At 38.8% G+C, this 72,089-nt stretch overlaps 1 protein-coding gene across 1 annotated transcript; it reads left to right on the forward strand.

Annotated features, from left to right (window-relative positions):
* Positions 1-4,037: 4,037 nt before the first annotated feature.
* Positions 4,038-30,074, forward strand: EIF3E (eukaryotic translation initiation factor 3 subunit E). The gene is made up of 13 exons (XM_007427423.3): positions 4,038-4,195; positions 7,133-7,247; positions 8,756-8,873; positions 9,655-9,697; positions 11,092-11,196; positions 14,210-14,335; positions 16,866-16,990; positions 19,097-19,223; positions 21,574-21,675; positions 22,227-22,336; positions 26,179-26,281; positions 28,639-28,773; positions 29,910-30,074. The coding sequence occupies exons 1-13, from the start codon at positions 4,106-4,108 to the stop codon at positions 29,946-29,948; spliced, it is 1,338 nt and encodes a 445-aa protein (XP_007427485.1). The 5' UTR covers positions 4,038-4,105; the 3' UTR covers positions 29,949-30,074.
* Positions 30,075-72,089: the final 42,015 nt, after the last annotated feature.

The raw sequence follows: 72,089 nt of genomic DNA on the forward strand, positions 1-72,089 counted from the left end.
TTCCAATCTGCTTGTGGAATAAGCCACAATGAATTCAACTGGGCCTACTTCTGAATAGACACGCATAGGATTGCACCATAATGAACATCACAGGCAAGCTTTATACATAAATCTTATGAATCAAGTCATGTGTGAGATAATGGGAAGAAGGTATTTTAAAAATTATGTTCCTGGTAAGCCAGTATGTTCTTGGTAAAACTTCTGAATGCTAGTTTAAGAAATTGTTGAGGTTTTTCAGAGAAGACACTGAGTTGGTCTGCTGCAAAAAGTGCAACAACTAACTAATTATTTTCACACAAGCATACTAACATCTGGTAACCTTGCCTATAAAAGCCATTCCCACAATTTTGTGACATAAAATCTGTGACTATACCTTTCTCTATCTAAACTGACCATTATATATACAAGTTAAGCAATCCTTCTGGATGGTCTGTGGCTGAATCAAATTTTAAGACACCAGCGGCTATGTTCATACAACACACTGAAGTACAATTAACTAAACCATGGTTTATTCAATTCAATTTTCTTGGTTCATAAGACACACTGCACTGTGAGCTTACCACATGGGGTATATTTGAAATGCTGTTTAGTTTATAGTTTAGGGTGTCTGGAAACACCGCAAGAGACTTACAAATAAAAGGCTGCTTTTGTGTTTGTACTGAACCACAAACTAATGAACCACATTTTAGCTGATCATATTCTGTAAACCTAGCCCTGTGGTTAGTTTATGGTCCAGTATATCAAGTAAACTCAGAAAATTGGGTTAACTGAATCAAACGTGGTTCATGTAATCATGGGTAAGCACATTGTACAAACATAGTTATGTTATTCTTGTTTTCCCTCCACCTGCTTCTCCTCTGATGAAACACACATTAATTACAGGGTGAGGGAGTTCTGTTTCAAAAACAGTCAATTTTTAGATTTGGGGTGGCACAAGAGGGAGAGATCTTTTAGCCTGTGCAAAGTTTTGCAGGGGTCCTTGGCTCCAACAAACATTCCTGGAATACCCCTCTGAAGCTGCTTCACAAAGCAACATTTGGTGCTGATGTTAGGTGCTGCCTGATAAGACAATCACTGGATTTGTATAGGCAAGATTTTATGTGGAAAAGGCAAACACATCTTCCATTTGCACCCAACTGTAAGTTTTCTCGTTCAGTGCCGTCATAACTTCAAAGGGTCGTTGAACAAGTGGTCGCTAAGCGAGGAATATCTGTATGTGGATTTTGTAATACTGAGGTGTCTTAATAAATTAGCCTAATTCAGTTTTTAGACCTGCTAGTCATGTTCGCACAACATACGCACCCATGGAAACAAGGTTTATTCAATTAACTGCACTGTGGGTTTCATGTGAAACACACAGGGCTCATCCATACATCCTGGTTGCTGCAGTGCAAAGAGAAAGCAGGTTGTCATCCTGCAGCTGTCATCGTTGCTAGCCTGCCACTGAGGCAGCCCACGGCCAGCTTTAGGCATGATGCAATCCTTTTAAGCCAGCACCAGACCTTCCATGCAGACAATCTAGGGCAGATGGAGAAGGAGGCTTGAGGAGATGCAGTTAGGATCCATGATCTCCTCTGCTGCAACTGGTTGGGTAGGAATGCTGAGGGCTGCATCTTTCCTTTAGTCCCTGGGCTCAGTGCCCTTCTGTAGCCACTTCCTTTTTCTTGTTTAAATGTATGGGTGACTGATTGACCTAGAGCAGGCCTGCACAATATAAGCCCGTAGGCCACCCACCAAGCTGCCTTGTATCGCCCACCGGCGTTTTCTGAAAAGTTAATAAATTCATTGCTGCCCAGCCCCTCAAATGCCTCCAGACCTGGCTGCTGCCACCACCAGCTCCAGCACTGCCGCTGCTCCCTTAACTGCTAAACAGCTGATTGGCGAACCAGTATTCCTTTGCAGGCTGTGCTTATTTTTAATGTATCAATGTGTCTCTTTCCCCTCTACAAGTTGCGCAGGCCTGGTCTAGGGGCGGCTTGTTGCCTTCCAAGATGAGAAGCCTTCAAATTGACTGACTTGTTCTGGCTGAATACACATCATTCAAAGAATTGGACTGTAGAACTTCTGTAGCCTGTAGAGCAGTGTTTCTCAACCTTGGGAACTTTAAGATGTGTGGACTTCAACTCCCAGAATTCCCCAGCCAGCATGTAGATGGCTGCTGTAGATGGTCATCTATGGTGCCTTCTTCCTTACTTATCAAAAAGAGGCTGGGGGTCTGCCAATCCCTAGTTAGGGGGAGAACTGGAAAGGGACAGACAGAAAAACAGAAGTAGGTGGTCACTTCCTATGCTGTGCTGCCTTTCTGCTGTGTGGAAGAGAAGTGCCTTTTCTGGGGCAGCCCCTGCCCTAAGGAACTCCCTTCCCTCTGAAATTTGGCAGGCCCCCAACCTTTAACCTTCCAAAAAGCACTCAAGACCTGGCTTTTCCCCCCAAGCGCTGGGATAGGGTGAGCTTTGTGAGATAATGAATCTGTTGTGGGCTGCCTAGGAAAGTTTAGCTATGGTGCCAGGCCTTTTGGTTTTAATATATTTGGTTTTAATATTTTTATTGTACATAGATGTGGTTTTATCTCTTGGTTGTAAGCTGCCCAGAGTTGGTACAAGATGGGCGGCTACATAAATGTTTTAAATAAGTACATAAAAATAAATAAATTTCTGCCCAATACATCTTCCAATCAGAAATTCAATAACAGGAGAAAGAAGTGGCATGGATGAGGCCAGGCTGAGCAGAGACTGCTAAGAAGTTTCAAAAGTAACTTCCTGCACCTGTGCCAATTAGGCTTGGGATTTTGAGGCTTTGCTGCAATAAATCTGTAATTTTTACAGAAGGTCCAAGACTTTAGATCTCTGTTGCGGTCTCATTCTCTTTGCTTTCATTTTGTTCCACTTGTTCATTTTGGGAAGTTGGTGGATTTCTCCCCCTACCCCTGCCATGGTATCAGATCTTTGGAGCAGATGTTTAGCAGATTCTCTACCTTCAAGGAAGTTGTGCTATTTGGAAATTCAGTGAGAAAAGGATTTCAAACTCCATGACAGACACAGGCTTTCCTCTTTGGGTTCAGGAAAGCAATGGGTGGTGACTAGGAGAGTCTGCAGGAGGAAGGGGGGAAGAGGGGGAAAGGGGTCAAACAAGTCAAGATGGTGTCTCTGGCCACAAAAAAATGAGGCGGAGTTTTGATCATGTGGTTGTGGCCACCATCCTGGCTTTTTTTTATCCCCCCCCCCCTTGATGGTAATATAGGGAGGGAAGGAAAAAGGCATCAGGGAATCTACCAATTACTGCCTTGAAACAACAGAGCATTGAAAGTTATGTGGTCAGTAGCACTGGCTGGCTCTCAAGGATGGAAGGCAGGTTGGTGCTGCTGTGCGAATGTTACGAGCTTGATCTCATGAGCTTAGCCCACAATACATATTAAATCACCAAGGTTATGACTAACCAAGCTCAGCTTATGGTCCTGTCTGTAACTATGATACTAAGCTGTGCACTACAACCACCAATATTTTGATCTAGATATCTGCACTGTTCACTTCCTGAGATTACTTTGTGATTTGTGGGCCATAGTTGAATAAACTAGGGTTCAGCTAAACGTGTCCTGAGAACACACCCCATTCCAGTGTTTCTCAACCTCAGCTACTTTAAGATGTGCGGACTTCAACTCCCAGAATTCCCTCAGCCAGCATGCTGAGGTAAGGGAATTCTGGGAGTTGAAGTCCGCACATCTTAAAGTAGCTGAGGTTGAGAAACTCTAGCCTACATTGCAAGATACGAGTTGTCAAGGTAATCGTATGGAGAGGGATTTCCATAAATCGAGCCGCTGCCCCAGAACCAGCCGAGCCGATGCTTGGGAAAGCGGCGCGTGACCGCCGGCGAAACCGCCCAGGGCTGAAGCTCTCAGTGGAGGAGGATGACGTACGGAAGAGGCGGGAAGAAGGACCTCTATAACGCGCATGCGCAGCTCATGCCTACGGCTAAAGAACCGCCCGGCTCAACCCAACTGCCTAAAGGAGACCAGACAGGCTCGCCCGGTCGCGCGTGCGCACTGAAGGATCGACGTTCTGGCGGCGGCGTGCGTAAGGTCCGCCTTTTCCTCAGCCTCCTGTCCAAGATGGCGGAATACGATCTGACTAACCGCATCGCGCACTTCTTGGACCGGCACCTGGTCTTTCCGCTCCTCGAGTTCCTCTCCGTCAAAGGGGTGAGTGCGGCGACCCTCTAATCCACGACCGGCCGGGACTCGCGGCGGAATCTCCCCGGGAGCCTCGTGGAAGCCGGGCAGGCCCGAGTGAGCCTGGGCCGCCCCCTGTGAGGCGGCGGTTTAGTGAGGCCAGTCGCCGTGTGCGTGGCGACTGAGGTTCGCGAAGGAGAAAGCTCCGGCTCACAAGCGAACCCCAGAGCTGTGACTTTTCCCAAAGCGTATTTGTAGATTTAGTTACCGGATTTGTTCTAAATAGCCGGCTGAGTGGATCTAGGACATCAGGCAGCGCCGGCACTAGGATGGGAGACCACCACGAAATCCCAAGCCCGTTAGGGTGAAATGATACTCTTCCCCTTCCCCTCCCAATCGACATGTTTGTATTGGTGCCAAGGAAACGGATGCAATAAAGCTACCTTTTATTGATGAAGAGGTTTCTTTTGAACTTGGGAGCCATTTCTGTATAATGCAAAGAACGGCTTTTAAAGCTTAGAAAAGGGCCGACTTGAGACCATCTCCTGTGACATGTGGAAGACAAACTCCATTCCAAATTCCCATTTTCCTTAAATAGTAAAGAATCTCATAGTGCGGAAGAGTCCTCTGAATCAGATGCATAAACATGATCCATAGCCAGTTTACAATGGCTGTGCTGGAATACTGTAATTTTAGGTGGTATAAGGTGCTTTTGGTTTTGTTGGAACACATTGCTATGTGCTCTCCCTATGGAATTCTGTGCAAAATTCGTAAACTTAATAGCTGGACACCATCTGAAGTTCTTGGAAGGCGAATGATTTCCAGTTCTAGTGTGTTTTTTGTAAATTGACTTCTATGTAACGCACTCTTAAAATTTTGACAGACTGACATCTTCTGCAACAGTATTTCAGCTGGCAGAGTCTGGAAGAGATGCTATAGAATAGTGGAACAATTAAGAAATTGTTCTAAGAATCATTAGATAATGTTAGATTTAAGCAATAGAACTCTGTATTTTCTTCCGAAATATACTTTGGAGTGTACAAAGACAGAAGCATAGTAACTGTCTGCAACTCTTTAAAGTATATGCTTCATGATCACAGGAAAAGACATGGTTGCTTTAAAGAGTTGGGGACGGGTGCTGTGTTTATGCCCGGGCACGCTCATTTTTGGGAGCTGAATCTGAAGCACTGCACAGCTCTGATAAATACATTGCCATCCTATTATTTCAGTTTTCTAATCCAGTATGTTCGAATGGATTTGCAATTATTGCAATACAATAATATCTATAAAAATCTTAGAACACTAAAACCTGAACAGTTGCCATGAGGCTATAACCAATCAAAATAAAGTGACTGAAGGTCCATCCTTCTCAGTTAAGACTTTTATCTAAAGTTTCATGTGATATGTCATGTAAATACAAAATCTAATGCACATTTCATTCTGAGTTATTTATGTTAAACTGAAAGTATGTTATTTTATTGTTAATAGTATATGCTGTCAGCTGCTTTTTTGAATTGATACATTTATGTATGAATTCAGTGCAAAGACAAATATAAAAATTATGTTTAGAATCAGAACTACATCTTGCATATGGAAATATATCTGAATCAATGCAAAAAGGCTTTCCTATAATGCTTATAGTTTTTACGCGTTACTTAACCACAAGAATATATACTGAAATAGCCATGAAATCTCCAGTATGAGGGCATGGCAGCTCTCTTTCTCTAGTTTGAAAGCTCATATAAGGAAGATGTATACTATAAATTGTCTGTAATGCTATCTTTATCCATCAAAATCTGATTAGCCCTTGTTTTTGGATGCTATTTACAATGTATGCCCCATGTGTTTGAGACTGTATAAATTTTATTCTGTGAAAATGTGTTTTCTTATAAATGTTAACTATATATTTATTTATTGTTTTAATCTATTGTAAGCCGCCCAGAGTCTCCCATTGGGGGGAGATGGGCGGGAATAAGTTTGATAAATAAAATAAAATAAAAATAAATTACATTTGATATAATGATAATGTATTAAACTTGTATGCTGCCCCAGTTCTCAACAAGTCTGGGCGGTTCACAACAATCAAACAAAGAAATTACAATAAAATCAATAAAACTGAAAAATAAAGATAAAGATGGCAAGCATGATGAAGTGAAGGGTCTCTCTCTGGTTTTGATCCAGAAGAATTATTTTCAAAATGCAATCATAATGGATGACTTGAAACTAATAAGTTAAACTGAAACCATGAAACTAATCGCTGAAGTGTCCTGATTTCAAGAATAAGATTGTAGAAATCTGCAAATTGTGCCACCTAGTTAACTCAGAGGTCTGTAAATTGTATGTGGTAGTAGGATGAGTTCTGTACTAAAGGATTTTGATAACTGGCAGGGACCAGTTTTATTAATCTCCGATGTTGCTTCTTTATGTAACGTGGTACTATGGGCCACATCCAGAAATGTCCACAGAGACGTGCAAGGGGTGTCAGAGTAACACTAGCAGCATGGTGGCATCACAACACAAGCCCTGTTTCTTTTCTATACGTGTCACAGATACATGCCCAAAAGGGGCAGAGCTTGTGACACTGCTTTTCAACATTCTGACAAAAGCAGCAGGAGCTGTGGATACTGTTCAGAGTGATGAAATTGAGATGAGCAGCCATATAAATTGAAATAATGACAGACAGACAAACAGATAAAACTGGCTATATCCAAAGTTAAATGACTGCATTTCTGTTCACTCTGTATGATTTCTAATTTCTCTCCTGCTTATTTATGTCCCAAGTCTCTAACCTTCTGGAGCAGATTTAGGGTACCTGAATGAGTATAGGTATCAATAAACTGTTTACTTGGCAGACTGTGAAACTCCTTGGACCAAAGCATACCAAACTAAAGAATGATGTGCTTAAATAAATGTGAAATTAAAGGAAAAGAAATAGGAATTCTTTCACAGACATTATTATTTTTCCAGATATATGATGAAAAGGAACTACTACAAGGAAAACTGGATCTCCTTGATGATACCAACATGGTGGACTTTGCTATGGATGTCTACAGAAATCTTTATTCTGATGATATTCCTCATGGTATGTGATTTGGTTTTAGACAGAACTGTTCCATAATCTCTACTCAGTCTCACAGATTCAAAGAAATGAAAATTCATGAATAAAATTTTGTAGTGAACTTCAAATCAAAAGGCTTAGATTCAAAAGAAATGTAATGTTCTAAAAATGTTCTATTCTATAAATTCTCTTATTTATGTTTTCATCTGCATTTCCATAGTCCCAGTATAGCTCCAGTTGGGTACTTATAATCTGAAATAGGGAAGGAAACCCTCCCATTTAATCCAGATATAGAGACAAAATAAGAGCAGAAGGCTGATTATTCTCCCTTATTTACAGAAAATTGTCTTGTCTCATCCAACACAGTGTCTGAGATGTAAGTGAAGTATACCCATATTTCTGTCTTCTAATCCTGGGAATTTTGTTTTCTTTATGGGAACATAGGGAAAGCCCAAGATTGGGAGAGAGCTGAGCCCTTACTTGCTTCTTATTTGAATGGTTGAAGGAAAATAAGCAGACAAGTAACATATGAGAAATCAGGAAATGCCTTATGCCAACCTTTCCCATCCTGTCAAACATGATGCATCATTAGCTAATATTAACTGAGCATTCATTGCCCAAAATCAGTGTTAACCAGGTGACTCTTCTTTCCTTCCCTGTTGCCCTTAATGACAAGATTCTCCTGAAACTGGGGATAGTTCATTTGTACTGGAATCCTTATCAGGCAAGTCAAACCTTGTATAGCAAATTGGGTGGGAAGACTGCACATTCGCAGAGGTAGAACGTCACTGTGGTTGATAATTCAGTGTTTTCTGGAAACATGTTTCTGTTTTATTTCCCCGATTCTGTCTTCTTTTGGATTAATCACATGTTTTTTGGATTTAACAGTTTGCTCATGTTCTTTTTTCCACTGCACTCATTAAACATATCTAAAGTATTGAGTAATTTTTCTGTATCATTTATAGTTTTAACATTTCCTTTTAATTTCAAACTTCTAAACTATTATAGTCTTCATTTGTTGAACAAGCTGAAGCAGTCTTGTGGAAGAGCAACATTACCACAACTTTGTCCAGTATCTATGGCTTCTGCTAATGCTAGAAGAAATGGATGGAACACAGAAATAAAAAATAAGCTTGGGCTCACAGTCTCAGATTGCTGTAGTTCATAGTTACGACAGAAAACCATGGTTTCACATTGTGGTATCCTTCAAAAGGAAATACAGTAATAGTTCTTTTTTTGAAATGAGTTGTCACATTTTATCAAGCCCAAAATAATAATAATAATAAAAAAAAGCTACATCATGCTTGTATAAATGTACAATGTATCTAATTTGGTATTATATGGTAACCTTACAACTATGATACTTTCTGCTAAAAAATTTTATACATTTATACATTTTATACATTATACATCTTTTAATAAAGTATGGCTAATTAAAGTAGCTGTGAATACTATATGGATATAGTATTATATCCATATGCTTAGAATTATGGCTTGCATAGATCACCTACCATATTTTATTTTTCATCCAGCCTTACGTGAAAAGAGAAACACAGTAGTTGCACAACTACAACTGCTTCAGGAAGAAATGGATCCAATTGTTAAGATGTTTGAGGACAAAGAAACTACACTTCAGATGCAGTCTACTAGGTAATGCTTCTGCATGTGGTCTTCCTTGTTATAAACACCATGAAATACTTGAAGATCTGCTACTTTTCTTCAGTTAAAGCTTTTTCTGCGGGGAAGTGATGCTATTCTCAGCAAACTGCTAGGCTTGTCTACACAAAAGTGAGTCCCATTTAACTGAGCAAGATTCCTCAGTAAATGTGCCTAATGCTTTAGATTAAATCCCTAAGAAAGTACTTCTGTACTAGAAGTAAAATAGGAGATAATGTTCAGTGGATTTTATTTAAATTATGGGATTGATTTAAAGATACACAAGCAATGAAACTAAACTTATGTTTCTGTTCTCCCTTAAGAGTGAAGTAGCTAAGATGAATGCAAAGCAGAGACAATTGAAAATGTTAACAAAACTATTCCTTCAGGAAAGTGAGAAGGGGAAAAGGAGTGAATGGAAAGTTGCTCCCATTTTGTTTTTTATCCACTGCAAGCATATTATTTTCTTTTTCAGAACAAAGCCAGGTGGTGGTGGGGAGGTAGGATTACATTTTCCTATCCCCTGTGCGCTAGCTTCAAATCCAATTTGATTAAAAACTGTCACAATATGACTAATTGTGGTTTGCCGTGTGGGTCAATTGATCATAGTTTAACGTTAAGCATAGCATAGTGTGCTGCATGGACACACTATCTCTGCTTTGAAATTATAGACTTATTATCCATAAAAATTGTATGGAATGAATTATCTTTTAGCAGTGACATTTTAATTTTTTTTTTAAAGTTAACTATCATAATTAACTGTTATTTATTACAGGGACGGTCGGGTGCTGTTTGACTACTTAGCTGAGAAGCATGGTGTATGTATTTACTATTAAATCTATAAGACTGAGTTAAATTTTTATTTTTACCTTGTACTTTAAATGCAGCTTGTGAATCTCATTTAATGAAAAAATGAACAAATATTAGATATTCCTACAATTGTGATTACTTTTTATAAATTAATTATTTGAAATTAAATTATTCTTGATATGGCATATAATAATGTCTATTTAGGAAATTCTCTCAAATTATGGTTAGAAAGTATTAGAATAATTGCTTTCTGGGTAGGCTGTGGATCCAAGTGGCATCCTTTTGGCAATGCAGAGTCTTTCTACTAATTACCCTCACTCAAACTCAGCCCAGTCTTGCACATTAATCTAACTTTTAAAGTATTTAGTGTTTTTTTTTTAAAAAAAATAGGAATCTGCCTATTGATAATGTATGAATCTCAACATTATTACAAATTATTGCAATTCTGAAATGATAATAGTCTTAAAAAAAATCAGAATACAAAATACATTTTAAAGAAACAAGTACCTGTCTTCCATTCCAAAGGTAATCTTCCAAATCTCTATCATTAATCCAGTTTATTATTTAAGGTATTCAGGATTATTCTTGCAAATCCTTTAAACTTAGTGGTAAACCACTTTCCAGGCAGCTTTTTAAAGACTGCTGCAATTTGCAGAAAAATACAGACAGCCTGTTGGAATTCACTTCAAACATTAGTAAATAAGGAGAAGTAGGTAAAGCAAAATAACAGAGGCCCTCTTCCAACAACAGAACATGGACAATTCCCAGATTGAATTATTACCCTAATTTACTGTGCTCTGTTTTCATCCATTTTGAACCAAACAAGGAAAGCTGTCTGTCCAAGGGAGAGACTTGGGTGCCTATTGGCTTGAGAATTCTCCATGAGAATTCAGGCAGCATGTTTGGTTCATTTTTAAGGAAGGTAAATTAGATCCCAGTGTCACTGCCTAGCTGCTTCATATAGTCCTTTTCTGCTAGCAGTGACCGAATAACTTATTGATTATGAGTGTAATTATGTCTCATTCTGGACTTTTGTATAATTAAAGCTCTTTTGTGCACTTGGTAGATTGTCATCTTAGTATTCCAGTGTGTGTCCTAAATGTGCAGCTTAATGAAATGGTTAGCCATATGAAGTGTAAGAGAAGTATAACACTTTTGAACATTTTTTTGTGTAAAAACATCAAGTTTAATAAAGTATAGAATATATTTGAGAGATTCTAAGCTGGCTCATTCATAGTAATACAAACTTACTAATAGGTTTCTACGTTCAGTCTGAAGTAGCAGGACAATGTAACGTGAACATACTATCACTTTTTGCTATCCAATTATGTGTTTTTAAATAAATGTTAAATCTTAAATATTATTAACTTTTTCTTGATACTGCTTATTCTCTGTTTTTCAGTTTAGACAAGAATATCTAGATAGTCTTTATAGATTTGCAAAATTCCAATATAAATGTGGTAATTATACAGCAGCATCAGAATATCTATACTTGTTCAGAGTATTGGTAAGTATCTTTATATTATACTTTTAAATTATAACTTGCCACAAGATCCTCTAGATAGTGGGTGTACAATAATAAATTGTACATGGACTGTAATTTAGGGACATAATTCATATGGGTATGTCTTTAGTTTTGAAGGAATATTGTCATTTTATATATTATAGCAGTGTGTATTTCACTTACTAACTAACTTTAGGTGGCTTATACTTCTAAATACATCAAACTACAATTCATAACATAAATCAGTAAAATCCATATGTTCATCTGCTATATCAGCTAAGTGAGGACCATGGTAGCCTCTTAAGGTCTGTGTGTTTAATTCTTAAGAGCAGTCTGGAAATTTTGTACTTTTAACTTGCCTGAATAGAAGTACTACATTTGCTTTAAATAGAGGAATTTTTTAAAATAAATTGGTGCTTCTATAGTTAACCAAACTAAAGTTTTAAGCTTTAGGAAGCTTGATGGCTATTTTTAAATTTTCATGTTGCAGTTATAAGTTGTCCTGGAAAAAATGTATCTGTGTAATTGTTAAGAGTCAACACTGACTTAATGGCACATAATCAATATAAGTTGATTTCCAAATACATAAATCTAAGGGTTGTGCATGTTTGTAATTGATTCCGAAAAGGTGCTTCAAAGAACACAGGGCCAACTCTTTATAAAGCAGACATATTTTTTCTTGGGATTGTGTGATTGCAAAGAAGAGTGGCATCATGTGGAGTTAAATCAGAAGCACCGTATAGCCCCAATAAGCAACATACTATGCAAACAAGGCAAATACAGATCAGTTGCATGTGCTTATATATGTTCTTAAAGGATATCTCTGTAGATTGGTTGATACATTTCCTTTGACGGTTGTACGTGTGACAAAAATTTGATTTAAACAGATGTGATGATACCTGTGGTGATGTTCTCCTTTACTAGAGGAACTTGTCTATTCCTATTAATGTCCATGTCCTCCCTCCCCATCTCAGACGTGTCAACTTCCTGACTTGTCCATAGCTCATGATTTTTAAATTATCAGAGGGAGGGAAAAACTAAAAGCATAGATTTCCATCTTTTTAGTGTGGTTTATGAATGTGGGTTATTTATTTCTAATATTTTTGGTTTTCTTTTGTTTACTTGCTGAGTTTTTAGTACAGTAAACTCAGTTTATTGGAACTTGGTTTAGCAGACTTTGGATTCAACAGACAAAGTTTCTGATCACATACTGCCCACAATTCATTGACAAAGTTATATTGGGAATAGCATGGAAGATTTATGTCAGTTTCTGTTATTTGTGTCATTATGGAAATGACCTAAATTGGTGCAAATGGTGTTAATAATGTGAATAACATATCTGGATATTTAATGGGTGTTTAGGAGTAGTGGACATCCTATTCACCACCACCACCACCCAAAAAAGATCCAAAGGCCCTACTGTGGCATGGCAGTTTGGCTATGAAAAGAATGTTTAAATTTAAGGAAATAAAGATTATTGGACAATATAGTACCCATAGAACGTATACCTTAATTTTCAGAAAGAAGAAAAGTAATGATTTGTTTGCATAAAGTGAGGTTAATAAAGAGTACAGCTGAATTTAGCAGCTGCTGTTGAGAATTTTTTTTAGAGTTGCTTGGAAATCATTTAAGCTCCAAAAAATTTCAGTTTTGCTGCAATGAACTTCTATTGTTGCCTATTTGACTTATATCGATATTCTGTTAACTTAGCCCTGAAGAGCTTACATAACGTAAAGAGAATGATCATATCACTTGTCCATAATGAAGTCTAATAGCAGATCTAGTATTCTTTTATCCTCTTAGCACAGTAAATGTACTGTGATTGGCTGAATGAATGTTTTATTTTGTTAAGAAATGGAAACCTACATTTTGGAAAATCCAGAGATTCAAATTAATCTTACATAACTTGCTGCAAAAACAGGTTATGTGCAGTGCCAAATAATGCTATATGGAGGTATGTCAAAGAGAAAGATTTGCCATTAGAGACCTTGTGATCTCATAGCAGGAAAAATAGCATTACCTATGTGCATTTAAACATGGATGGATAGATGGTTCCACTATTGTAAAGTTTCTGAAGTGGATCTGTATCAAATTTTAATTTCTTTGGTCTCTCTAGATAAAATATTTAGTCTGTTGAGATGAAAGATTTAACTGTTTTTGCTCAAATATCAAAAGTTTGTGAAAAAATGCTGTTTAGGATAGGTTTAAGCATTGGCTAGTGCTTTTTCTTTTTTACTGCATGATTTCACATCAGTATTATTTGATTTAGTAATGTTATAGTAAACTCAGAAGTTTTATATGTATTTTCCTGATTCCAAAATGGTCTAATGTGGAAGTTGCATGCTTTTTTTCAGTATTTTTTTTTAAAAGAAGTTGGAGAAAATGTAAGAATTTATCAGAAATGATCAGTGACCAAAAGTACACTTTCTGAATGATGTTGTGGCATTAAGCTCTGTTTTGTTGCCCTTACTCAGAATGACGGGAAGGGAGAAACATAAGTAGAATATTACAAGTGCCATTGTATTACATTTTGAGTTGAAAATTCATAATGATCCAATCAGTTAAACAGTTATTGGCTTGTTTTCCTGTCTAGATTTTCTTCATTCTGATTAGGAAATATTTTCAGTAGAGTTGAGGTTTTACTAGTTAAGCTTTAAACCCTTTTAAATTAGTGTGTGAAACCCCAAACTATACTGAAGTATTGTTAATGAAAGGATCGTTATTGCTTGCATTGAAAATCCTGTGCAGAAGCTGTGGCTGCCAATTCTCCAGGCTTTCCTGTTGTTTTAATCTCCAGCTGAATCTGCTTGGAAATGCCTACTGCTGATTGTTTCCTTGAAAATCAAAACTGATTTGCTAAATGAAACACAGCCCATTTTCCCAAAATTGTGGAGCGTGTATGTCAATGGCATATTCTCTCTCTGCTGGTGCCAGCAAGTCTCTAATCAAAATGTTTGACCTAGAGAAATATTAAATTATTGCGGTTATTGTAATCGGATTCACTTATTTAAAACAGGTTCCATCAACAGATAGAAATGCTTTGAGCTCACTCTGGGGAAAGCTGGCATCTGGAATTCTGATGCAGGACTGGGATGCTGCCATGGAAGACCTTACAAGGTTGAAAGAGACAATTGATAATAGTGTGAGTTTGTGTTTGCTTCTCCACATAACAGAGATGGGGGGAAGACACCTAGTGGATGTTGACATATTTAATACCAGTTCATGTTTTCCTCAGATTTTCTTTTATGATTAACAGTGCTCTTCAAAGTCTTCTATTTCAGACAATATTTTCAAGTTTTTGCATGCCTGGAAATGAGCTCAGTCAGTTAATTATTGATGACCCAATCTTAAGTTGATAGAAGGTTGGAGTCCAGCTTTCAGAATTGGAGGCTCAAGAAGCTAGTTACCAGGAGGGTCCAAAACTATAAAAGAAGTATACATAAGAGCACTCTCTGTTCCCATATTGCTTTTGTACTTGGAACAGTATTTGAATTTTTTAGCTACTTACAGAAGCATGCCAAAATACAGTGTGTAGGTAATAATCTGCTGTTATAGGTTGAAATAGAAGGAAGGTAATACGGGAAGAGAGCTCATAACATATTAAATATATATAAACTCAGTTGTAACTTTCAAGATAGACAAGAACTTTGGAATTGAACAGACAAAGTGTGGGTGGAATTAGTAGATCATGGAGAATAAAGTACAGGAACAGGAGAAAAATATGTTTACTTCATCTTTAACTTGTGATTTTACCCTTTCCCACTTTCTGAACCTATGTATAAATCAGAACATATTTTATGGTTGCCTACCTGTTCTTTTATGGATGTGTTAAGCAAAAAGCTGAACTTGGTTTTCCTAACTGAACTATGTTAACACTTTAATTATTAGTTTTAAGTATATACGGTATCCTTTTATATGAATTCTAAGGTTGCTTTGCAATGAAATAATTGCACTTTACTAAAAAAATTTATGTTAGTTTCAGCACTGCAACTAAGCTCTCAGTAAGTTTTCTTCTCCCTGCTCCTTCCTCTGCATGGATTGTATATTTCCCTGAGGATAATACTAAGCCCAGTAGTGTATTTTGTTTCCCTCTGCACCTTGGCTGCTACTTGTTTCAATCCAGGCTGGCCATCTCCATGGGCTACAAACAGCCCAGGCATTAGCACCAGAAATCTAATATTCTGTATCATTATCTTTGTTCTACCTCACCAATGATAGAATGCAGAAAGATGTTATTGATTTTTTTTTTTTTTTTTTTTTTGGCACTGAAGATGCTGATACAACCTCTAACACATTTCTGGAAAATTTCTCAGCATCCTGGACAAACCCCCTAAAAAAAAAAACAACCCTCCACAGAAACAAACCAAAACAGCCTGAAATTAGGCAGTTGTAGGAGCAGAAGACATGCATCAAAGGTGGAAATGGAAGCTAATGCTTTCAAACATTAATGTTTTTGCTGAGGTGGGAACCACTTAAAAGTACCACCACCTAAAATCAGCCATTGTCACCAAATTTTCAGCAGTTCAATCTTATATTAAATGGGAGCTGTAAATGGAGCCGTGAAGCCACTTATGGCTTGTTCTCTCCTGCCATTGAGAAGCTAATAGGAAAAGTGGCTCTTGCAGTAACTACTTGGTATTGGTTTATTTATTTAATAAATGTATATGGCTGCCCATGTCATATACATGACTGGGTGGCTAACAATTAAAAACAAGATAAAAGTAACCACAATTTTAAAAACAACATCAGTGGCATAAACAGCAGCTGAGAACATTCATAACATACATAACATACCACATCAACCATGAAACTGGCTCACACCTAGCGCCAGGGCCCCAGTCTGGATGGCAAAACCAAGTTTTTAACACCTTGTGAAAGACCAGCAGGGTCAGGGGAAGTCTATTCTCAGGGGGATGATATGCTAGAAGGCAAGAGGTTCTGTTCCTGGGTCCCACCAGATGGAATTCTAATGCGGACGGGACCCAGAGCATGCCTCTCCTGCCTGATCTAACAGGATAGGTTGGTTTCAGGTAAGTTAAGTAGAGTAAAATAAGTAAAGCAGTAATAGCCTGTCCTTACAATGAGCAGTATGTTGTATGCGAGCAAAAGAATCTTAGCTTGCAGCAATGTTCTTGGAGCTTTTTGTCACAATTTTAACATTGAGGGTAGAGGATAGATTCAATTAGTTGTTTGCATTTTCTTCAGTTGGGACGTATTGCTTGGTACTGCGGCTATGGGAATAGTTGTAGAAAGAGAATTTGCCATTCAATTGCTTTCTGCCATAGGTGAGTGGCAAATTGTATAACTAGTCTGTTCCAGCCATCTTAGTGAAAGGAGTTCAAAATTGTGATGTTTTTCAATGTTAATTTCGATCTTAATTTGAAATGGGGAAAGGAAGAAGCTAAAAATTTAAGAGATTGGGAAAAAAAGATTCACAAAAAAGCTGTTCTTTACCCCTTTCTCTTCTCTGGACCATCTTGTTGCTCCCAGAGCAGCTTTTCTGGAGCACTGGGATGTACTCCTGAATAACATGGGATCAGACATAGGGAACTGTTAAGAAGTGTGATTGAACGCTGTCGGTTAAGACATTTCTTTAAAGTCTTAGCTTCCAGATCTCAAAAGTACATGCTTTAATAGTTACACAAATACTAATTTTAGAAATCTCTTTTCAGTCTGTCAGCTCTCCACTCCAGGCTCTTCAGCAGAGAACATGGCTCATTCACTGGTCCCTCTTCGTTTTCTTCAACCATATTAAAGGCAGAGATAACATCATTGATCTCTTCCTCTATCAGCCCCAGTGAGTGGTGGTGTACTTACAGACAACAAGGATATAGAAGTTATTCCATACCTGAGCATATTAAAGATTTAATCAAAATATTTGAAGGTTACTGTATTTTTCTCAGATTCTTTAGATCTTGGTAGGAAAGAAATGTTAGGCAAACCCAAGCTCAGTTCAAAGTGTTGTAGAGTAGCCAGTGTTGATGCTTGTTGAGGATTCTAAAAGTTGTAATCCAATTCCTCTGGAGAACATGAGGCTAGGGGAGTGTGTAAAGAGGAATGTGCACCTACCAATTTTACAACATTTGACTTGATTATTGTATATTCTTGAAGTGAAATGTGCTATAATATAAAGCTGTGCATATTTTGAAAATAATTTACAAGTGCTTATGTGAGCACAGCCCCTCTCTGCTATTCATAAAGCAGCCCCTCTTTTTTCAGGCTTCTGGGCAAGCTTGAAAAAGATGCTGCTGCTATAAGGAGGTGACTTTTAATACAACTCTTAAAGTAGCCACATTTTTTTCAGGCTCTCGTAGAAGCCTGGAAAAAGCCAGGCTGTTTAATAAGGAGCAGAGAGGTGCTGTGCTTGGGCAGTTCCAAAGAGCTGCTTCTGAATCACTTTTAAAACATTTTCTATAAACCTGTGGCCGGGCTTAATTTTTATTTTTTTAAGGAGAGAGTAGCTTTTTTTTAATTTAAAAAAAACTGCTACATCTATTTTAGCATAGGGTACACACATATTTCATGTCTCCTACTAGAAGGACTTTTAGCAATAGCAATCAAAGGGGACTTCCAAGAGGTGCACAAATTCAATCTGAGGCCACAGGTTGTCAACAGCATAGTATAAAGTGGTTTGTTCTCTTGAGTAAGTCAGAATGGTTGAGTTTACACATCACACTAACCCAAAACTGAGCAAACCTCATTGTTCCTTAGCATAGTAAGAAACTATGCTAATAGTAATAATAATAGTTATAATAATAACTATATAATTCCAAAGTAAAGGACACTTACTCCTACTAATAATAACAGTAAATAGTAAGGAACACTGGCTAATAGAATATTAATAAACATATGTAGGATCATGCTGAATACATATTTGAATACCTCTGTTCAGGAAACAGGTCAGATTGTTCTTCTCTGTTGATGAGCAGAATTGGTTAAACCCATGTCAATTCTAAAAGCTGCTAACAAAGCATTTCATGGGATACTGCTTTAGAAAAGTGGCTGGGATTAGCAATTGATCTTTGTCTTCTAACTTAAAGCTTTTTGCAATAATGTGATGCAGGAAACAATGAAGGAAGATTACAGGTAAAACCTTTTAGTAGCAGATGTCATAAACATAGAAGATCATTTCTCCTCTGCTTTTGTTACTGAAACTGTATTACATTTAAAGCTATCAATGATTTTAAGGAACACAGGCTATCAATTTCATTGAAATTGGGTAGTGATGTAAGTGTTTCATGAGGTAATGCACTGATTCACTGCCATTGCACTGTGTTCCAAGGGCATATGATTCATCATAAGTTGCGGCCATTATATACAAACAATATGTATGATTTCATTTCTAGATTGAACATAGTCAATTACTATCCTCCAGATAGTTATACTAAATTATTATTATGGCGAGTATTTGAGTCATTTTTCTATCTGTAACTTTGTTTTGCACAATGGCACTGAGCTCATATTTTGTGCCATAATTCATCTGTATAACTTAACTTATAAATGCACACTTATAACCAGTATGCATTTTGTAGCCTCTGGTACTTTGAAGATGTTTGTTAAGCCTTTGAATGGAAATGCAACTTTCTTTAAAATTATTCCAGGGCAGTAGTAACTGTTATGTGTTCTGCATTTTAATTAATTACTTTATCATGGGGTACATCTTTAGGTTCACAGAAAGATTTAGAGTTTCAGTTGAAGTCCAACTTTCTGATTGCTACCTTTCTAAAAAAAGAAAATCTGTTTCAGGGACTTCCCATCCCTGTTCAGTGGTCTCTTCTTTAATCTCAAAATGGCCTTTCTTTGGCAAGCATAAATATGTAAATAAATGTTGGGATTTTCTGGGTTCACAGTGATTAATTACATTCCAATTATTTGTTATCTTAATAATATTTTGTTTGTTCAGGTATATCAATGCAATTCAGACAATGTGCCCACATATTCTTCGATACCTGACTACAGCTGTGATAACAAACAAAGATGTTAGAAAACGAAGGCAGGTATTGAAAGACTTAGTCAAGGTTATTCAGCAGGTAAGGAATATGTAAGTTTAACAGTCAGTTACTGTGGTTGCTCAAGGTTTGTTTTAAGAAGCCAGCTTGTTTAACAGAAAATAAAACTTGGAGTGTGTATGCTGTAGGCAAATAAAAACTTATCTTTAGTGTATTCTTAATCAAAGGGAATGTTAAATTTACAGCATTTGTATTAAAGGTAATACGTTGGTTTAAGTGAATTTCAGGGGCACATGTACCATTGAAAATGCATTTAGTTACATACATTTTGGACAGGTGAACTAAACCAAAAGATGGAAGCTAAGGAAACCATTTAATGTGTGTGGGGACCATCAAAAAAATAAATAATTAAGAGTGGCTCCAAGGTGCCTCAGAAATTGTACTGTCCGATTTGAGCCTCTCTCACCCCCCAATGAAGTCTTTCTCTATGTCTCTTGTCTTCTTAGCAATGCATATTTAAAAAAGAGATAATTTTTGGGTTGAAGACTCAAGTCCTAAGTGGAGGACTTCTGGCATTCTTACTGTCCTAATTCAATTAAATTAGTCCTAGTTTATGTAATAATTATGATTTGTTTCAGTTTACACTTACCTTGAGAGCCAGTTTGATGTAGCAGTTAAGGCATCAGGCCAGAAACTGGGAGACTGTGAGTTCTAGTCCCGCCTAGTCACAAAGCCAGCTGGGTGACCTTGGGCCAGTCTCTCAGCCCTAAGAAGGAGGCAATGGCAAACCACTTCTGAAAAATCTTGCCAAGAAAACTACAGGGATTTGTCCAGGTAGTCTCTGAGAATTGGACATGATTGAACAGATCTAAAAAAAAAAAAGCATTTACCTTACACCAACCGTCCCAATTTAGTGCTCCCTCCAGATATATCTCCATATAACTCCTCTTATTCCTAGAAGCATGTTCATAGATGTACTGAGTGTCAAATAATGCTTCTTGTGATCAAACACATCCAGAGGGGACACTAGGTTGCAAAACAGTAATATTCCACATTTTTATAGTAAGCAGCACTGGATGATGATGATGATGATGATGATGATGATGATGATGATGATGATATACTAAATTTATATGTCGCCCAACTCACAGTGACTCTGGGCGATTTACAAATTGTTAAAAGCATTTAAAAACAAGTAACAATATAAAAAACACAAAAACAAAACAAAGGGACAGAGATGGAAACAAGGGTTATAATAATAATTAATATAAAAGTGTCAGGCCCAGCCCAAGGACAACAGGGAACCAGTCCAGTTGAGTTCAGTTCCTTTATTTGCTTACACCATATAGACAGAATCTTGCCAGACTAAATCTATACTACAGCAACTAGTGGATATACCCTGGGGAATTCTAGGGAGTGGCTATTCTGAACCTCTTACTCTTCCCATGCTCCCCCTGCAAACTGTGTTGCCTCTTGCCTCCTCCCCCCTCCTGGAATGCACCCCCTCCTTCCTGATAGCCGTGCTCTCCACCACATGATCCTCCCCTTCGTGGATACATTCCATCACAAAAAGGGATAATAAAAGGAATATAAATTATTATCATTTATAGAAGTAACTTGCCTGCAATGGATTGTCAGAAGAAAGACGGAGAGGCTATTTTCCTCCTGCATCAGCCTACTTTTTATCCAGGAATGTAGAGGGTTTTTTTAAATCTAACTTGCACAAAATGTTCTGTTGCTATTGATACCAGGCCATTGTTTAAACATAACAAAAGCTAAGTAGGATCATAAGGTAGAAGACCACTGGAAAATAATAATAATAATAATAATAATAATAATAATGATGATGATGATGATGATGATAGTAATAGTAGTAGTAGTAGTAGTACTGTACAACAACATAAAAAATTGTGGAACAAGATACTGGAAAACCACTTCTGTATGGTTTCCAGGAAAACTACATGGAGGAAAAGTTCATGATGTCACCATACTCGAAGAACAGTTCAATTCATTACAAAGATAACATTGCCATCCAGAATCATGAATTTGAGATGGTGGCCATATAAATGGAAATAATAAATAATACAAATATAATTTAAAACAAAGAACAAATATTTAAAATGTGTGATTTTAATTGAGCAGAGGTATATAATTAAGTACAATCTGTACTTAAAGCCATGCTGATAAATGCAAGCCTTTGTATGCTAATATCTCTTAAACAATGAATACATACCAAACCTCACTATAAATGTTTGTAAGGGCATTATAAATGTTCATATTTAATGTCACTTTTATAATGGCCATTTTATTTTAGCAGTACTTTAAAACTTTCACTTGTTTTGTTACAAACCATTTTGCTATAAATCATATGGGCACTGAATATTTTACATATATTCTTACTTCACTGTACAACTTCTCTTAAAATATGCAGGAATCTTACACCTACAAGGATCCAATAACAGAATTTGTAGAATGTTTGTATGTGAACGTTGACTTTGATGGAGCTCAAAAAAAGCTGAGAGAATGTGAATTGGTAAGAATCTTTAAAAAAAGAATGTTAACATTTAAAAGCCAGAAAATATTCACAAGTTATATTTTTTCTGGACATAGATATATGTTTGAACAGTTGTGGAAAACAACAATTAACATTTAAGGTCATTGAAATCAAGAGGGAATTGTTTAAAATTGAAAACATTTATCTTATAACAAAAAAGCATATAGTTTGAACAGTTAAATTCTGAAACCAAACCAGTAGCTGTCTGTATTTAAATTTGAGGTTAGTGCAGTTTTCTTATAGTGTTAAATTGCTTTAGCTAAGACTATGTGAATAGGCATCTCTGAAGCTCAGTAGTATAATGTTTGTCTAGATTTTTCTTATTCCTTTCCCAGACGAGGGGAAGATGGCGCAGTATGGTTTGCTTACCATATGCAATGTATTTTGAGTTTTGGGGAATTCTGATAGGTTTTGCGTATTTGAGGCCCATTGTCATTTAAATAAGGTACTTGCTTACAAGTACTCCATATAATCTTAGTTCCCCCATTGCTCTGCCCCTGTCTGAAAATACATTGTGTGTTGTCTTTCAGGTTCTTGTGAATGACTTCTTCTTGGTGGCGTGTCTTGAAGACTTCATTGAGAACGCACGACTCTTTGTATTTGAGACTTTCTGCCGGATCCACCAATGCATCAGCATAAAGTAAGGGAACTTGAAGGACAGTAGAAATCTTAATTTCTAAAATCAGATAAATCATAATATTATGAAGATACTTAATTAGTAACTGAACTGTCAGAAAGGAAGAATCAGTGTACTCAAAATCAACATGATTTTAGTTTAAAAAGTTATACTTTATGTTTTGCTTTATATGTGATCTAAACTTCAAATTCCACATAGCTTAATGCTATCTGACAGAAATAGTGTATTTCTCCTCAGATATCAAATAATGTTTTGTGAATATTGTGGAATCCTGTATTCCTACATAGCAAATAGAAAATTGTGAAGGCAAGAACATTCTCTGCACATATGTATCCATAGCTATAATGAGCGCATACACATAAGATCAGTAGATGCTACAGTCCCTACAGCATTTCTTTTGGGCTCTTATTCTCACAGACAGCACTGCAGTTCTTTTTAAGTGAGGGCAATCTGGTATTCCAGAAATATTTTGGACTGACAGTTTTATATTGACCATGCTGGCTGGATTGCTCCAGGTTGATGCCCAGAACATGACAAGCACCAGATTGCTTAACCCTGGTGTACTCTATCTTTTGTCCAGAAAGTATATGGGCAAGGATGACTTACTCACAGGGCAAATGAACAGCATAATGGCTTAAATATAGGATATGCAAAAACTGGGGCGGATGGGGGACTTGTATAGCTAATACCAAATGAGTTATTTTGTGATCATTAGTCCATGCTGCATTGAGTTACTCTTTATAAAGCACTAAATTAAGCTAAGAGATCTAATTTGGTGTGTTGGTTAAAGGCACTGGGCTGGAATCCGGGAGACCTTGAATTTTAGTCCTGCCTTAGGCATAAAGCCAGTTGAGTCACTTCGGGCCAGTCGCTTTCTCTCAGCCCAAGAAAGAAAGAACAAGATTACAGATTTAATAAACTGAAGTATTTTAAAATAGATAGCCAGAAAGGCAATATATAATACTTAAATTGAAGGTACATAGAGATTGCATTGGAGAACTATTAAAATAGAGACTCTAGTGTTGCCTGTTGGCCATGTTTCAGATAAAAAACAGCAATCTTTACTGAAGCCTAGAAGCTAACAAAAATAAGCTTTATACTTCTCAAATTAGTAGAAAACTAAAAGAAATGCCAAGAAGTTGTTAGAAAGCCACAGGAAATGCCATCTGCACAAAGTATGTTAATAGGGCAACAAATGCTGTCTCATATTGTAAAGATCAAGATATTGGAATAAGTTTAGTCATGAAGTAACATCTTTATAAGTCTGATCCAATAGTTAAAAGCCTTCTGTTGAAATTCTTAGGTCTCAGAACAAGCAATTTCATAAAGCACATCAAAGTGATTTCTATCTAATGCTTTATTGCTTGAATTAATACAAAACCTTCCTTAGAGCAATTTGTTCACCAAAAGCAAGATGGACATTCAGCAAATGGAAGAAAGTTTAGAGAGGTTTCTTATATGGCTGAAACTGTCTGGTCATCCTACCAAAACAAATTCTTTCATTTCTTGGGAGTATATATTTTTTAATTATTTTATTTATTTATTTATTTATTTACATTTAAATGCATTAGCTGCCCAACTCCCATGGGGTCTGGGCAGCAACCATATACAGTGGGGCAAAAAAGTATTTAGTCAGCCACCAGTTGTGCAAGTTCTCCCACTTAAAAAGATGAGAGAGGCCTGTAATTTTCATCATAGGTATACCTCACCTATGAGAGACAAAATGAGAAAAAAAATCCAGAAAATCACATTGTCTGATTTTTAAAGAATTTATTTGCAAATCATGGTGGAAAATAAGTATTTGGTCACCTACAAACAAGCAAGATGTCTGGCTCTCACAGACCTGTAACTACTTCTTTAAGAGGCTCCTCTGTCCTCCACTCGTTACCTGTAGTAATGGCACCTGTTTGACCTTGTTATCAGTATAAAAGACACCTGTCCACAACCTCAAACAGTCACACTCCAAACTCCACTATGGCCAAGACCAAAGAGCTGTTGAAGGACACCAGAAACAAAATTGTAGACCTGCACCAGGCTGGGAAGACTGAATCTGCAATAGGCAAGCAGCTTGGTGTGAAGAAATCAACTGTGGGAGCAATAATTAGAAAATGGAAGACATACAAGACCACTGATAATCTCCCTCGATCTGGGGCTCCATGCAAGATCTCACCCCATGGGGTCAAAATGATCACAAGAATGGTGAGCAAAAATTCCAGAACCACATGGGGGACCTAGTGAATGACCTGCAGAGAGCTGGGACCAAAGTAACAAAGGCTACCATCAGTAACACACTACGCTGCCAGGGACTCAAATCCTGCAGTGCCAGGCGTGTCCCCCTGCTTAAGCCAGTACATGTCCGGGCCTGTCTGAAGTTTGCTAGAGAGCATTTGGATGATCCAGAAGAGGATTGGGAGAATGTCATATGGTCAGATGAAACCAAAGTAGAACGTTTTGGTCTAAACTCAACTTGTCGTGTTTGGAGGAGAGAGAATGCTGAGTTGCATGCAAAGAACACCATACCTACTGTGAAGCATGGGGGTGGAAACATCGTGCTTTGGGGCTGTTTTTCTGCAAAGGGACCAGGATGACTGATCTGTGTAAAGGAAAGAATGAATGGGGCCATGTATCGTGAGATTTTGAGTGAACACCTTCCATCAGCAAGGGCATTGAAGATGAAACGTGGCTGGGTCTTTCAGCATGACAATGATCCCAAACACACCGCCCGGGTAACGAAGGAGTGGCTTCGTAAGAAGCATTTCAAGGTCCTGGAGTGGCCTAGCCAGTCTCCAGATCTCAACCCCATGGAAAACCTTTGGAGGGAGTTGAAAGTCCGTGTTGCCCAGCGACAGCCCCAAAACATCACTGCTCTAGAGGAGATCTGCATGGAGGAATGGGCCAAAATACCAGCAACAGTGTGTGAACACCTTGTGAAGACTTACAGAAAATGTTTGACCTCTGTCATTGCCAACAAAGGATATATAACAAAGTATTGAGATGAACTTTTGATATTGACCAAATACTTATTTTCCACCATGATTTGCAAATAAATTCTTTAAAAATCAGACAATGTGATTTTCTGGATTTTTTTCCCCATTTTGTCTCTCATAGTTGAGGTATACCTATGATGAAAATTACAGGCCTCTCTCATCTTTTTAAGTGGGAGAACTTGCACAATTGGTGGCTGACTAAATACTTTTTTGCCCCACTGTAGTCTCATTATAATCTGTGGCCTTCTTCATAAACTTCACCTGTAGGATAACATCTCATTTGGTTTTCACAATACATAATAAGATCCATGAGCTATCCTGGTTTCTCTAAAAGTTTGGGTAGACCATTGGACTGTCTTAAAATAAATTGGATGGGCAACAAGATCTGTTTGTTGAGTTACAAAATAATATCTGCTTGTATTTATGGCTACCCCACCTTTTTATTTTGCATAGTTTATTTGGCTAAAAAAATACAAGATTCCACTACAGGTCTTAAAGTATCCTATTACAGATTTGAAAACAAGTAATAATAGCTCTCCTTTAAGGCATGTCAGCTAGGCCACTTTTCTTTATGTTACATTTAGAAATTCTAGATTATATTTTAAAAATTCTATTTTATGTTTTAATCTAGATTTTCTGGGAAACAAAATTTTGGTACATGGGAACTTTGGTTTTCCATCTTTCTGGTTGATGCTGGGCCATGATCCAAAACAAAACTGGCAGCAATGTAGGAATTCTGAAATATTTTTAGTTGCACAGCACAATATCAGTATGATTCCAACCTAGGAAGTAGTGCAAAGATCAAAACAAGAACATAATTCTATTAACTATTTTTTTTTTATTTCTCCCTTTCCTCAGTATGTTGGCAGATAAACTAAATATGACTCCTGAAGAAGCTGAGCGATGGATTGTGAACTTAATCAGAAATGCAAGGCTAGATGCCAAGATAGATTCAAAATTGGTAGGCTCTGTATAACACACTAATCTGATTTAAAGTGAACTCTTAAAACTCATTAGCTACTAGAATAAGAAGTGCTTCTGTAGTTTCTCTTCTCTCCGTATACAGTCATGTGAAAAAGAAAGTACACCCTCTCTGAGTTCTATGGTTTTACGTATCAGGACATAATAAAAATCATCTGGTCCTTAGCAGTTCTCAAAAATAGGGAAATACAACCTCAGATGAACAACAACACATGATATATTACACCATGTCATCATTTATTTTACAAAAAGAAAGCCAAAATGGAGAAGCGGTGTGTGAAAAACTAAGTACACCCTTACTGCTTCCATAGGTATAAAGAGGCTAAGTAACAACCAGGTGCTGCTAATCAAAAGCCCTTGATCAACTGCTCATCAGCAAGTGGGATTACCTCTATAAAAGCCGAAGTTTTAGGAGTTTGCTGGTCTTGAGCACTGGGGTTTGTGTTAACATGATGCCAAAGAGTAAAGACATCAGCAATGATCTTAGAGAAGCAATTATTGCTGCCCATCAATCTGGGAAAGGTTATAAGGCCATTTCCAAACAATTTAAAGTCCATCATTCTACAGTGAGGAAGATGATTCACAAGTGGAAAACATTCAAGACAGTTGCCAATCTTCCCAGGAGTGGATGTCCCAGCAAATTCACCCCAAGACCAGACCGTGCAATGCTCAGAAAAATTGCAAAAAATCCAAGAGTTACATCACAGACTCTACAGGCCTCAGTTAGCATGTTAAATGTTAAAGTTCATGACAGTACAATTAGAAAAAGACTGAACAAGTATGGTTTGTTTGGTAGGGTTGCCAGGAGAAAGCCTCTTCTCTCTAAAAAGAACATGGCAGCATGGCTTAGGTTTGCAAAGTTGCATCTGAACAAATAATAAGACTTCTGGAACACTGTCCTTTGGACAGATGAGACCAAAGTGGAGCTGTTTAGCCATAATGCACAGCGCAACATTTGGTGAAAACCATACCCAGCACATCAGCCCAAACATCTCATACCAACCGTCAAGCATGGTGGTGGTGGTGGGGTGATGATTTGGGCTTGTTTTGCAGCCACAGGACCTGGGCACCTTGCAGTCATTGAGTCAACCATGAACTCCTCTGTATACCAAAGTATTCTAGAGTCAAATGTGAAGCCATCTGTCTGACAGCTAAAGCTTGGCCGACATTGGGTCATGAAACAGGACAATGATCCCAAGTACACCAGCAAATCTACAACAGAATGGCTGAAAAAGAAAAGAATCAAAATGTTGCAATGGCCCAGTCAAAGTCCAGCCCTCAACCCAATTTAAATGCTATGGCAGGACCTCAAGGGAGATGTGGATAAACAAATGCCCACAAACCTCAATGAACTGAAGCAATGTTGTGGAAGATTTTTGGCCCACTCTTCTTTACAATGATATGAGGGACTGATAAAGTCATGCAGAAAACAATTACTTCAAGTTATTGCTGCTAAAGGTGGTTCTGCAAGCTATTGAATCATAAGGTGTACTTACTTTTTCACATATGGGTTGTCCATTTTGGCTTTATTTTTGTAAAATAAATGATGACATGGTATAATATGCCATGTGTTGTTCATCTGAGGTTGTATTTCCCTACTTTTGAGAACTGCTAAGGATCATATTATTTTTATGTCCTGATAGTAAAACCATAGAACTCAAAGAGGATGTACTTTCTTTTTCACATGATTCTATGTGTATTTGATTCTGAGATGACTAGTATACAGTACCATCCTAAGATGAATATGAAGTGAAGGCTTTGGATGATTTAGAAAGTAATACGTAAAATACATAAGTATTATCTCCATAAAGGAAATTATCCGTTAACCAAGAACCTCAAAATTATGTTGCTAAAATTTGGCAACAAAATGACCATGTTTGGGCTATATAGTTTCAGGGTGTTTAGTTTGGGAGGGAAGGCAGAAATGGAAATGGATTGCCACATGAAGGCTGCCCATTCCATTCCCAGATGTATTTTTTGATGAATTTACGGTCAAAGCTCCAAAGGAAACCAGATACAGAATAAAATAATAAAGTGAATTAATGTATTGGGGAGAGGGAAGCAAAGATGATGGCAAATACTAAAACTTATTGATCTAGTTCCTGTCACATTTTTTCCCTTAAACTGAGGAATCATCTAAGCTGTAGTTTGAAAATTTGTGATTACTGATTAGTACTGGAAAATTTAAGGTACAATGTACTAATTTACCAAGGATAGTTTAGGTAGTAATTTCTACCCATAAAAATCTATAAACCCACCCGTTTTGAATGTAAGCTCTGTTAAGTGTACAGCCTGTAATAACTTTTGGAGATAATATATTTATGGGTTTTCTTTAAGGGCCATGTGGTTATGGGGAACAATGCAGTATCTCCTTATCAGCAAGTGATTGAAAAAACCAAAAGTTTGTCTTTCCGGAGTCAGATGCTGGCTATGAATATTGAGAAAAAACTAAACCAGGGTAGTAGGGCTGAGGTAAGCAATCTTTTTAAAAATATTGAATGCAAAAGAAGAAGAATACAGTCTATAAGGAGAAATTTGGTCCAGTTATTATCCTCAGTAATTCAAAGACACATGAGTAGATATTTCAGAAAGTTCAGGTGAATAGTTGAACTAGATTAATTAATATAAGCAAAGTAAGGAAGTTGTGTATCCTCAAAGACCAATATATGCCTCAAAGACCAAAGTATACTGACAAAATATTAGCAGTGTAGGTCTTCAAAATGGAGAACTTACTAAAAGTGTAGTATCTCATTAAGGGTGTTCAATTTATCAATGACTTGTCTACCCTTTAACTCTCTTCCAGAGTAGAATATACCTAAGGAAATATATCTAGAATTAAACCCCATACTTACCATATAGGGAGACAAAGTGTCCATTCTTCCCCCGTCCCTGCTGAAAACCCTGGGTGCCTTGAAAGATTAGTTTTAAGTTTAGCTGTTTCTTAGGATAGGGGAATTTAGGTGTGTGTGTGTTTGGTTTCCACCATTCTCTTCCCTTGCATTTGCCCGTGCTGCTACTCCTTTTTTATCCCATCTCAGCTGAGCTTGTTTTTGCCAATTCTGATGGAAAGGAGGAAGGAGAATGTATGTTGATGTAGTAGGTGCTGTATTTCCACATATAAGGATAGTTTGCATGTGTGAGAGAGTATTTCCATTATAAATAGTATGCAGATAAGTATTAGTTGATTTTACACATGTGATTATCTTATTTTATAGGGAATTGATTTTAATGTAAGTATTAATTCAATTAGTATAAACTTTATCCTGGGCTGGCCATATTTAGAGACTGTTGCATATTTGTACACATATATATGCACATCTTTATTTGCTTGAGGAAAGAGCAGGATCGGTTTCAGGTGGAATTAACAGCCCTGAGTTTAAAAAGTAGAAGCTGGTCATTGTGGAGGAATTTTGTCTGTATTTATTTTTTACACCTACTCTTCCTTTTTGTGGGGATTCTCTTATATTCAAGGTTTTCTTCTCTTGGGAAAAATATGGTACTGTCTGATACATAAAGCCAAGGTTCTCTGTAGCTGTGTTTATATTTATTTCATTAATTAGGAATATAAGACATACCGTGTTCTAATTTTCCTTTTTTTTTTTTTAAAGGCACCTAACTGGGCTACTCAAGATTCCAGCTTCTACTGAAATGCTTCTAGAAGCAAAAGACAACTCTCATTTGATAAGGATTTCAATTATGTGCTGTTTTGAAGGGGTGATAATTATGTGAACTTTGCAGTACATATTATTCAGAATAAAACTGGCTACTTTTAATTGGTTGACTATCTTTAATTGGATTTGTGAAAAGCTTTTATTCAGGTCAGCAAAACTAGTGATTTCTTGAAAGCTTAAAAAAATCTAATTTAAATTTAAAAGAGTTACTTAAACTTCAACTATGAAAAGCCCCTCCAGAACTATTTAAAAACATTCATGTTTAAACATTGCTAATAGAGTATATTAAGGATTTTTCTCCACACTTCAAGTTAAAATGGCATCCATTATTTTCTGTCAAGGGCAGTCTTGACTTAGAGGTAATCTTTAAGGTTTCATGAAGAGCAAGGCTGAAGCAAGGCCTGGATGAGACTATAGCCAGAAATAAGTGGCAATGTCCATTTTTGTTTAGACATCCAACTTTGTGACACCATCTTTTTTTGTTTGCTTTTCCAGTAGCTTGGAAGAAGCGGTCTTGTTAAAGGTTCTGAATTTCATTGGTTGAAATTGGAAGAAGATATATCACTGCGATATATCTTCTCCAAAGATGAATTTATTGTGTTTTCTTCCCCATAGAAATCAACAGTACATATCAGGTTATTGAAACTATCATTAAACTACTGTAAGTAGGAAAAGTATGTGTCCTAAATATTTATAATTTCTACTTTTAAGATGGTTTTGTTTAATTACAGTCATTACAACTTTAAAAAGAAATAAAATATTAATAGTAGCACAACAAAGCATTGCTTTTAATGTAAAAATGATAGAATAAAGTCAGTGAGTATGGTGAGTGAATGATTAAGTATAGAAAAATAAATTGAGAGTACTTCTGTCAATAATGTGATAAATTGCAACCTTGCTTAACGGCTCCTGTCAGACAGAATAGGCCAAGATTAGAGGAGAGGTGGAACTGTCTAGAGTGCCAGTAGTGCTTAGTGAGCAAGCATTACTTCTTTCATTGGTGAACAAAGAGGAGATGTATATATGATGAAAAAAATACCAATTTTTTTCTATTAACAAAACGTTCTATAAAGGTTCTGTCTATAGCAATTTGTAACTCAGTATCATTAGATTAGCACATTGAAATGAGTATCAGTTGCAGATTTCCAAGTCACTTTTTTCTGTCAGTGTTGGACAGGGTGTCTCCTCCACCAGCTGCATTTATAGCTTCAAATGCACACCAGAATTAGCTGCTTTAGCAAGTACAGGGGTCCGATGATACAGAATACATGCAATTAACAACCTAAAATGTATTACGTGTTTGTGTGTGTGTGTGTGCGCGTGTGTTCATATACACAAACTCAGTAGCTGTGGTAGTAGGTTGGACAGTGTCTCATAGAGATTCTATTCAAACTTTATTCCTTGTGTAGCAAGGTAAACAAGAACTCAGTGTGACTTTACAGCCCACAGCAGTAGCTGCTCACTTTCCTGCAGTGAAGCACATTAAGTACTGGAAGTTTCTCAATCATTTGGGATTGAGCAATAAGGTGGCTATTTGCAGATGATTCCGAATTACTCAAGATGATTACCTAAGAGGACTTGCAAGATCTCAGCAGTGGTAATAGAACTAAAGTGGAAGCATAAAATTAACTGAGAAAATTAAAAGAACAAGTGGTAAACTTGCATATCTATTCATAACAAGTTTGAAGAGGACCTTTAAAAAAAAAAAAGTACTAGGGTTGGATTTAAAAAAAAAAAAATGCAGCCGTGATCAAGGGCACCACTGAACCAGGTAAGTGTCTGTTTTATTTTTTAGCCAGCTTTTTTCAGATTTATCTCCTGCAGTGAAGCAAACAGCTCTGGGAAAATCTGGTTATTCTCTTATAAACAGATGTCCATTATTTGGATCCAGGCCTATTATATAACCCCTAAATAAGTGCTAGAGCAACTTTAGTTGCATAATGAACAGATCTCAAAAGTGCTCTTGTGTAATAATTTAAAGATTTTTCAAGATTAAGTTAGAATGCTGCTTGTAAACAGAGAACTTTCCAACATATTTCTTCTACTGAAAAATTGCTCATTTCTAAAAATATTCACCATCTAATTAAAAAACTGCTTATTCTTGTTTAATAAAGAATTCAGATAATCTCAAACTATATTTCCTCTTTTTTCATCCACAGTAAGATCCAAATTAACCACAGAAAAGCACTTTACTTTCCCCTCCCCCCCCCCGTTTTTATTTTTCTGAAAAATCTTCAGTGGTGTATTAGATCTATATATGGCTCTGAGGTTAAAAGGGAGATTGTTCTTTTTTCTTTTGTTATAACACATAAAAAGATTGGTTAAACAAAAGTTGTTTCAATTATCTTTTAATTCATGAATAAAATGCATTATAAATTTTAATGTGCTTTTGAAGCCTACACCTCTCTTTAATTTCTAAAAATGTTGGATAATAGGAGAGCCATTAGCACTACTTAATAGACATGCAATCCCAAAACAGGTATGTAACCAACATTTCAAAAACAATAGCAGCTGTCATCTACCAGAAAAAAAGAGGAATCAGAATCCCTATTAGGCAATAGGCCTACTGAAGTTTTACAAAATAGTTTAATTTTTTTAAATTTCTGAACATGATATCAGGCAATATGATTAAGATTCAAGAGAAAGAAGGGCAAAGGGGTAGGGAAGAAAATTGATGGATATCCAAGCTAATGTTGGTAATACTTTTACATCATCTATGTGATGAAGAGCTACTAATCAGGCAAATGAACAGGCAGTGAGGCAAGGACTATTGGACACCTGAAACTTATAGAGGACAAGAAACAGGCAATTGATACTCCCTGTTTTCCAATATAAAATTTGGTTGGCTTTTTTTTTCTCATCTGACTTTAACAATTTGCCCTCAGGAAAGGAAGTGGTAGAAAAAGCTTTATTTATTTAGCCATATAGTTGGAAATTATTTGTGCCAGTATCATTAACTAAACTACTGAATTTTTTTTAAAAAAAAAATTCCTGTGTTTTTGCACACAATCATGGGACATCCCATGGTGATTGTTCCTCTGTTCTTTCACAGTGCTTCTCTGCCCCCCTAGGGTTTGCTCAGAAGAACTTCAGAGGTGGACAACACCGTGGCACACCAATCTTTTCTGCTATTGGTCCTGCTGGCTTGGTTTAATAGTCATATTTCAGTAAAATCTGGAAGGCCGTGTTGCTTGCCTTCTCATACGCCCCATTGTAGTGGATTATGGCCTCAAATTGTTCATTCCGTTTTTATCCATTGCAGTTGCAAAACTCTTGGCTGTTTACAGCAGTAAAGACAATAAAACAAAAAAAAGTATGGAAAATTTTTAAAAATCATGGCATTACCATAATCACATGATCATAAAACCATAGTAATTATTTGCCCTATAGTCAAAATGTAATAGAACCTATGTGGTGGCTAAGAATTAACAACCTGATGGCATGTCATTGTCTTCAAAATTATATCTATAGATATCCTAGGCAAAAGGAATCATGCTCAGAAGCCTTAACATCACAAATGCCAAATGGTCATCCACTGGGAATAACTTTTATGGTGGGGAGACTATAGGCTTTCTGTGCAATTTAGAGCCATAGTCTTAATGGGCGTTCAAAACTGAGGGAACCTGCATTGTACTTTTCAAACATCCTGAGCAAAATAGCTGTTCACAGATACAAATTCTTAGCTCACAGTACAAATTAGTTTCTGTGGGCCTTGTTTTGATTCCCCATTTTCAGATGGAAAAAAACAGCTTGTAGTGTATATAAGTACCTTGTTTCATACAATAAGCTAATCTTCATAAAGAGCAGATCATGTGATAGCTGGCCTAAAAGATATTTCACCTTTCCTGCATCAATATGTAACTCCCAATATGATAAATTAAAAAGGTTTCATGAACAAAATACACAGCCATTCCTATATGAAGAAAGCTGGCTATCTTTTTGCTACAGTTTTCAATTTGCAGAGATTTTCAAGACTGCGTAACAAGATTCTTTGTATTTCTTCATGCCCTCTGGATTTACCTGGAGGACTGGGATATACTCCAGAGCAGATCTCCAGTGGAAGGAAATAATAGTCCTTCACGGGAATAATGTATGTATTTGCTTTATGTTGAGTGTAGTTCCATAACTAAAAAATAAAGCACCTAGGAATTTGTATTGCTTTAGACCGTGCAGAAAGTAGTCAGAATCAGTGCATATCCATCTATATTTAAAATGCTAGCAAAATGTTACTTTGAGATGGCTTCCTATAAACAGTACATTGATACTGGATGAGTTTAAACATTGTAAATCATAATTTGCATAAACTACAATTGGCTGGATTAACACAATATACTGAGCCATAAATATAAAACAAAAGCACAACATGCTAAACCTAAAACAAATTATGATAGTTACTGCATCTGTAAACCATCTGGTTTTGTCTGCAAAACTGAATGCATGAATGAAATTATCTATTTCTAAAGGCAGTTCTAGTTTAGACCAAGATTTTGAAACTCATGCTAAATAAAGAGTGCCTGAACATGGCCAATGGTAGTTTATGAGTAAATCATGATTAAGCCATGGTTTGGCATTACATGACTGCTCAAAAGGAGACCAGTATCTTTAAATCTGCTGTAATGAAGTTGCTAGGTGCTTAATAGTGAAGACTAAACTCAACTACTGGAAAGATAACTTGAAACAATCTCAAAATGTCTTTGGAACAGTGATTAATATATTAGTCAGTGCTCAGTACTGTTAGATGTCTGGTGTAGGAAGAAACTACCAGTAATCTTTTTTTCGAAGTGCATGATCTCACTACCAGTGACTTTAATGTTCTACTGAGATAGGATTTATTCAGAGCAAAGATAAAAGAAGGAAAGCAGTTTACAAGGCATGAAATGTTTCAGAGTAGAGTATGGAACTGGCTACAAACTTGTGTGGACTTGAGTGTGGGGTCCTTGGTGCTCTCTGAGCTGGGTTGTTTGCTTGCAGACATTTCATTACCCAACTAGGTAACATCATTAGTGTTAATTACTGTGGGTTTGGTTCCTGTTTATATGCAGTAACTTGCCCTGACAATTTTGGTGGGGATGTAGTTTCCTCCTTGGTGTTTTCTTGATTAGAGTATTGTTTTCTTCCTGATTCAGACCAAGTCTGAACCACTGTTATCAGGGACAGAACACAATATATACAGAAAGCCAAAGAACATCTGGAGGACAATGAAACCTACATCTCAGTAAATACCAACGCAATACAGATACTGGACAACCAGATCAAGAAAACCTTCAATGACCTAACCAAGAAAGGTCAAATCACACACACAAAAAAAGTACGGGAGTGGATGAAAAAACAGTGGATCCATCCTCCCACATTTCTATGGAAGCCCAAAAATACACAAGCCCAATATACACTTCATCCAATTGTATCATTACAGGGACCCCAACTTACTATATAGCCAAAGAACTCACAAAAAACTTTGGACATCTCATAGAAGGGAGTGAATACTCTATCAATTCTCCACTACAGTGACCCCAGAAAATCAAAGACCTAAGGATAGAAGATGATGAAATTCTGGTTTCATTTAATGTCACAGCACTATTCATGTCCATAGATTCAGAACTAGTGAAAGAATCCATTGCAGCAATACTACACAACACACCCAACCTAGCCACATACACTAAGATTGAAATACCCAGACTTGTGGATCTTATCCACCTTTGCTTCACTACCTACTTTCAGTTTGATGGACATCTATACCAACAATTTAGAGGAACATCCATGGGACCACCACCCTCAGGATTCATAGAAAAAAACATGATGCAGTATCTTTAGCACTTCCACACATACAACCAAAAGTATGGATCCAGTATGTAGATGACACCTCCATCATAAAAAAAAGAACAACTAGAGAAGACACATGAAACAAAGAACAACATCTTCAAGGGAATAAAACTCACAAGGGAAGAAGAAAACAACACAGTACCCTTCCTGGATACCCTTATCAGCAGAGGCAACGTGGCAAACTAGAAACCTAAGGCTATTGGAAAGCAACTTTAAAAAGTAGAATCTACTATTTAGTGAGTTGTAGGACGAAAGTCTGAAAGGGTGCTGCCAGGCTCCTTCTGATATTTAGTGGGTTGTATCAGCCAATTATGCTTTAATTGATAATTATCTAAGCTCTCCAATCCTTTGCTCTTGCTATTTCCCCATGCTTGTAATTTTTGAAGGCAAGTGATAGTATTTTGGGGCTTATTGTATATTTCTGGGATACCTATCAAATAACATTTGCAAGGCTGCATGCTTGATAGATACAAGTATCTGAGAATATGTGCTAAGAAACAAACTTTGTTGGTAAGCTACTAAACAAGATACTTTTGCAGCTTGAGTGCTCCTTGATCTTTTCATTTAAAAGGATGGGGGAAAACTTCTCAAGAACAAAGTAACTCTCAGTAGGTTTACACATGACCCTAAAGCCATAAATCACTTAGCTAGAATTCACACATTACACTAAGACAAAATATTGTTAGCTCATTTATGGCTTAATATGCTGCATGAATCCAGCCTTAGCTGCCAAATTTTGGGGTACTGAATCCTTCCACCATTATTTCAATGGATTGATTCCAAGAAGTCAGTCCTTAAGTAGCAGTTTTGCAATGTCTGAGGATTCATCCCCTCTAACTCATGTTTTAGCTAGACTTCCAGAACATGTGGAATTTTAGGAAGATGACTATCTTTCAAGTTCAGAGCTGGGGGGAGAAGGCATTTGCAAACCATTGGTTATTTTAAATTGCTGGGCTCCAAATTATTTTAAGAGCTGTCTCACAAATGTCTCTTTCAAGAGAGTAGGAATCCTTTCTGTCAGCCTAGTTGGTCACACCTTTCTGCTGAATAGTATCAGCAAATTTGACCAGCAGCCATACAGTATGCTACCCTGCTCCAACTACCTAGAATACATCCTCAGATTCCAGCAGAGGAATCCATCTTATAAAAATCAGATGGTGCCTTGGAAAAGGCTGCAACAGATTGAATGACAGAACACCAAGCACCTGAGTGCTAAGTGGAAACAAGACCTATGCTATCCTAGAAATGTTAGGCATCTTCTTGGAGGGTCTCTCAGAGTTGCTTTATCAAGAATGTATGGCAGATGGTTAGAAAGGAAGAGTTAAGAACAAGATTCTCTTGAGTTATATCAGCAATCTGACAAAGTCCTTCATGAACCAGTTTCTCCCTTGAGACAGTCCTAGTGATCTTAGTTATTCTTCTTATGGGCTTTATAGAATCTAAGCAAAGATTTCCAACCAACTGTTATCACAGTATGTAGCTTATCTGCTAATTCTATTCAGGAGGACAGATTTGTACTACACGGAGTTTATCTGCCAGCTTGGAATTGAAATGCAATGCAGGCTGCCAAAAACATTGCCTCCAGGCTTCTTAATTTTCCTAAAAAGAAGAAAAGAAAAGAGAAAGAAATGAAAATTGCCCTGTTAGGCTAGCTATCAAAGATATATGGGGTGAAAAAAAATTATATCTAAAATTGCTAAGTCAGAAAAATACTTGTGGAGGTGTTTCAAACAAGCATGAAATACAGAAACATAAAAAAAAAAAAAAGCATTCGCCAGGAGAATCATTGCCATATATTCAGTGAACCAACCTTGAAATTCCAGGGCTGCAGAAAAGAGAAAACAGCCAAACAAGGGGGATATCATGCATATTCAATCAAACACAGGGCTGTCTATTCCAATTTATACTGACTGGTAGAAATCTTTCATGACTGATTGTAAAGCAAATCTGAAAATCATTTAAACCAGAAATGCCAAGGCTGTAACCACAGAACTTATGCATGTAAAACAACCTGAAAACTGCACACTGCCTACAGTGTTCAGTAAAGCTTATCTTGACAAATCCATGCTGACCTCAACATAACGCTAATCTAATGGTCTACATGGCAGACTAGAAGAATTCATCTTGCATAGTAAACCCTCAATGTTTGTAATTTGTTTTAGTCCAAAACTTATCATGGTTGAATAAACCATGACTAAAAATATCTAGGCTTAACAATGTGTGAAAACATCTGTGAAATTAAGTGGACAAAGACCTCCGTTCATTTTCCAAAATAAGACAATCATACTATGCTAGGATTAGGAAACTTTTTTCCATTTAGGATCTCATCCCCACTAGACAATATATGAAGGGGCCGAACATATCAGTGTTGAGAAAGCATGGTCCTCTAGACAATTCCTAGCATCCTCTATTATTGAGTGTTTGAGGCTGATGTTGTGGTTCATCAACTTCTGGAGGGTTCCAGAATTCTCCATTAGATTCTTCTTTTTTCCTCATTCTTTCTTCTGGAAAGAGGACTGGATCAGTTTAAAATTCAGCCCTAAGTACTGCAGGAACCTTCCCCAACTTGGGTGTTCTGTAGCTGCGTGGACTTCAATTTCCAGTATTCTTAGTAATGGTCTGGCTGACGAGAAGCTTGGGAATTGAAGTACACCAGGTTGGGTAAGGCAATGCTATTTCTGGGGAAATGGAACAAGCCTGACTGACACATCTGAATCAAATGCATATATGAGGGAGGAATGGGATTGACAGGACGAAGCACAAATTTGAAAAGGATGGACAGCAGGCACATGATCATTTTCCTTCTATCTTTAAATTCTTACACTGAAAATGCACACATGATAACCAAGAACAAATTTATATGTTTGCAAATCATGTATTGTATTTAGAGGGATTATAACTACTACTAATTTAGTATATTCTGAATTTCATATTTTTAAATGAAGTGTGAGACTAGGCTGAAGCTGCCATAACCTAAAGATGAAGCAGGCACATAAGTAGAGAGGACAAAAGCCAGGAAACTTATCTATGAGATCCCTTCAGGGAGGTAGATAAGAAGGAAGCAAGTCGTTAAGGAAAAAAACAAAGGACCTGAACCAGAGAAAAAAAAGTTGGGCCTGAGCACATGGAAACCCCAATCCCATCAACAACTGCCAGACTTCTGGGGATAAAAGGGGTCCCAAAGACTGCCCACTCTGAGTCACCTTTGGATCCAGACTTGGCGGCTTCCGTCCCTCTAGCTAGTGCCTGGCAGCCTAGTTGGGAAGGACGTGGGTAAGTGTGGATAAGTGTGTGTGTGTGTGTGTGTGTGTATGAGAAAGAGCAAATGTACCTTGCAACCAGTAAAGTTTTGCTGTTACTTTAAATTCACTGGGTCTCTGTGTATCACAAAGAACCTCTTGTGCCTCAGTGTTTGGTTGGAAGTGATTTGTGTGTATCCCTAATTATTTCCCAGCTGTTGACCAGGGCCATGTGTCTGACTGCTCCAGCCGCACCTATCTGGAAAACCCAGGTAGAAAGCAAGGGGGGCTGACAAGATCCGCGTGCCTCGACAGGCTGTGAGTGTGTGACCATAAGCCGAACCTGGGAGCAGCGTGTGTAACAGAAGCAATGCCCCATTCAGATGTCAGTAAAATGCATGCTATAATTTTGACTTGTATATTCCATTTAGGAATTTGCTCTAGATTTTTTTTTTCTTAATAGTTGGCTTCTTCTTCTTATGCTTAGAAGACTGATTCTTAAACATTAATGCAGTTAGTGCCAGCTCAAGGGTATCTGGTGCCCGTAGGCCACACTGACTAGAGCTGCCAGGTCCCAGCGATGGTAAGATCTGCAACTTTAGAATGATTCAGAAGGAGGGGTCACGTTGGTGCCTCCTAAGTTTTGGTGCCCCAGGTCCAGTGCCTACTTGGCCTTGGCCTAAAGCTGGCCCTGACTGTAGTGATCATGATCATTCCCCAACACAGGCAGGTTAGGCCTCCATAAAGCTTGCTGCTAGTTCTCACCCATGATCTATTCAGTACAAAAGGAGAAAAACATATAGATTGAATATTTCGAGTGGCATAAGAATGGTATAGGATAGGAATCCAACAATGTACTGTTTTTTAGCTGGTTGCATTGTAATAGAATCATAGTTTGTCTGTAATAGAATAATGGTTCACGTAGTGTGGCTCAGCTATGGCTTACTGAATAAATCACAATTGGATGCATCATGCAATACTAAGCCATAAACCATGGTTTAACTTACCCCATTTTAGACAATGTAGACATTTGCAAATTGCAATGACTGGGTTATAAAACATGCTAAGCTATAAGCAAGCAAATCAGGGAACAGAAGACAAAATATGGCTAAGAATGAAGTGTGAATCTAGTTGGTTCATGCTAAACCATAATATGGTTTGTTGGTTGTGCCTTAGCATGTGTGAATCCAGCCAAACATAGTTAATTCTAAAATCACAGTAATCTGCCCTGAGATTTCTGAATAGAATATGACAAAGCATAAGTATGTGTAGTATGGAAGTCTGAGTGATTCTCTACCACCACAATAAAATATTCTAAATTATTATTACGCCCTTAAAATGTGCTGATGACAGAGTCTTTTGCTAGTCTACAAATACACTGGCAGGCCATCCAACAATCGTAAATACTTTGTCAAGACATTATGTCAGGAGCTTATCTAAGTACTGTTCATTGTCCAAGAGTCCTTTCAAACTCGTTTCACAATTATCACTTGGCAGAAATAATACATTTTGTAGTCCTGGGAACTATTATAACCACTCTATTGTAAAACAAGCCTACTTTGGCATGGGCAATTCCCACACTTGGTGATCAGTAGGTGATGAGTTCAAATCTTCAGGTCAGGACAGTGAGTATATGGCATGGAACTGTGTGCACAGAAAACATCTTCTCACATGCACTTACTTTATGTGCAATAGGGGATGTGGCTTCCAAGGATATTAGATGGAAAACCAAGGTGCATGGCCCACACTTCCTCTCTCCCCACTACCTGAAAGTGTGGGCAAACAGATCATCTTCTCTACCCATGTGTGAACCAAGCATATGGCCTGATTTATACATTTGGTCTGATTTACACTTTGTTCTAAGAGGTGGTTTAACTATAATTATAATATATAATATATAATAAGCCATAATTGGAAGGAAAGAGAAGTAGAGAACAACCAGCAGCAAAGTGGATGGACTCAGTTACAGTGGTGATGAGGACCCCATGGAAGGCCTGAAAGACCAGGTTAGGGATAGGCCCTCCTGGAGAAAAATCTATGTGGTCACTAAGTCAATACCAACTTGAGGATTCAAAGCAGAACAAATCCCCTTAGAGCTCAACCTGAAGGGAGATAGGTTGTTGAAGCTTTTCATATCCTCCAGATGCATGAACCTCAGCTTTCATAATTGCTAGCTAGCAAGGCTACCCTTCTGAAAGGCACACCAGGTTGGGGAAGGCTGGATCTTCTGTGTGTGTAGAAATACATCCAGGGATGCATTTGATATCCCCATATTTTTTTTCCTGCCATATAAATATAGGCTAAATCACATTAAACCACAATGTTTTTATTTGGTTTTGGCTCAGTGCAATCCCATCCATTCTGGGTCATTATCCAGACCCTTATGGATGTTTGACAAATCATGGATTAACATGATGTTTGAATCTAGATTTACAAATACATTGCAACAAATCCCCATTGCAAGGCTTATAAATCGTCCCCCCCCCCCAAAATGAAGAACTTCTGAAGAAGCTTCTTTGAAAAGATGATTATAAAACATCTGACAATTCTGAAAAGATTGGAAACTCACAATGAACCTAGCTGAATAAATAGTACTATCAAACAGAGTGCTTTCCAAAAGAGTTTCAATTCTTGAAACTGGCTTTTACTTGGGTGGCTCTTCTCTACTTTGATTATTGTGATTTGGCATTTATTTAGCAACAGCAGAGTAACAGTCATGGCACACAGAACAACGAATCAACACAAGACTGAAATGGAGAAATTTTAGTCCGTGTGTGTGGGGGGGGGGGGAAGTGGGGGGGTCACTACTGACAAGTAGGAGAAAATGTAGTTGCTGGTTGGTTATGGGCATGATCCAGTGAAATTTCAATGCTCTTACATATTGTTGACTTCAAGAGTAGTCGAAATAACAAACATCTCAAGGCAAAAGAGAACATTTCTAAAATTGTCCCTTGTGATGTTAATTACCCAAGCATTTTGCTTAAAAAATGAACAGTGCATAATTTTTTCATCCTTCTTTTCTATCTCTGAAGTCAGTTTGGAGAAGGAGAGTGCTCCCGTTTGTACTCTTTCAATTAGTACTTTTTTTGTCCTGTTAATGTTGGAATGTGTAATTTTTGTTGGCTTCAAGGTTTTGCATGGCACATTGAGGACTGCACCCCAAAAGTAAGTGAGGCTAAGAACCACAGTAGTTAGGGCCACTTCTGTTATTTTTCTTTTTTCTTTTTTACATTTCATTTCAATTTATGACTTATTTAATTGTATTATTTTTATTTTAAACATGTTATACATTTGACTGGTTGTAATAATAAAAATCCCCCCCCAAAAAAAATAAGTTGTAACTTTTTTCTTTTATCAGTAGAGAGCATCATGGTCTTGAGAATCTTTTTTTCAGTGTCACAGCTCCCTCTTCTGAAAAATAACCATGGTCTTTTTTTGCAAAATAGAAAAGAACAAGTTACTAAGGGTTATCATTGGCTTGGGCAGGACCAAAATTTTCAGCCCTGCTTTTTAAGGGCTTTCCCTTAAGCCTATTTCCTTTAGCCTATTTCTCTCCCCCCACCCAACCTTTTTTGGTGGGCTTATTCAGAGATTTTAAGAGTGAAAAGCTCTTTATTTTATTAAAAATAAAAAGCCCTTTATTTTGACACTTAGCCCCTTAGCCACTTAGTATATCTAAGACCTCGCTCTCTTATTCTGCATTGTTTCCTTTGTTTCTATTTTTCCTCCTGGGAAGTCCCTGGGAAGCCTATAGGCAGAATAAAAGGTTGAGCATCTTTGCTTCACTGTCAGCAACCACTGTTATCCCATGGAGTTCTATTATTCTGTGGATGGAGGGACTATATAAACTGGATTCACACCTTGCCAAACCACCATTTTGGAATCCTCATCCATAGACCAAACCACAGACTAAGCTAGGTTTACCCAACATGCTGCAGCAAATTGAACATAACACGCTATTAGCATAGTGTAGGAACTGAGTCATAACATAACAGATATAACATAGCATAATATAAATAGCTCTATTCCATATCTATTTGTCCAAGTTCCTTTTCAAATTCTCCCATTTGGTGGACATCAAGTTGATATAGATCTTGCAGAAGTGAATTTTGCATTGTCTGACATACTTATCTGTTCCAAATCCTTCACCATCCAAATTTCTTAGTGATTCTGGATTCTAGTATTTGTTGTGTCTAGTTGAATTTGGCTGATCTTTAAAAAGCTAAGCAAGGTCAAACCTAGCTCGTCCTCAGAAGGAGACTACCATTTGAGAAGTCACCAAAAGCTAAGCTTGAACTGAGGAAGTCATTCATTTCCCTATACTATATCTCTGTTACATCTCTATTATGTTCTCTTCCTCATGTCCCCACTCAGTTCCAAAACCTCGAATGTCCTTTCTTCATCAGGGACATATTCCAGCCCTTTGATCCATTGGGTCCCATCTTTTTTTCTCTTCCCCAACAAGCACAACTGTACACAGGACGGTTAGGGCAGCTTTCCCAAAGACATCACAATATCAGTAATGTTGCCTACATTTTGCGAAGTGCACAGCTAACTCTAGAATTAACAACATGTTGTTGCAGGGATGGGTAATATGAAAGAAAGAAAAAGTACATAGCTGCAATGATGAACAGAGTTAACCCCCTTCTGGCTATATCTATATTTTAAAAAGTAGCGAGCAAGACCGGCTGCTACAAACAAGTGCTGTCAGCCTCTAGAGGTGCTGATACTTCCATCACTTTTGCTTTCTGGCTCTTTTCTGGCCATTTAAGGCCCCCAGAACCTAAGAAGAGCTCAGATGGATCAGGCCTTCCACTCAGCTAGTGGATCATCCTGTACCCCAGTAGCTCACAAGTCCAAGCTGAGGAGTGACAGCTCCCTTCCAGCAACCTGTATTTCAAACAAGCTGTCTCCTACTCGGGAGCTAATACCCAGACAGCCATCAATATGGGACACTCAGGAGAAAAGCAGGATCCATGTATGGTAGCCCCAAATCCGAAGAAGTCCACATTGTATTAAAAGACATTCAGCTCCCTTCCTAAGAGGCTTCCCTTCAGCCACTCCAGCATCTGATGAGATGAACTGCGGGTCAAGAGCCCTTATGCCTTCTGTTAGTCCAAAAGGACTGCTTGGCCATCAGTATCAGTAGCCACTGTTAGCCAGATCCTCCAGGAGCCAAGCCAGCCCAGTTAAAGCCATCCACGCTGGCCACCAGGAGCACAGCCGACAGCCCTTGGTCCTCCCGTCCTCGCTTCTCTGCTACCTGCCAAGAGCTCCACCCTTTGCGCTTCGAGATGCCCAAAGCGGGCGCCCCGGGCAGGCTCGCCCGCCCCACGGAGAGGGGCAGCAGAGGCGCTCCGCGGCTGAGTTCCTGGCAGATCCTGGCAGCCCTTCTCCCACCTCCGGGAGCGACCCGTCTCGGAGGCGTTAGGAAGGCGGAGAAGCGGCGGCCTCCGCGGAGAAATGCGGGAGAGCACAGCGCCACCTACTTCTCGCCGCCGCCGCCGCCGCCGCCGCCGCACGAATAGCCCCGCGTGAGCGGCGCTCCTCGCAGAGCTCCTATAAGAGAAGGGGCGCGAAGAAAGAGCCCGCAGCTCGCCTCGTCCGCGGGAGCCGGACTTCGCTGCTCGCCTCTCGCCCGGCTTGACCTGGCTCCCTTCCTCCGAGGGGGCGCGAGGGCGACAGCGAAGCCCGGCGCGCCTCGGCAGCGGGGGCGGCGGCCCCTCTTCCCCCACGACCCACGTGGTTCCCGAGCCGGGTCGGTTCGCGGCCGCGAAGCGCTCGCCTGACCTGCGCCGGCTGCTGCTCCAGAGCGAAGGAGCCGGTGGACGGCGGGGAAGACGCCACCTGGCCGGGAGGGAGAGGCGGCGCGGCGCGGCTCGGGCGCCTCGGTTGCAGCCCGGAGATTCTCCTTCGGGCTGCGGCAGCATTTGCAGGTCCGTTATTTCCAGCGCTTCTCGGACGGGGCAGCGGTGGTGGTTACTCGAGACCTTCCGAACTTTCCAAGTACCTTCCCGGAGAATAATCCTAATTTAAACCGGCGGGGCTTGTGCCGAGTCCACGTGCACGGGATTACCACTGCCCGGGAAGCGCAGGCGGCTTCCCGGGTTGCGCGCGGGCCCGTGCCTTCGGCCGGGCCGATCTGCGGACGGAAAGCGGACGGCACCGCGACGTTAGTCGCCCGCTTGGGAGTAACTCGTGGGGCTCCTCCGCCGCCCGGTCGAGCTCCGAGCCTCGTAAGGACGCCGGGCAGCCGGAGCCCCGCCGAGTTCGAGGGGCCTCTCTCCTAAGGTGCGCGTGCTTTCTCAGAAATAACCCCGGTGGCGTCCATTGGGTTGACCCTCCGGCAAGTGAGCCTGGAGTTGCCGTCTTAAAGCGCCAAGTCTGTATGAATGTCGGGTTTTCAACCTCTCTTTCGCTTCCAGATCGGCCGGCCGGAGATGCTCAGAGCGGCCCGGGCTCGGCGGAGGGGCTCGGCCAGCGTGCGAGTGTGAGCGGCTCCGGGGCAGCCGCCGCTTCTGCCTGGAGGGCCACCCTCTCCCTGTCCGCCTGTCACCTCGCCGCCTCGAGGGAGGGAAGACAGGGCGGCTCGCGGCTCCCCAGCGCCGCTGCCGGCGGTCGAAGCTCCTTTGCCCCTGCCTGGCGAGTCCCCCGTTCCCGCAGCCGAAGGATGCAGTTTCGCCTCTTCTCCTTTGCCTTGATCGTCCTGAACTGCATGGATTACAGCCATTGCCAAGGCGGCCGGTTGAGACGCGGCAAAAGAGGTGAGCCTTCTCGTCCCACCTCTTCCTCTATCGCTGCCCTCCTCCGCCTTTCCGCGTCGGCAGCAGCGCCTGCCTTGGACCCGTTTGTCTCCCGTGCCGGGACCCCGTTTAACTGGGAAGAGTGCGTGGCCGCCCCTCTTTAAGCTTTGATGTGATTTACAGTTTGGGTAGGCTGGGTGGGGAGCGAAGAAGGCTCATGGAAGTTCCGTTTTTCTCTTTCCTGGGGAAGGAGACTCTCCACCCCAGCCCCTTCCTTTTAAAGCTGTCCCCACAAAAGAGGGAGACCCCCAGACAGGTCGAGTTTGTGCAACACACTCTGCTTGGCTACAGTTAATTCCGGTTTCAGATTCTTTGTGGATGAGCCGCAAAAGGGTACTGTGTGCATCCAGGAAATGTGGAGGGAAGGTATTCTACACATCCTTAACTGCTTTTGGTCCATTCCTCATCTGATTCCGCTATAGCAGTCCTAATCTCACCTGCTCAGTCTCAAGCATGTATGGTTTGGTCCTGCACAAACGACCCTCAGTTCAGCCTGCTTTGCAGCCAAGCAGGTGCATGTAGGGTTACAGCCTAGCTCTGTCCCCCCCAAATTGGGATCGCAGGTAAAGAGTATGTTTGCCAGTGGAATGGAATGATCACCCCCTGCATTTGACCTGTGGTAATTGCAGACATGTACTTGCAGAATAATTATTTTTGCCCCCCCTTCCCTTTGATGCTCCTTGATCCTTTTGATGTTTGTGTACCGAAAACTGAAATATAGTATAATTGCTGCATCTGATAGTGCATGTGGAATTACAGGGTGACAAGGATTCCAAGTAAATTTGCATGGAATGCAGGATGTGACCTTTATCATGAGGAAAGTGCAGGGCCCACACAGAGGAATTGGAAGCCGGTTGCTGATAATGATTTTGCCCAAAGTTACCTTAGTTGAATATTCCTACCTTCTGTTGGGAAGAACTGAGAGAGGAGAAGGTCAGTGAGAATCCTGGATTAAGCTGTAAAATGTTCTGTATTTTTATACACCTATAAAAAAAAATAGAAGGCTTTAGATATGAAAGTACCATTATAGGGTGCTCCATTAAGAGCTAATTTGTAATATACGAAGAGCATGTTCACGATGCCAGGCATCAATTCTGCTGTTAAAACCAAGACCTCTTGCAGGTTTTTTTTTAGCGGTCCTACTGATAGTTGATTCTGGGTTATGTAAGCAGAAGATGGTCAAATTAGTATTTGGCTTGCGTCAAAATGCTGAACAAAGAGAGCAAATCCTCTAAGAAAGGTAGAAATAGTGACTGTTGCCTAAGGCAGACATTGCAGCTGACTATAGTGTGTGTTGATTTTTGCCTTCTTGCTTCTCAGCTGGATTTATAATTTCCTATTAAACATTAAGAGCTCCAATCAAATGAGCCAGCTAGTTGGATACAACATCTACAGTTGATCCTACCTGTAAGCCAGTCGCTAGCATTTACTTCCTCATTTGCCAAATCCAAGTTGAGTGTGTATTCACTGTTCTGTTTTTCTGTTACTCAAGAACCCAGTCCTTTGCTATCCATGAAGTCACTTTTCCTTCAGGACCAGCTGGCTAGCAGTTCATTATTTTATCATTCCTATCTCCTTACACTGTGTCCTATGGTTTGACTCACTTCCCCAAACCATTGGGTTTGTTTTACTAAACCAACTTGGTGCGGGGGGGGGGGAGTCTAATAACTCAAGTTAGTCATTTATGGCATAGTAACAGCAGACAATAAAATTGGCAGACGACTTTTCTGTAATGGTCCCTTTCACCTCCATCCATATAGTTGGCTAGAGGTAGTTTTGAATGTGCATAGAAGACTATGCAAGTAGATGTCAAAAAAGTGACATTAGATCACTGCAGAACAAAATTCTTTTTTTTTTCTCTGCCAGTTCCCTTTCTATTTCCTAAAGGAGAATTTAGTATCAAAATTTATAACTAAAAGAGAAAAGAATGTTAGTGGAATGTTCATGGAATAGGGTGGCGTTTTTGCACTGATGGAATCATAACGTGGTCCAAGGGTATGTGTGAATAGCCTGTTTTTGCAGTACAACCCCCTCTCTGCTGTCCTGCAGATTACCTGTCATCTCACACTTCAGTTAAACTCCTGGGGGGGGAAGGTACATGAAGGAATCATGGAGAGCCAGGGAGGCTTCAAAGTGATGTGCAAAAGAGAAGCCGCAGTAGTGTCATCTGCCAGGTTCAGCAGTCAAATAAGCTCAGACGCATCAGCAAGATATCGTGGAGAAAAGTTCTCAAGTACCTTAATCGGTAGCAAAACAGAAACTTTTCCTGGTGCAGGGGTGAGGGAGAGTTTTTAAAAAATTGCAAGACAAATTTCAGTATATCATTAAATAAAAATAATTCTCTGAAGGTATTTTTGACTAAAGATAGTTTTTGTTTTTTGCTGTTTAAACATTGAACTGGTGTGGGTTGGGAGAGAAAAGGAAGTGCTGAGTTACTTACGGGTTTCTTTGTTTTTTTTTTCATGGACAGATGTGTTAGCTGTCCTTGGAGTGGGAAACATCCATCTCTTCACAGGAAAGATGTATCAGCTAATACATTGCAAAATGTGAAACAGAAAGTATGAGTTTCTTAACATTTCCCATTCTCCTTTATATCACCCACACTGATCATAATATTGGAGGCTACTTCATGATGGGGATATGATGAATACTTACAAGATCCTGTTCTGGAACAGGAAGGACATTCATGAGGATTATTTGTCAGAGGCCTTTGGAGTCCTGTAGTAAGAGTCCATATAGGCTGCAATCTGTTGCATTTTTTCCTTCAATTTAGCAGCTTCCTAGATACATTGGAATTCTAACCCCATAATTTCCAGATTGACTGGCCAGAAGAAACTGAAAGTACTCTATACATGAAATACATCATAAAGGGGGAGGCTGTTACATATATATTTTTCTTGGAACCGAGTCTCAGAGAATTCAGTAGACTTATTTCTGATTAAACATATCCAAGATTATGGTGTTGATATTTCTAAGATAATAAAGCCACGGTATCCAAGCCCTTTCTATGATGAGTTGCCTAACTGATGAGATTATTTGTTGTTGTTGACATTAGGCTGTTTGGAAGGTCATCTCTGTTTTTATTCTAAGAAGACTAATTTGTTCCTTTGTGTATTTATTCATTTATTGCTGCAATGCTTCCTATGTTGTAGAGGATATACCGCTCACACCCAAACTTTGACTACAATTGGGCACCTGCCATTTTCATCCTGTGTGTCACTGGAAATGGAAATCATGTACTCCAAGGATTTGCTGGACTAACTTCTCATGTAAAAATGAGGCCAAATAATTGTTAAATAAAATTTTATTCTAAAATTGTAGTACGTATGGATTATGAACATTGATCTCACAACAGTATATAATAAGTTGAAGGCTATTCATTCATTTTTCTTGATTAATTTTGGGCCTCATAATGTTATGGTTTGATTAAGCCTTTGATTACATTTCTTGACTTTGATTAAATTTGAGGGCAGACGCCATGAAAGCCTGTTTCAAATCTTGGTCAATTCTTCATTAGTTCAGTTGTTTTGTGCCAAGGTGTGAGCATGAGGCTAATTGCTTTGTAACTATCATGGGCCAATTTAGATGAGAATCTTCCACATGGAGGCCCCTGGTAGAGGTAGCTGCAAAGAGGAGTTCATGATCTTCTTAGGTCTTCTTGACTATTGATGCTACATTACTATGAAGTAGAAAAATGTGTCTGGTTAGTCTCTGGGACGTCATAACTAAAGTTGTGGTAAGACTGTGTTGTTACCATCATTCTGTTTAGATGGTCTGAACAAGGCTTGCATTTGTTCAGATAATTGTTCAAATAAACCTTGCTTAGCAGAATATTGGAATGCTAGAAATGACATAAGATGACTTAAACACTGTTTTGTTAGAATCACATTACTCAATAGTGCAATGAGCTGAGAGTTCAGTTTAAAATAGATATTCATAGAAGCAAGCTAATCTTACGGCACAATGCCATTGACATTTTAATGTTTCACTTAGTAATCTATTTTTGTCAACGAAAAATTGCAGCTGGTGGAACTGGCTGAACATTACTACAAATTTGTGTGGATAATAATGTTATACTTTTTATTTCAGTTGATCTTGGAAAGGGTTTGTAGAGACTATACATTCAACTTCTTACTTCATAAAGGAAATCTTGATTAAAATATAGTGGGCATATAGTCCACTAATATATTTTTTTTGTTAGGGTATTTTCAAAGCTTTTCAGGACAGTTTTAAAACCAGATTGCTTTTTTACTTAACATGAATTTCTCCAACTTTATGTCCTCAAGGTTTATTAGAGTATGACTTCCATCATCTCTAGCATGGCTAATGAGATGTAAATTATGTAGATTTTTTTCCCTTTAGAAATGCTAGAAGAGAATATATGTAGCTCATGGTTGAACTGCGAGTCCTTGGTGTTCTCTGAACTTGGTTGTTTTCTTGCAGATATTTCGTTACCTGACTAAGTAGCATCTTCAGTGCTGCTTCAATATCTTCAGAGTACTGAAGATGTTACTTACTTGGGTAATGCAACGTCTGCAAGAAAACAACCAAGCTCAGAGAACACCACAGTTCACTTATTTGGTGTCATTTTGTAGTGTCAGTCTGGGCACTTGTTACGTTGAAGTATGTTAAAATATGATGTGTTTAGCTAATTTAAAGAAATGTGCTTGAGGATGTTCATGGCTAATTTGGCCATATAGCTGGAGTTGTGTGCAAATCCTAAAATGCAGGATTAAGATTCCTGTAAAAAAATTCCCCATCATGTACATACACACGTACAAATGCCCCATCTGCGAAGAATCAGATACTCACTGTGGGGTACTGGCAGTTAGAACTACCCTGGCATACCATTGGGTCTTGTGGAGGATTTCAGATACTCCATAATGCCACTTTCTAAATGAAATAACATTCCTGGCATAGGGTAGCTCCTTGGAAGGGTTTCATCCAATAGAGAAGGGCAAGTGTATCATTTCTTTTTGACTTTAGGCTTTTAAAAAGCAGCTCCTTATTTTAAAAAAGCACACAGCACATTGGAATGTGAATTCACTGGTCTGTATGTATGAGGCAGATTTTTTTTTTGTTTTTAGTAAATATTATTCTGACTGGTTATGGTGGCTGCATGATATAGAATTTCTGCAAACAATCCCTCTTGTTTGTGCTCTTAGCCATGCATTTGAGGGACTTTATTGAATTTGTACAATGTGTTAGGAGAGAAAACAAATACAAGTTATGGGAAGGGATCACGTACATGTTATATCTTTTTTATGCATGGCTGCATCACAGCCAAAGATGCCTTGTACAACTCTGAATAGAAGGAAGTTATTTTGGGAAGGTGAAATGTAGGATAGGAAAATAGAAGGGAAAACTCTACTTTCTTGCTTCTATTTTAAAACTTGCTAATCCCATCATAGCTTTTCTTCCATGCAGGATTTCAAATGTATTCTTACTTTGTAGAAAAAGGGCATGTGAACAAAAAGGTTGAACATTATCCTGTCTCTTTGAAAAGCACCTTTTCTTTTTTTAAAAAAGGCAAGATTCTTTTCCATACACTAGGACAGGGTTCTCCAAAGTGGTCAGTATCAACCCCCAAGGGTTGATGGGTCTATCCATTGTGGTTGTTGTTATTGTTATTCATAGTACTATTAGTGAAAGTAGTATTAAATTATTTTCGTATAATAAATATTTGGGGGTGAATGAGAAATCTGAAACTTCCTAAAGGGGTTGATGAGCTGAAGAGTTTGGGGACCCTTGCATTAGCAGAATGTGGGTAACCCCTAGATCTCTTGGATCTTCACGTCCCATTATTTCTAGGGTCATCAGGCCTTTGGTTTTAAGCAATGTGCAATTCTAGGTTGTTAAGGTGTTGGACTAGGTTTGTAGAGATCCTCAGGTGTGGAAGCTCAGTGGGTGACTTCAGGCCAGACACTCTCTTTTAACCCAGCATAATTCACAGGCTTGTTGTGAGGAAAAATATGTATACCATCCTGGGCTTCTGGAAGAAAGATGGGATATAACAAAGACAAATGGAGGGCACCATGTTGAAGAAGGCTGTTTAACATGCTATGTTTAGGTTCAACATATTGTAACCAAAACAGTAGGAGACATGCTCGCCATGAAAAAAAAATAAAACATCCAAAATATAGAGAGAGAGACTACTTTTACAAGGCTACAGTTTTATAAAATAGTTGCAAACTTTTGAATTTCCAAGAACTCCTCTTCAGTCTTGATGGTTAGAAGCCAGGAAAAATAAAGGTTTAGGGAGGAAGAGGAAAAAAAGTGGCTGAGCGGTGAACCGTGCTCCAATTTTTTCTCACCATCTTGCCTGATGAAAGATTTTTGGAAACTGAAAGCTTTCAACTCTTTTGTAAAATGTCAATTGGCCTAATATAAGTATTGGCTCTGTGGATTTTGGATCATGAATGAAGTTTCTTTAACTAGCATTTCTTGATTTCTCAAGAGGTTTTACATATACCAATCTCTATGATACATACCACTGAAGTAGGCTGGGCGATTTCCCCCTCAAAATTAGTTTTATAACAGGCTGGTGATTAAACAAAACCTGCTTCCAGCAAGGGAAAAATAAAATAAGAGGAATAGTATACGGAAGATGGTGTCATCGTCAGCTGCGTCCAACAACTATGGAACAAACACTTCTAGGATTTTGCTGAATCCTTCAAAACTGACAAATAGGTTTGGCATCCTTACTCCATTGAAACTGGTTTTTCTATTGAAAAAAAAAAAATACTGTGTGGCGATTAGAAGCCATGCTCATTTAATGTGTCAACACAAGAGCTCTGTGGTTTGGCTTTTAAAATAAAATCTGGAATGCAAGGACTATAGAGGGAGACATTTTAGTGTTGGAAGTGAATGTTGACTAGTCTGTTTGGCTTGAAGAGATGGAAAAACACCCACATTAATTATAGATGCAGTTCTATGCTCACTTACCTGCAGATAGGCCTTAGTAAAGAAGATTTCTATATTCACGTGCGTACAATTGCCAGACACCGGATTAATACATAGGACCAAAGTACCAGTGAAGTCTATATTCCTAACCCTCTAGGTTTGCCTGTATGGTTTTTAATCTTACTAATCTTTGCTGCTAATCTATTCCAATGTTCCACCTCCCCCCCCCCATTACAACCTAACGTATGCATCTTTTTGTTAAACACAGTTGCAATGTCAGACTCTTTCCTATGAACAAGCAAAGCATAACTGATGCTCTTTAGAGGTCATATGTCTTGAATGTCTGTTGGCAGGTTTGGACTAAGTTATTGCATCTTGATGGACCTGAATGCAGTTTTAATGACAAAGAGGCATTCTGCCTGTTCTGATTTCCTCAGTGAGAATCTCTGCTCCTTCAAGGGACAGATTTCATGCCGGCTTGCCTTTCATTATGCCTTTCAAAAGGGTCCTTTGAACTGTTTACATTCAAAAAGGGTAAAATAATAATAATATAAAAACATTATTTTATAGTTTGCTCCCCCCCCCCCCAGGAATAGAAATATCCGATTCTGTTTTCACAAAGGGCAGTAAGCTTTACAGAGGGAGATTCAAACTTGAAATGAGGGATTTCCAGACTATAAGAGCTTTTTAAGCAGTGGAAAAGCCACTCCTCTCCTGGAGTCATGCGTGCTCCATCCCTGGAGATTTTCAAACAAACATTGGACAGGTCTGAGGATTCCTGACCTGGGCAGGGAGTCAGTCTGGAAAACCTTCAAGGTCCTTTCCAACCTTATGAGACTATGATTTCCCTATTCTCATTTTTAGAGTAAAGTTCCCTCTTTGTGGAAAGAGAAAGTGACACTGGGGTGATTAAGAGAGATTTCACAGGAAGCAATGAATCCCTATAAACCCCCAACCCCCAGCATAACACCTGATCCCACCATCAGAGAAAACAGGCTGAACCTACAAGAAAAAAACTTCAGTTAACATTGTTGGGAAATTTTGCTGATAGGACTTACCTTTGAATAAGCAAGATCACGGCCGTAGGGATTGTGTTAAGTGCTTACGTGAGAGTTTGATTTTCATCTGACTTCTATTAGTTGTGAAAGGACCCGACTACAAGACTCTGTACAGACCCTGTCCTCCATTCCTGGGGGATGTCATGCATAAGATCATTATGACACCGGTGTATTAGTTCAATGTTACTAGCATTGCAGGTGGGAGTGTTGGCCAGATCTCAAGTGCCAGAAAACGTAGCTCTTCTCCCCTAAACCTATTGCAAGGATTTCAAAATCTATATGGGTTGAAAGCCAGCAGACCAATTATGAAGAAAAGCCATCCCCTGACTCTACTCTATTTTGATAGCACTTTTCAGTGCTTGCTTTCCAAATTGGTTAATGCACTGATGTCTTTATGAACTCCTAATGCATTATTGGATGGGGGTCACCTGAATCTTTTTGCGGTCCAGTGTGATGCTTGGGGAATTTTCAGCCTTCTGATTGACACATCTGGCTGCCATTCAACAAGTACTTTCAAGAGCTTTAAGATGCTTCCTCTTAATCCTTGTAAGTTTTCCAACAGCGTTGACATGAAATCAAAATAACGATAGACTTTGTTTCTATAGCTATAGATAAGCCATATCAAAGGTGTGATAGCACTGAGTTCCTTGCTGAGGCAGAGAACTGCTCTATGAAGAGTATTAAACTGATTGCTGAACATGATCTCTTTGGCTGCAGATATGAATCCAGAAATACTGGCTGGATTTGTACATGCTTCTAAACCATAATATGGATTGCTTAATTTGGCTTAGCTCAGCATGTGAACCCAACCGTTGTAGTTCATAACTCATGTTCTGTGGTTTAGCATTAACTATGAATCAAGCCATTGTGGTTTATTCATTAAATCATAGTTTAAAAACCCTGGCTTAATGTCTATTTAGTTTTGACTTAGTCTATAAACCACAGTGGCTGAGTTTACACTATGCTTTACACCTTAGCATAGGTTTCCCCATGAGTGTTGTTGAAGGTTCAGGGAATCAAGACATGTATATGAAAAGGCTGCTCAGTTTGGGAAAAGTGGATTTGGCATTATATGTGAACCGGGCTATTGTGGCTTCTTCAACAAACTGGTTTAAACCAATAATGGTTAAGTACTGAAGTGTGTATCTAGCCATCTATCTAAGGTTTGCAAGTTGGAGGTTCTCCTGGACTTTCAGGTCCTGCTGGAACAACAAGTTGAAGCTGTGGCAAAACAGATACAGTACTTTCAGACTAATTCTCTTGCCAACTTGCCCTGTGGGACAATACCTTCAGGGATGTTGCTAAAATTAAAACTAGTGATGCATCCAAATCAGGTCCTGATTTACAATTTGAAATACATAATGATGAATTCTGGGAACAGGCTTATTGAAATAAATGTGTCATTCTGATGAGACTGATGTTTCTACAGCTCTGGGCTGTGAAGCCCTGGTTTAGTCCAAGCTTCCAGATTTCCTCAGAGCCACATCCCACTCCTCCTCCTGATTATTCAAATTGTTTTCTCTACTTCCTTTGATTACATAAGTAAATAGATGAAGCCTACCTGTATGCAACTTTAATTTGCTTCTTTTCTTTTTCTTTTTGGCTCTGATCACATCTACTGATGAAATGCACATACCACTAAAAACACTGAAATTATGTGGTTCTGGATAGGAAAAAAAAAAAAAGACTTCCCACTGTTCTTGTACAAAAATTAAATTCCATTGTAATGATATACTGTTTCTATCTTTACCATGTTTCTGTTATGATTCTGTTTTTCCCCCTCCATAAAAAAAAAAAAAAATTAAAAGAAACCAGTTGGCAGTGAAAAAAGAAATGAATGCATTTAACAGGATCAGCAGTGCAATTTCATGGTGTAAAATCTGCAACATAGCTTTATTCAGTATGGCACCTTCGATGACTTGCACAATTCACATTCAACAGTGGTTGTGCTCACTGTGAAACTATACGAAATTTTACTCCATTACTCTTTCATATTGACAGTTTGGAAAGGACATTGCTCGTTGAGGGGCAGCGTGGCTACACCACCTCAGATCCACCAAAGGTCATCAGCAAGCACAACTAATGCTCTCTCAGTACTATCTCCAAGCCTAAAACCTGATTAGGTTTCAGATAATTAGGGTCCTTAGTTAATTAGGGATACTTAGGACTCTAAGTATTAGGGTCCAGATAATCACTTTCTTCCAGGGCCTTCTACAGTTGCAGGGCCTAATCCTATTCTCAACAACCTTCCCTAGAAAGGGAAGTTGGGGATTGGACAAAAATTGTCTAGTACAGTTGGGCCCAGCAAAGGCCTCTTGAGGAGTGGATTCACCACCATCACCAAGGAGGACAACCTCCTTGCTCAACAAAGCAGGTTCTACAGCATGGATATTCCTAGGCATCCATGAGGGACATAGATCTAATACACAGGCGGTCAGATTAGTAGACCCAAGGATCCTGTCACCTCCTCAGGAGATAGAGTCAAACTAATCCCAGCTAACCACACAAAGCCTTGCTTCCATCACCTTGATAGGACTTGTCCAGTCAGAGTCCAACTCCTAGCAAATCTGAATGACCTTATCTGCCAGATGCCTAGAATATTCCTCCCTGCAGGTGGTCCTGTGACTTGCCCCTCCCAGCAAGGTACAGGCCACTTTAAAAAGGGCTGCAGGACAGCTATCTATGGATGCAGTATGAGCAGAAAAATGACTACATTTTGGCACTCTTATGACCACCACGTGCTCACTTGTATGGGCTATTACTCAGGCCCAGTTGGATTCACTCTTTGTCTTCCTTCAGTGGTGCTCCAGGTGCCTCTTTTGGCATTTCATCTCCTTAAGTTGCTCAGAAAACCAAGGAGCATTTTGAGATCAATGTATAATGAAAGGCCACATAGGACTAATCTAATCAAATGAATTATTGGCAAAATATGTGTTTAGTCTTCCTCAGTTTATCTGGGTCATCAGTTGTCCATAGAAAGCATGCAGATAGATCCTGCAAAAGTTCAATTCGTACTTATATGGCAAACATCTAAAAATGTTAAAGATCTCCAATGTATTCTGGGCTTTGCCAACTTTTATGGAAGAGTCATCCCTGATTTGCAGAGCACACAAGGAAACCAACTCAACTTCTGAAAAAAAGGATTTCAGTTTAAGCAGTCTGCTCAAGAGCATACTACCCTTCAGGACCTAAAGAATCTTTTTTCATCCCAGCTGCTACTTTATTATACAAACGGATGCCTCAAACTTTGTTTCGGGAGCTGTCTTCTCCAGGTTTCAGCGGATGGCAGTGCGGGAGGATCTCTTGCCTTGTCCATTTTACTTGAGACTCTTCTCCCAGCTAAATGGGAGCTGCTGGCAACCAATGCAGTATTTTAACAATGGAGACATTTCTTAGAGCAAAACATCCAGTGTACGTGCAGACAGATTACAAGAATTTGGAGCACCTGCAGAAGGCACAGTCAGCTTGGCTGCAATGTTTACATCACCTACATTTATAGCTCACAAAATAAATTGCCAGGTGCCCTATTTCACAAGCCTGAATTTAACATTCTCTGGTCATCCCCCACACAATTTTGAAACTTGGTGATTTTGCCTCCTCCCTACCTCCTAGAAAAGACACTCCAAAGAAGTTAGGAGCAGGAAAGCAGGCAGTAGATCTCTTGGATTGGCTTCATTCACAAGACTGTGTGTCAGGGCTCAAATGGGTGATAGTCAGAGATATCCACAGACTGATTCTTCTCCTTTCTCTGTGACTGAAGGCAACTGTTTCACAATGGTCATATGTTCTTCTTTCTCTTGGGGAAGATGTATTACAACTTTGCCATGACAAGAAAACTGCAGGACATGGGAGAGTGTTCAGAACATTGTATCTTTTGCTCAGACTGTTCTGGTGGCCAAGACTCAAAGCAGATGTCAAAGGTTATGTGTCATCCTGTCATGTCTGTCATCAGGCCAAGGCTGTCATTGCTAAGTTGGCTGATTTGCTTCAGTCACCCCTTTCTCCCAGAGGCCTGACTGCAGTTTCCTTGGGTTTTATTACCGATTTCCAGATGTGCAAGGTTACATGACCATTTGATGGTACTGGACCTGTTTACCAAGTGGCTCATTTTTTCCATGCATGGAGCTACCATCTATTCTAGAGACTGCACAAGTCTTTCTAGACCACATTTCTTTATATTGAGACTTAGTCAGTCATCTTATCTTGGATTGTGGCTCTCAGTTTATGTCAATGGTCAGAAAGCCCTCTTCTGCTTGCTTGAGATTTGTATTCATCTCAGGTGATGAGATCATTCGTTCATGGTCTCATCACCTGGTATTGAATGGGTAATCAGAGAAGACTGTTGGATATTTGCTTTGCTTTGTTTCCTATCAAAAGGACAGTTGGCCCGATTTGTTATCATTTGCAGAATTTGGGTCTAACAACTCTCTGCATTCCTAGATCAGAATGTCCCCCTTTCAGGCAGTTTGTGCCTACAACCCTTGCTGTTTGCCCTCTAAAAGTCCTGTCTGTACTGTTCCTCAAATCTTTAATTTTTTTTTCCAGGAAAGACAAATGGTGCAGTTCCTCTGAAAAGAACAGTTATCTTGGACAAGGCTTCATACCAACCTACAGCAGATCCTTTCCTGCCATAAATCAGATCAGCCCAATGGCCTTTGCTGTGCAATTGCCTACCTCAATGAAAGTACATCTGGAGTTCCACCTTTCCCTCCTTGGGTGGGAGGGGCCTCCCTGTCCCTTATATTTAGCACTTTCCCCATCCCACCAGTTCTCCCAAATGTGGAAGAGGAATTCAAGGCAGTGTATACTGTATTTTGGATTCTAGTGGCAGGAGGGGTAACCTTGAATATTTGATACATCGGGAGAGCTGAGTCAGAGTGATTTTGGCAAGTAGCAGAGGATATTCATGCATGGATATTCATGCTTGTCTACCAGTTCTATCTGAAGTAGACAAAGAAGCCCTGTCCCCCTGAACTGCCTCCAGACTTGCTAGACCACAATCTCCAGGAAGAAGACAATGCCTTGCTTCTGGCCATCTCAGTTTCTCCAATTGCCATTGCTGGGCAACAATGAGGTGGAGTTGGGAACATTGCAACTTCATCTAAATATTCCACTGTAGACTTATCCATTACCATAATGAGCTGCCTGGCCCATCTTCACATGAGGGAGCGGGGATTGACTCTGCAGGGGAGGTGGCATGATGTAATGTTGGTTTGACTAGAGAAAGGGGAGGGGAAGACTGAGTGAATACAGAAAAGATATCTAAGGCAGGAAAGGAGAAAGCATGAAAAAGAAACTCAAGACAATTCCACTTTGATTGTGTAAAGTATAAATTGAAGTAGAGAGGGGCTTTGACAGGCTTTCAAATTACTGTTGCAATACCCTTAACTGCATTAAAATACATTCCAAGACTCCTGGCCACTCTTGTTTGCTGTCCTTGCCTACCTCAGAGGGGTTGACAGTGCTTTACTTTCACAAAGGATACCCGGGGACTACATACGTCACCTCTAGCTCCATGATGGAAGATAGTTAGAATGCTTGTTGATTTTAAATCTGAGGTGCTCAACTTGAGAGTCTGAAATCCTACAATCCTTGGGTTTGTCCCTTCACAGAACATTGCTACCAAATTGTAATTTTTAACGCAGAGAAATTTCTAATGTAGTGAATGAGTAATGATATGCACTGTGTTTATTTTAATGAGATTTAAATGTAAATGACATTAATTCAGAAGTCAAATTTAGCTTTTGGTTATAGCCGTTATAATTTTAGAGAGCAGTTCCTGGCCCACAACTCCAGGACTAGGTGTGACCTTCGGTTGGAGAAAGCCACACACACCTGATTTAAGCGGTGCATGTTTTTGTTAACCTTTCTTTCTAATATTGCACTACTCAGAGCGTCTTAGAACATATTAAAGTAGCAAAAGTCTTAAGCATATTAAAGTTCAATAAAAATACAACCAGAGGGGAAGGCAGCAGATCTACTATAATCTATCCATAAAACAGCAGATACTTAGCAGGAAAATGGCTGCCAGAATATAAATGTGTGTACCAATTGGCTAAAAACAGCCAAAGAGAGAATCGGCTGTACTTTAATGGGATGATGTTCCACAATGTTGGTTCAACTGCTGAGAAGATTATCTCATGTTGCCATCAAGAATGTGCTTGGAAATGACTCGGCAACCAGCGTAGACATTTCAGAACAATTTCTTTGCTGCTTTATTTTGGAGCAGCTGCAACTGTACCAGCATAAATAAATGTATCTACGCCCTAGGAATACCTTCCTTTCCAGGTTACTTTCTTCAACATTCTATTAATAATGATGACAATGATAATAAGTGATCTTCCTTCCCCTGCCTCTTGAAAATGAAATTTTGGCGCTCTCATTTGGTATTCCTTTCCAAATTTCCTTCCATCAAATATTTTCAGGAGAGGGAAGGGGGGGGGGGATTAGCAATGACCTATCTTTATTTGACTTATTGAAACATTAGCAGAGGAGTGAACACATTGTTTTCCATTTTCTCAACCTGAATCCAATGGGTCTGATCTCAGGATATTTCCTCTTAATAGCTTTTATAAGCAGCCAGTAAGTGAAACCTAGGCCATGTTCAGCCAGCTGTAATCTGAGGCTCTTTGGGTAAAATAACATTAGGCTCTGCTACTTAAACACACTCTGGAAAGATTAAGATGGAGAGGAAGGAAAATATTTGAGGAGATCAACTGGATGTGGTCAAATACAAGAAATGTCACCTGAAATGGATTAACGTTTCACCAAAGCTTGACCTGGATGGGAGACCTCCATTTAGCACTTGTATTCCTACCAGATCAGCTTTTGGTGTTCTTACAGCTTTTCTAACGGAATCTATACAATGAAAAATCTAGCAATTTACAAGAAGTTCCTATGTCCCTGTGGCTGAAAAGTTGAACAAAAGTTCCTCCAGTTTAACATTCCTTCTCCGTATTATCTTCAGCTGGGGTTTTCTAATTACAAAAGTCTTAACTTCTTTTTCATTTGTCTGTGGCTTTTCTTCCACGTTAGTGCTAAAATTTGTGTACTCACAGTGTTTCACATGGTGAAGTCATATGCTTCCCTTCAAGTTGTCAAGGTGATCTTAAGCAGGTTGCATTTTAGTAACCAGCAAAAAAAAAGTATGGTGATATCTTAGCTGCAATATATATTAGCTAAACTCTCATATTCCTTCACAACCCCATATTCTGAAGATTATAGTTTGATATAATACAGTTCTCTGCTGTTGTGTTAAATTTATATCCCTTCTTCCTTGTAGAAGCTTAAGCCCCCCCCCCTTTTTTTTTGGTCTTTCCTTTCCTGTCCATTTTTTCTCACATATTTTCTTTGGTTTCTACTCCAAATTAGTAGTAGTTGTACTGTGAAGGTTTTCTTTTCTTTTTTCTTGTCTTGTCTTTTCTTTTGCAGTTCGCTGCAAATTTTCTTTAGGGGTAAAAGGAAAGAGACTCTGTATGCCTCATTGGGCTGCTGGCCCAAACTTTAAAGAAAGATCCATTGATGACAGGAAATGCAAAGAGGAACCAGCCTATGGAAGAGAGAGAGTTAACGTTTCTATGGATGCTGCTAAATACTGCACTAAGAAGAACTCTTCTGGGCCAGGTAGCTTTCTTCCACAAGAGTCTTCTCCACACGCTGACTAAGAAGTATGGGAATTGAAATCCAATGGGAAGCATCAAATTGAGAAAGCTCATTTTAAGCTTTGCTCCATCTGTGGAGTCCTTGGTGCTCTCTGAACTTGGCTGTTTGCTTGCAGACATTTCATTACCCGACTAGGTAACATCATCCGGGCTGGTGAGTGTGGGGTTTGCTCCCTGTTTATATACAGTAGTTTGCAGCGTTAAGTGCTTCTCACCAAAAATTGTCTGGTCACTTTGTGTCAACCGGAAGATACATTACGTGCTTAGCTAGCTTTGATTCTTTCTCTCTGCTTGGGGCTATAATATTTTTTTTTCAGTTTTATGTCTTTATTGTTCAAGTATTTTTCAAATTTCTGGTTGTAACATTATCCCCTGTTATCAGACCTTTATTTTTCTATTGAACTTATTTTCTATGTAAGCACAGTAAATGTTGAATTTATCAAACACTTCAATCTTATTAATTAAGCCATAGGTACAAGTATACTCTGAGTGACATTGTACAAACATTGCAGAATATGTATTGTCGAAGGCTTTCATAGCCGGAATAGGATGGCTGGTGTGGGTCTTCCGGGCTGTGTGGCCGTGTTCTGGAAGAACATGGCCACACAGCCCGGAAGACCCACACCAGCCATTGCAGAGTATTTTTTTTTGTATTCTGTTTTGATTGCTATGGGACCAAATATGTCCTAATATGGGCTGGATTATTTGTATTTAACCCTGGAAAACTTTTTTTTTGCTTTTGTTTTTATCCAAATATCCCATTTTGATTCCCTTTGTTTTTGGAAAGAACAAGCATTCAATACAATTGCTAAACCCTCATCCTTATTTTCTTAATTTCAGACTCAACTCTGTGACCAAATCTTCTATATCATTATGCATTCCATCTTCTCTGTTTGCTCTAGGTTGCATAAGTTCTAGCAAATTAGCTTAACTGTGTTTTCCAATTAAAAAAAGTTGGTACAGTCTTTTGTACCAGGGCAAAGTCCAGTTTTAAGCAATTACATTGCATAAGATAACATAGATTTATGTAATGTGCATCCAATTCAGGAATATAATATGCTTCTTGAAATATTATATTGGTGCTTTCATTAAGTTTGTCAAGCATTTCAGTTCAGTACTGCCTTTTATGCATGCATCTATGGATATTCCATTTGCTAAATTAACTTTTCCTTGGTAAGATTCATCAAGGCTTATGAACGCATCTTTGCTTTAGACATACTGATTTTATGTACCACCATCCTGCAAAAATCTGTTTTTCTTTTCAAATTCAGAATCACGTCCAATTTCAAGTAAGCATTTATTTGCTAACATAAATACTATTTCCTTGTCTATACTTCATTGTTGTGTAGGGATGACTTTTCTTTTAGGATATTTTGATCTCATTATCTCTCTGTTATATGAGTCTTAGCTCTGTAAAGTCTGCATTTTCTTTTAATATGTCCTCTTCTATTACGGTAATGACAGACTGCATTGCTCCCTTTTATCTTGTTTAGAAAATTCCCTTGAGCTGCGTCATTCAAATCATGCTGGCATGCCTCCAGTTTGGCAATTACATTTTCAGGGAAAATTTCACCATGAAGTTTGATTAACTCTACTATATATTTATAGTTTTCTATTAATGAACCTAATAATAATTCCTTGATTAACTCATCAGAAAGGCTCTCACTGTTTTGCTTTGGTGTCCACTGAACAGAGAGGTTCTTTTGATATATGTTCCATGAAACCTACATGCCCTGATAATTTCAGATCTCATTTCTGAGCATGCATATGTCTTTCTTAGCTTGTCCCAGATCTCCTTTCCTGGACACAATTTTGAATCAATTTAATTTGTAGAGTTTAGCTTCAGAATTATTTCAGATTTCAGTAGTCTCTCCTTTTTCATCCAACTATCTTGACTTGGACTTCCTTTGGATGTGGCATCTCCAAAACTTCTGAGAGGTCCAAGTTTTAAAATAGCGCCTCCATCTTTATGCTCCAGATGCAGCATTCTTTCCATCTTCAAGCATGAGATTTTCTAGTCTTGATCTCACTGCCATTTTCAAAATCTGGAAAGTGTGAAAATAAATGTTCCTCTTTTAAGATGTTTAAGTCCTAATGGGTATCTGCAGTATATGGGCTCTGAGTGCTGGTTGCTTGACCAGTAAATTGGGATATTGTGGAACTGGGATGCCTTAGGGTGCTTCTGAGTTCTGAGCTTCCTGCTAAGCCCATAATCCTTTTGTTGGAAAATAACTGTAGATAATTTTTAGTTTGCATCCAGGATACTCCCAGTCAATCCCTATATCCAAATCAGAGCAAGCAAATGCACCACTCAGTTCATCCAGCTAACAATATAGCTTGATTTTTTTTTAATTGAACATCAGCAAACATTCAAAAAACAACAAAAAAATAGTTAACTGGTAACATCAGACAAAATGCAGGCAAAAGCAGGAAGAAAGACATGAACAACAGGCAACAATTGACATTATATATATATCTATATCAAAGGACAAAGAGATTTCCAGAGGTACTGGAAACCATATTTTGGGTAACCAGCATGGACAGATCCAAAGGGACTGGCCTTTGGTTACTCCAGCCTTGAACTCCTTTTTGGACATAATGACAGCAGAATAGAGATGGAAAGTAGGATCCCAGGTATAATGTGAGAATGTCCTTGAGAGACAGGAGGAGGAGGAGGAACTGAGGACTAGGCAATGGTCAGATAAGAGGCAGCTTAGCCCATAGAAGGAATGTCTCAGAAGGAACCCTCCCTAGTTTCTTAGGTTGTAAAGGTGAGGGGAGGGAAATGTACTTTCAGACTTCAAGATTCTGTTACTGTAATCTTACAATAAAGATGGTGTTAATACTCATGGTTGTGCTTCTTGGCTGGACTATCTCAAAGGGCTGACACCAGGTGAGCTCTCCTCTATTCTACACCAAGAAAAAAACAACAATTTGGTGGATTCAGAGGTATATCCAACAGCTACATGGTAAACCTCATGTTCTCTTTTTAGTAGTGGGCATACATGGCCTACGTGGGCATACATCTCTGAGCTAGTTGTATGTTGGCACTGGCTTTGAGTTCAGTCAATCAGTACTAGAGAATGCAGTCGGTTACATATATTGCCAGAATACCAGTGTGGAAATGATCTATTGGATCTCAGCAGCGGCAAAGAGGCACTAATCCTTGTAGGACATCACTATCACATGTATGTTGATTGTGTTAAATTTCAGTTAGTTTGACTTTAAAATGTGATACACACATTTTATTTACATGAGAAGAGAATCCAAGTATATTTAAAAAAACATGATTAACACTTGGAATCCTTATCCAACCTGTCCTTAGTTGTTTAGCTTTCAGAGCCAAATTGTATTGGAGGAAATTTGCTACATCGAATGTCATCTTGTTTGAATTTTCCTCTGATTTGGAAGTGTACTTTAGAGTATCATGGCCATGTGAACTGTGTCCCTTGCAGTTTCTTAGTAGATAAGCACTGCTTTATATTTTATTAGAACAATTTGACTCCTGATGTGAACTCGGGACTCATTAATTGTATAATGCAGTGGATTGGAGTTGGAAAAATACAGGATGTGAATATGTTCTTCATTAGATCCTCTAATACTATCCAGATATAGAGTGTGCATTCTGTAATGTGGTAGTCAGAATGTAGTAGGCAACTAGCAAATTGTTGACAAGGATCATCTGTTGTTCATTTTATTCTGGAGTTTGAAGAAAAAAATAGCTTGAAGTTTGAGTGCTCAGTGTTGCTTGCTGCTGCTGCTTATCACAACTCAATGAACAGATCTTAGACAGATCTGGGCGTTGTTCTCCATATCAACAATAATTGCCATAGTACAATGGACATTTTGCTTGAAGCAAATCAATTTCAGGGCAAGCCAACTGGTCACATAGCAATGAAGTATTCAGTGGAGACCATTGACAGGGGCAGATTTGCTCCTTTTGAATTTCAGCAGGCATTGTTGCTGGCAATTTCAATATCGTTTGCAAGATTTGTGGTTGCATACCGCCTGGAAAGAGCCATTTCAAATATTGCATCTGTGTTTCTAGAGGACTGGTAGAGGAAATGTTGTCCCCTGATCATGGTATATTACTAATCAGTAGGTCTATTGAATTAAATGTGATGGGAGTTTTAAATATCTGTAAGGATGGTGCTGGCATAAGAGACTGGATATGTCACCATTAACACTCCCCGCAGATGATATTGTGGATCATATTACAGTAGCTTCCCCACTAGGAACAGGAACTATGGAAGAACTGCTCCGTTTCTGTTCAGAAATATGGTTATGTAATATCAAATGTTCAGACTCAAATTCTTTCCTATGTATTTTCACATTGGCATCTGGTACTGAGAAATTTAAAGCCTCTGAATATTTGGAAGAGTCGGAATAGTTGGTGACTCCCTCCTAAGTGGAAGAAAAACTAATATGGGTTGGCAATGTGCTGGCTCATGAAGTGTACTGTCTCCTGTGAGCATGGATCAAGTCTGTGATGGAGGAGTTGCCAAGACCCATCAAAAAGGGGAAAACCACTCATTTTAATATGTACAGTGATGAAGTCTGAATTGTTTCTAAGTAACCAGGGAAAGATCTTGAGTTTATAGTGAATAGCTTAGTAAAGATGTTGGCTCTGTATGTGGCAGCTGTGAAAAATTCCATACTGGGGATCATTAAGAAAGGATTGAAATTAAAGTGGCCAACATAGATTTTAAATAAACCTGTGATATGTCTGCATTTGGAATACTGTGCAGAGTTTTCATTGCCACATGCTACAGGACATAACAGAGCTAGGAAAAGTGCAGAAGAGAAGAACTATAGTAATCAGAGGGCTCAAACACCTTCCCTGTGAAAAATGGCTGGAATATTTGGGATCCTTTAGTTTGGAAAAAAGATGACTGAGAGGGGACATGTTTGAGGTATATAAAATCATGCACGGGATGGAGAAAATGGGCAAGGAAAAGGGTCCCCCCCCCTTTCTTTTTATAAAATACTAGGATGGGGATCATCCTGTGAAGTTGATAGGAAGGAGATGTAGAATGCTGCAGGTCAGTGACTGGAGAGGGAAATAGTGTCATTGGATGGAGAAGACTTAGGGAATGGCCCAGAAGGACAGGAGGAAGAGCCACTACTGAAATAATGGTCAGATAAGTGGAGCTTGTGCCCAGGCCAAGAAAATAACTTGAGAAAATGTCTCAGATAAGCCCCTCCCTAGTTCACAGGAAGATAAAACGAGGGAAACACATTCAGACTTGCAAGATTGTGTTACTATAGTGGTTACAATAAAAGTAGTCCTGACCTATATGGCATTGGTTTCTCAGTCTGGTCTACCTTGTTGAGTTGACAGTGGGCTATGTTACCTGTATAACAGACTTCTGTCATGAGATGAGGTGCACCTCACAAACAGGGAAAAATGTGTTTTGTTTACCAAGTGTGTCATGTTTTGGTTGAACATTAAACTGAATTCTGTGGGGATTGGAGATGGAACCTGGATATAAGAACTTCATTTAATGCAATATGAAAGTAAGTGGCAGGAATAATGAAACTGGACCAGTTAAACTACTGAATAAAAAACCAGGAAGAACTTTGACTCATGAATTTGATAATATTGTTGAGAGTATTTGAGTTGTACTACTACAATAGCATCCATTACTGACCAGGTACCCAAAATGTGGATTATTTTTTTCAAACACAAATTGTAAATCTTTATAAGAAGTATGAAGTAATAATGACATGAGACTTATTAAACAGCTGCTTTATACCAAATCAGAATTGTACAGGCAATTGTTTCCCTGTGACAAAGTTGTACTTTGAAGAAGCAGGATAGATTACTGATTACTCTTGAACTTTGGTGTGGGAGAAAATTCCTAAAGATAAAATTCCTAAGAATTCCTATTCTTAGACAGCTAAGAAAAGAAAGACATGGATGATAGAACAATTTGATCCAAAGTTCTTACTTGAGGCACAAACAATCAGGCTCAAGTTATATTTTGGACACCTTATACTGAGAAGTTTATAATGCTGGGAGAGGTTGAAGGAAAGAGAACATGATGTCCAGCAGCAATGGGGGTGGACTCACAGCAGCAATAGGTACACCATTGAGAGACTGAAGGGCCAGGTTGGGGACAGATCATCCTCAACAAGGTCTATGTGGTTGTTATGAGTCAGCACAACTTGATGGCACATAATCAGAAATCAGATATGTGCTGCAAAAATCTGGATGACCTCTAGTTGGTTTCAAAGAGTTAGAGTTGACTGTATCTTTTTGCTGTCATCTAGTATAGCCCTACCTTCATCTAGTAGTCCCACCTTCATAGCTGTCTTCCAAATTTTGGATATAAATTTTGCAGAGTTCTATTTGGAAATGTGATGGACTGAACTCGGGGCCTGTGCACGCAAGGCATGTGCTGTCCTACTTGACCTGCAACCATTCTCCTATTTTCCCACTATCTATATGCATCTACTCTTCCTATGGGTCTAAACCTGTCCAAAATGAATGGTGTCACCTAGCATGGTAGTCCAGACAGGAAGCATGACCAGATGGACTAATTCTACTTTATTTTAAGGTTACATTAACAGAATCTTGCAAGTCTGAAAGTACATTTCTCCCCCCTCACCTTTACAAGCTAAGAAACTAGGAAGGGTCCCTTCTGAGATGTTTGTCACACCTACATTCCTTTTGCGGGCTAAGCTGCCTCTTGTCTAACCATTCCCCTAGCTGTGGCTCTTCTCCCTGTCTCCCAAGGCCATTTCCACATACCATTACATATGGTGGTGATATATTCTACCGCACCTTTCCAAGGCTGAGACCAGTTTGGATGGGATCACAAGCAAAGGTTTTTGTTTTTTGACCTCTTCCTGGCCCCTTCCCAGCAGGTGGATGGAAGTGGAAGATGGTACTGAAAGTAGCACAGCTCCAGCCTCCTGATATTCATCTGCCCCTTGTAGAGCTCATGCGAATGCAGCACCTCTCTCCTCTTCATTCAAGAAACCCAACATTTTTCAAGCTTCTACAAGAGGCTGAGAAAAAGGTGCAGCTGCTTTAAACACTGCATTAACCTTAATGAACGGGTTTCTTTTTGAGGCTTGAGTGGAAACCTAGAATAAGTCAGATTTCTTTAACGAATAAGAAGGAGGTGCAGAACTTGTGTGAGATCTAAAGCACACCTGTCAGATCATTTTGAAATGTTCACTGTCCTAGTTCTTTATTAGCCTTGACATGGATAATATCCTCCAAATGTCCATCAGTGGCAGGGCCCAAATTTAATTGAAGTGTGGGAAAACAGATTGGTGTCAGATCCCCGGAGAGAGAATTGTACAGAACATTCGCACACATCCCTTGGCTAGCTCATAATTAATGCAAGAACCCTACATGAAAGAAATATCAAATCTAAATTCTCTTTGAACTCCTTGAATGAGTACTAATAGAAAAAATGCAGGTTGTTTTTTTTTTCTGTGCCACATTATTACATGGTGTATGCATACATTATTTTTATTTATTTGTTTTGTTTTTATTGGACTATGATTACCAAACATCATCACGTGACTAATTCTTTTTTGATGTGATGTCATCAACTGGATTTACCACCTCTGCTTAAGTAGTAAGATTAAACCTGAATAGAGAGTATGAGTTGAGTTCAAGTCTGGTAAAACGTTGAGTTCAAGTCTGATATTTTTGATCTATATCATCCTTAACTTATTTGGGTACCAGCAAGAATCCAGTTTTAGGATTGTCTTTGCCAATCATTCCCTAATTCTCCTCTATCTGTTATGTCTATAAATCTTACCAATTTAAATAGGCAATTTATTTATATCTTTAAACATATAACCTGGATGTTCATGGTTGTTGAGCAGGAATGCAATCCTCCTCCTCTTCCTTTTGGAAATAAGCTATCAAATTTAAACAGAATACAATACAAACACAATACAATCTGAATACTATTAAGAGAGCTATCATTCAGTAAAACCTCTGAAGTATATTTAAAGCCATAATTTCCTTATAATACCACTTGCTTTGCTTTCATATCCTTTGCCTTGATGAAAAGATTAGTGTTTAACCTCATAAAGAACAGAACTTTTCTCAAGACAGAATAGTTAAACCATAGCAACGATTGCAGAGGTTACAATACTGTAAGGCTATGACACATTCTGACAAAGCAAGTCTAAGAAAAGCCTATGGTAGGTGATCCCCCTACACCCCATTGAGTAACCCCACTGAACCAGGGTTTACTGAATAATTAACAATTGGTTGGGTTTATCCATATTCAGCCAAACCCAAATAAATCAAATTTCAGCTTAACACAACACCTGAATCCAGCCTTTGATAAATATCTAGACATAGAATCATGCAATATTCTAAGGAAAGCAGACATATTTTTTTACTTACAAAGTGACAAAGGGACCAGATTATCTGCAGGATCACCTTTTGTCTTACAAATCATGCCATCTACTTACACAGTCTTTGGCTTTCATGATGCTGCTGTCTAAGGGACTAATAAATCTCTACCAACAGGTAATGGTGCCCCAGTGTAATTGTCCCGTTCCCCACCAGTATAGTGGTGGACCAATTTTATCACTTACTAGATGCTGTTGTTCTATTCACCTAAGTGTTAGGTGGAATGTATGTTCTCTGCTATTTCCTTATCTAAGGTTTGCTGGATTTCTAGGCCATATATTATACCTTGTTGAATTTTTGCCTGTTTCTAACACTGTGTATTGCCTGCTTGTAAGAACACTGTTATTCATTTGGAGCTTTAATTCTTTTATTTGCTAATAATGATGAAGTACAAATGTTGTGGTAAGGAAAGAATAAATGGAACAGACCTTTTCTTATTGGCATTTTGGATTTTATCCTGTCGGGTTAGAGTCATCTAGCTTCTACATCATCAATATAGAAGCTGCCTGTGTGAGACATTCTTGCATTTGAAGTGGTTTAGCCGAGTTCATCTCTCCATTGTGTTAAAATTTGTATTTAGGTCGTAGGACTCCTCAGACCACATAAGGATCAACTCACTCTTTTAAAGACTCTTAATAACTTTCAGTTGTGCCTTCAACAATAAACAAATATTAAATGCTGAGTTCTAATATCCAGTAGCTTAAATAGCTCCTCAGCTTATGCTAGCTGGAAGTAAAGAACAGGCTTCTTGCTATAGTTTTAAATCCCGATTACATTTTGGTAGTATTTTTAATTTTGGCAGTGCTTTCTTGAATAAAAACCAGTTCCCATGCTCTTTTATTTCCATCAAAGTGGATTGCTGTAGCTTTTTGAGGCAATAATAACAAGTAGTGAATAAGTGTATATAGTCAATAAGTTCCTGCAGAAATAGTGCCATACTGTATAGTGCCATACTGTATGTTCTGAGTAGAGTCAGAGATGTGCTAGAGTTGGGTGACCTAGAAATGTGATGAAGGAGGGAGGGAGGGAAAGGAGGAAGGAAGGAAGGATCCTGTAGTCTTAAGAACAAATGAGGTATCTAACTTTAGCATGACCTGCTTGGCAACTGACTCAGCTTGTCTCCCATTCACAGATGAAGAAGCAGTTCTTCCTCAGCTACTGTACTCATGCTGCATCTTCAGTGTGAGAACAACTTCATGTAGAATCCTGAGAGTCTGGCTGCTGACTATCTAAGTACCTAGGCAGTGACATGGTTAAAATATGGTTCTACATAAATTCTAGCTAGATGGAATGTCAAATGGATAACAACAAGAACTGTAGTCGGTAAAAAGATGTCCTCCCCCCAATAATTACCTGTGAACTGCAGGTGGGGGTCATCATCTGAGAAGGCTAGAGGATGCTATTGAGAACAAATGAATGGGTGAAAATGCAAACGGCTGTGGACATTGCTGGCAGATTTTGCTGATGAGAAACAGAGATGTCTTTCGAGATTAGTCTAAATATTACCATTGTTTGGGAGGAGCTGCTTGCCTGATGAATTTAACTATTTTTAAAATCCTAAATTGTGCTATTGTTTTTATTCTTGTCTTTCTTGTCCAGTACAGCTTCCCCTCTTCCTTAAAACATCTCCATCTGGTTTCCTCCTCCATTGTTGCCATTTCTACTGAAAAATGGGCAGAAGCATATGTATGGTTGATGATTGTTAGAAGAGCGATTTGTGAGTGAGAGAGAAAAATAGTTGGTGTATGCCAAAGGGGAATCAGTCTTGTTTTCTTGGCATTTTAATTAGTAGTTATTAATCCAATAAATATACTGTCAAAGGCTCAGGGATTGTACTGATTCAGGGAAGACACAAGCCAGCTATTTTTGGACAAAAAAGGAATACTACATAAATACACTGTTAGAGTCCATTGGAGTTGGGCGGCTTATAAATTCAAATAAAGAAAAATAAAATAAATAATGATGTTCTATCATAAACAATTATATCACCTCCTTTTTTTCTATGACAGTCTTTAGCACTTATTAGCTTTTACCTTTCTCATTTACTCAACACTAATCTATTGCTATCCTTTATTTTTCTCCTATTTTATTACCTCTGTCCTGACTTCTCTCTCTGATGTTCTTCATAAATTTATATTATATTACTTTCTATATTTTTAATTCTAATTTATAGCTCTAAGTCTTAACTCCCTGTCTTTGGTTTCTATTCTTTTCCCTGACCCTCCTCCCTTCTGTCAGTCCCAA

The sequence above is a fragment of the Python bivittatus genome, unplaced genomic scaffold (assembly GCF_059951505.1).
Source record: "Python bivittatus isolate LINGU-HERP-01145 unplaced genomic scaffold, Pbiv_v1 ctg000590_np1212, whole genome shotgun sequence".
Lineage (NCBI taxonomy): Eukaryota > Metazoa > Chordata > Lepidosauria > Squamata > Pythonidae > Python > Python bivittatus.

Excerpts from the sequence above, each read along its gene's own strand:
- EIF3E (XM_007427423.3), top strand. The coding sequence starts at position 4,106 with ATGGCGGAATACGATCTGACTAACCGCATCGCGCACTTCTTGGACCGG. Across the intron at positions 11,197-14,209 it reads TATACTTGTTCAGAGTATTG|GTTCCATCAACAGATAGAAA; the intron begins GTAAGTATCTTT and ends TATTTAAAACAG. Across the intron at positions 21,676-22,226 it reads AGCTGAGAGAATGTGAATTG|GTTCTTGTGAATGACTTCTT; the intron begins GTAAGAATCTTT and ends GTTGTCTTTCAG.